The sequence below is a fragment of the Canis lupus genome, chromosome 38, assembly GCF_011100685.1.
Source record: "Canis lupus familiaris isolate Mischka breed German Shepherd chromosome 38, alternate assembly UU_Cfam_GSD_1.0, whole genome shotgun sequence".
Lineage (NCBI taxonomy): Eukaryota > Metazoa > Chordata > Mammalia > Carnivora > Canidae > Canis > Canis lupus.
This window is the reverse complement of record NC_049259.1, coordinates 20,376,669-20,448,757: the sequence shown is the minus strand read 5'-3', so window position 1 is coordinate 20,448,757 and position 72,089 is coordinate 20,376,669. Positions and strand designations below refer to the sequence as shown.

The 72,089-nt window shown below is 40.8% G+C and overlaps 1 protein-coding gene across 1 annotated transcript; it reads right to left on the bottom strand.

Moving 5' to 3' along the window:
• Positions 1-15,683: 15,683 nt before the first annotated feature.
• RGS5 (regulator of G protein signaling 5) lies at positions 15,684-62,916 on the bottom strand. Its single transcript, XM_038586238.1, has 5 exons — positions 62,676-62,916; positions 37,376-37,486; positions 30,797-30,858; positions 23,349-23,515; positions 15,684-20,851 (listed from the first exon to the last, which is right to left on the bottom strand). Exons 1-5 carry the CDS (start codon positions 62,717-62,719, stop codon positions 20,690-20,692), a joined length of 546 nt encoding a protein of 181 aa, XP_038442166.1. The 5' UTR covers positions 62,720-62,916; the 3' UTR covers positions 15,684-20,689.
• Between the last annotated feature and the right edge of the window lie 9,173 nt (positions 62,917-72,089).

The window sequence follows — 72,089 nt, the reverse complement described above, 5'->3', positions numbered from 1 at the left end:
TGATTCGTGCCACCACATAAATAAATCTTAAATTCAGTTTGCAAAGTGAAAGAAGCAAGATACTTTTTTGATGATTTCATGAATTTGATGTTCAGGAAAAAGGCCAAACTATAGCAGTGGAAAACAGACCAGTGGTTGCCAGGGTTTGGGGGAGGGTGAAATATTTGACTACAAAGGGCCTTCATCAGAGAATTTTCTCGGTGATGGAACTGCTCTGCATGGTGGAGGACATTTCCCAAATTTGTTAAAGCTCACAAAATAATACAACACAGAGTGAACTTTATTTTATTCACATTTAAGAAAAAAATCAACCAGGATTTAAAAACAAAAGGAAAATGTCACAGAGGAATTCCGATTTACAGTCTTCTGGGATAACAGGTATCAGACCTATTTTCTTATCATAAGCAAAAGTGGACAAAACTGGACAAAAATGTATGAAGCAACTATTTCCATATATTGGATACAGACAGTGACCCTGTAATCCTGGAGAGAATGGAAATACACAATTTGAGCTCCACGTTTACCCCGGCTTTCTGCTCAAAGGGCATTTTCTCTTTCTTTTCTTTTCTTTTCTTTTCTTTTCTTTTCTTTTCTTTTCTTTTCTTTTCTTTTCTTTTCTTTTCTTTTCGTTAGTTTTTATTTCTTTTCTTTTATTCTTTCTTTTTCTTTCTTTTCTTTTCTTTTCTTTTCTTTCTTTTCTCTTCTCTTCTCTTCTCTTTTTTCTTTTCTTTTTCTTTTTTTTCTTTTCTTTTCTTTTTTTTTCTTTTCTTTTCTTTCTTTTCTTTTCAGATTTTATTTATTTATTCATGAAAGATGCACAGAGAGAGGCACAGACATAGGCACAGGGAAAAGCAGGCTCCAATGCAGGGAGCTCGATGCAGGACTCGATCCCAGGACCCCAGGATCACACCCTGGGCCAAAGGCAGATGCTCAACCGCTGAGCCACCCAAGTGTCCCTCAAAGAGCATTTTCTAAACTGCAGTTGAGAAAAGCAGAATCAAAGCAGAATAGTGATTGTGCTCAGGGAAAGAGAGTGCCAGATGTCTTCAGAGGCTGAAATTTGCAGGTCAGGGTACCCAAGAGGTACTTGAGCAAAGAAGGAGCTCCAAGAATCTGCAAAGAAGTCTCCTTGAGTTGTTAGAATTGAAGTTGAGCCTACACAAGACACAGTGTAGGACTGACAGAGGAGCCAGCGAGGAGCTGTGATCCGTACAGCTGTTGGGATGCTCACACAGTGCTGGGGTTACAGGAGTTCTGAATACCCCCCTACATCCCAGCAGAATGTGTGAGATATCTGGTTGAGACCCAGAAGGGTTATGACTGAGGAATATGCTTAATCTAGCTCAGAAGGGCTACAATTTGTCAGACCCTAACAGAGCTTTAACCTAGCCTGAGCAAAAGAAAGTCTATCTGCCAGCAAATTAGCTGCCTGCCAGTAAAAGCTCAATGCTCTTAAAAAGAATATAACATAATTCAGACTATCAAAAATGCAGCATTCACCATGATAAGTAAACGTCGTGGGAAAATAGCTGTAAATTAATGATATGCAGGAAAAAAAGAGGCAATTTATATACAGGAGAACAAAGATAAGATTGACTTCTGGCATCTTATAAGAGGTAATTCAAACCAAAAGACAAGGCACAAACCATTTCAATCTCAAGCTCTTTTTCCAGAGAAAATGTCCATCAAAAGTAAAAGCAAAATAAAGACATTTTAAGAGAAAAGCTGACAGACTTACTATTAACAAATATCCACTAAAAGTAATGCAAATGAAAATTCTTCAGATAACTCATCTAAATAAAGGCATGAAGAGCACCGGAAATGATAAATATATGAGAAATATAAACGTGAATGGAGGAGAAAGCATACCAACCCTAATTATAAGGAAGCTGGAGTGGATGTAAAATAAAGCATATTTCAAGACAAAAGAGTATCACTGGAAATAAAGAGGGACATTTTATAATAATAAATGTTCAACTTTTCAAGAAGACATAACAAACCTAAAAGTATGTATATCTAATAATAAAGACTCAAATAAGTAAAGCAGAAGATACAGAACAAAAAGTAGACAAATAGCATTTGAGGTTTTATAGTTCATCACTGAGTAATTAGAATAAGCAGAAAAAACTGTAAAAGTATGGAAGCTACAGACCACGTCATCAAGCAACCTAACGCACTTACCATTTGTGGAACAGAAAACCTGAAAGCCGTTCTTTTCAAGTGCACAGAGAATATCCGCTGGATAAATCATGTGCTGGGTTGAAACAAAATTTTTAATAAATTTCAAACGATTGATAAGTATAAAGTATGTTCACTAACCACAAAGGGATTAATTTAGAAATAGGTAACAATAAGATCTTTATGAAACCTCTAAACATTTGGAAATTAAGCAATAAACCTCTAAATGAGACCTGGATCAAAGAAGAAAACAGAAGGGAAATTAGAAAATGCTTTGCTCTGAATGTATCAAAATGTGATTCCATGAAAGCACTGCTTAGAAAGAAAGCTATAACTTAAAATATTTATTTAGGAAAAAAAGAAAGATATACTCAATGATCTACCTTTCTACCCTAAACAACTAGAAACAGAAGAACGAATTTAACCTGAAGGAGGAGGAAGGAATAGAATGAAAAGTATAAATCAATGGAATAGAAAACAAACACTCGAGAAAATCAAGGAAACCTAAAGCTAGCTCTTTGAAAAGAGTTTTTGAAAAGGGGGACACATCTCACTCTGCAAATCCAGAAAAAGATTAGGGAACCATAGTAATCAATATTGGAAATGAAAGAGAAACCATTAGATACTCATAATACCAAATAAATATTAGAAACAACTTTATGCCAATAAGGTCAAGAACTTAGATGAAGTGGGCAAAGCCCTTTTAAATCAAAACTTAACTCTTTCAGGAACCTCCACACAGTTTTCCAGAGTGGCTGCACCAGTTCACATTCCCACCAACAGTGTAGGAGGGTTCCCTTTTCTCTGCATCCTCTCCAACATTTGTGGTTTCCTGCCTTGTTAATTTTCCCCATTCTCACTGGTGTGAGGTGGTATCTCATTGTGGTTTTGATTTGTATTTCCCTGATGGCAAGTGATGCAGAGCATTTTCTCATGTGCGTGTTGGCCATGTCTATGTCTTCCTCTGTGAGATTTCTCTTCATGTCTTTTGCCCATTTCATTATTGGATTGTTTGTTTCTTTGCTGTTGAGTTTAAGAAGTTCTTTATAGATCTTGGAAACTAGCCCTTTATCTGATACGTCATTTGCAAATATCTTCTCCCATTCTGTAGGTTGTCTTTTAGTTTTGTTGACTGTATCCTTTGCTGTGAAAAGCTTCTTATCTTGATGAAGTCCCAATAGTTCATTTTTGCTTTTGTTTCTTTTGCATTCGTGGATGTATCTTGCAAGAAGTTACTGTAGCCGAGTTCAAAAAGGGTGTTGCCTGTGTTCTTCTCTAGGATTTTGATGGAATCTTGCCTCACATTTAGATCTTTCATCCATTTTGAGTTTATCTTTGTGTCTGGTGAAAGAGAGTGGTCTAGTTTCATTCTTCTGCATGTGGATGTCCAATTTTCCCAGTACCATTTATTGAAGAGGCTGTCTTTCTTCCAGTGGATAGTCTTTCCTCCTTTGTCGAATATTTGTTGACCATAAAGTTGAGGGTCCACTTCTGGATTCTCTATTCTGTTCCATTGATCTATGTGTCTGTTTCTGTGCCTCCTCCATCACCCAGCAATTGCACTCCTGGGGATTTACCCCAAAGATACAGATACAATGAAACCCCGGGACACCTGCACCCTGTTGTTCATAGCAGCAATGTCCACAATAGCCAAACTGTGGAAGGAGCCTCGGTGTCCATCGAAAGATGATGAATAAAGAAGCTGTGGTTTATGTATACAATGGAATATTCCTCAGCCATTAGAAATGACAAATACCCACCATTTGCTTCAACGTGGATGGAACTGGAGGGTATTATACTGAGTGAAATAAGTCAATCGGAGAAGGACAAACATTATATGGTCTCATTCATTTGGGGAATATAAATAATAATGAAAGGGAATAGAGGGGAAGGGAGAAGAAATGGGTAGGAAATATCAGAAAGGGAGACAGAATATGGAAGTCTCCTAACTCTGGGAAATGAACTAGGGGTGGTGGAAGGGGAGGAGGGTAGGGGGTGGGGGTGACTGGGTGGCGGGCACTGAGGGGGGCACTTGACGGGATGAGCACTGGGTGTTATTCTGTATGTTGGCAAATTAAACACCAATAAAAAATAAATTTATTATTAAAAATATATTAAAAAAGAACTTATGAAACTCATCTGCAAATAAACAATCCAATCATGAAATGGGCAAAAGACATGAACAGAAATCTCACAGAGGAAGACATAGACACGGCCAACACGCACATGAGAAGATGCTTCATATGACTGGTCATCAAGGAAATACATACCAAAACCATAATGAGGTACCACCTCACACCAGTGAGAATGGGCAAAATTAACATGGCAGGAAACCACAAATGTTGGAGAGGATGCAGAGAAAAGGGAACCCTCTTGCACTGTTGGTGGGAATGTGAACTGGTGCAGCCACTCTGGAAAACTGTGTGGAGGTTCCTCAAGGAGTTAAAAATAGATCTGCGCTATGACCCAGCAATTGCCCTGCTGGGGATTTACCCCAAAGATACAGATGCAGTGAAATGCCGGGACCCCTCACCCCAATGTTTATAGCAGCAATGTCCACAATAGCCAAACTGTGGAAGGAGCCTCGGTGTCCATCGAAAGATGATGAATAAAGAAGATGTGGCCTATGTATACAATATTCCATTGACAATGGAATAGAAATGACAAATACCCACCATTTGCTTCGACGTGGATGGAACTGGAGGGGATTATGCTGAGTGAAATAAGTCAATCAGAGAAGGACAAACATTATATGGTCTCATTCATTTGGGGAATATAAAGAATGGTGAATGGGAATAGAAGGGTAAGGAGAAAAAAATGAGTGGGAAATATCAGAAAGGGAGACAGAACACGAGAGACTCCTAACTCTGGGAAACGAACAGGGGTGTTGGAAAGGGAGGTGGGCGGGGGGTGGGGGTGACTGGGTGACGGGCACTGATAAGGGCGCTGATGGGATGAGCACTGGGTGTTATGCTGTATGTTGGCAAATTTAACTCCAATAAAAAAGAATAAAAATCTTATTTAAAAAATAAAAAATAAATCAAAACTTAATAAAACTGGTATAAGAGAAAATAGAAAAGGTAAAGAACACTCTTTTTCACGGCTCCTCAAAATGGTGGGCTGCTTTGGGATGAAGCTGAGCATGTTTCCCAGCCATGGGCAGTCAGGAACTCACTGAAGTGGATGATGTTTGCAAACTTCTTATCTTTTATGAGGAGCAAAAGTGGCTGCTGATACTCTGGGTGAAGAATGGAAGGGTTATGTGGTGTGAATTCCTGGTGGGAATGACAAGCAAGGTTTCCCCATGAAGCAGGGTGTCTCCACCCACGGCTATGTCCATCTGCTACTGAATGATGGGCATTCCTGTTACAGACCAAGGAGGACTGGAGAATGAACACACACATCTGTGGATGCCCATCTGAGGGTTCTCAATTTGGTCCTTGTAAAAACAAGGAGGGGAAGGATATTCCTGGACTCACTGATAGGACTGCACCTCGTTATCTGGGACCCAGAAATGCTTGCAGAATGCACAGACCAGTCTCTCTAAAGAAGATGCTGCCCCCCAGTATGTTGTGAGAAAGCTCCAAAGCAAGGAAGATAGGACACCTAGGACCAATCAGCCCAGGTTCTGCGTCTTGTTACTCGGCTCTTCCTGCCACACAAACGTGGGTGTATTGCTCCAAACAGTGTACTAAGAAAAATAAAAGGCTAAATAAAAAGATAAAAGGCTAAATAAAAAAATAAAATAAAAGGGTAAATAAAAGAAAAATAAAGATTATGCTAAACTTTTGACCAAGAGAATGAACGGGCCAAAGAAAAATGCCAGCAACAGATTGCCAAGAGACGGAGCCTGTCCTCTCTGAGGGCTTCCACCTCTGAGTCTGAGGTCAAAAAAAAAGGGGATGTTCAAGAGTAACAAATAAATAAGCTCAACCATCAAAACAACAAAAACAAACAAGAAGGAAGGAAATAAAGAGAAAAAAAGAGAAAAAGGAAAAAGGAAAGAAAAAAGGCAAAGAAAAAAAGAAAACGTCAATAGCCTTACATATGTCAAAAAAGACTTCAGCCCCAGATGATCTTACTATTGAGTTCCATCAACATTTGGGAAGAGATAATACTAATCTCATGAAAACTCATTTAGATAATAGAGGACGATAAACCTTCCACCTGATGTATGAGACCAGAATAACCCTAATCCCCACACCAGATAAGGATACTGTGAAAAAAGAAAATTATAGAATATGCTCATGAAAATGGTTATGAAAATCCTTAATAAAATAGTAGCAATTCAGAAATAGTGACATGTATGTTTTTTTAAGATTCATTTATTTATTTGAAAGAGAGAGGAAGGGAGCATGTGGTCAGGGAGGGGCAGAGGGAGAGAGAATCCCAAGCGGACTCCCTGCTGAGCGTGGAGCCCACACAGGACTCCATGTTATGACCCTGAGATAGGACCTAAGCCAAAACCAAGAGTCAATTTCTCAACCATCTGAGCCATCCAGGTGTCCCCCAAATAGTGATATATTAAATGGGTACTACATTTGGACTAGGTGGAGCTTTTGCCAGAAATACAAGATTGGTTGAGGATTTCCAACTTAACATAATTCATGATGCTAACAGAATAAAGAAAAAATCACGTTCAACTGCTGAACCACCCAGGTGCCCCGCAATGCAACTTTTTAATTTTCTCCCCCCTCTCACCGTCTCATCATTTAGTAAGACGTGCTAATGGTGATTAACTTGTGTCTCATTATTTAAGTCGTGGGATATTAAAGGGGATACATCAATCAGCTAGGATAGGAATGGATATCACTCAAAGACCAAAAGGAACTTGGTGTCCTCTTACAGCAAAAGGGTGGCCATTGAGGGATTCTCCTGTAATTTTAGGCAGAAGCATGACTGTGTTATTGTCTGTGTTAGGAGAATAAATATGGTTTAAGGAAATGTGTACGGGGGCCACACTGACAAGGGGGTGATATGTGGTGGTTTTGCACTGTGCCACCTTGGTCAGGGTGAACTGTGTTTCTCAGAATTCCCTTCCCTGTGTGCTTCTAGTGAGGACAGGCTGCAAGGGGGGTGCGGTGCCAGGTAGATAGAGCGCAGGGGCTCTAGCACTCTAGCTCACCTACACGGCTGTGTATCTGCCGGCTGCTTCCTTTGGCTGAAGCAGCAGCTGAGCTTGCAATTGCTATGCCATCCCCTCATGACAGATGAAATAAAATGGAGTCACTTATGCCAAGGGGTTTTAAAAAGGAGTTGAGAGGCCATTAAGGAGGGATATGTCCTTACCTGATGGAACGATGAACTTTTGAACTGGGCCAACCTGCAACTATTCCAAGGATGCTGCTGGAACAACTGCAGGTTACTACAGTAACCATCTTTTGCTTGATGGGAGCCCTAGCGATCAGTTATGTTTAGCCACGATTAGTTTTCTACCACCAATACCAATCAAAATTCTTTGTAAACAACATACACAAGCGTTCTCCTTTGTCTTAAAACAAAACAAGACAAAACACACAAAAAAACTGGCTTTTGTTCCCTAGGGGGCATGATCTGGGTTGCTGCCCAAATCTGTGCTTCCCAAATCGTAATTCTGAGACTCTCAAATAAATGCTTTTATTTAAGTTCTCCCTCTCTGCTGGGTGGGCCCTGGGTCCTCCCTCTCCCTCCTTCCATCTGGTAAGTCAGGTCCTGGCTTCTGCAGGACACCCGCACCCGCAGGATCAGAAGCACTGACTTCAGTCTTTCACTGTGGACTTCTGCTCAAGCACTGTGAACAGCTTGATTGTGCTCTCCCCCATCTAACATCCACGTCTATTTCCTGTACAACAACAATCAAATCCAAAACTCTATTCTTTTCTCTTTTTTTAAGATTTTATTTATTTATTTATTTATTTATTTATTTATTTATTTATTTATTCTTTAGAGACATAGGCAGAGGGAGAAGAAGGCTCCTCACAGGGAACCCGATGTGGGACTTGATCCCAGCACCCCAGTATCATATCCTAAGCTAAAGGCAGACACTCAACCACTGAGCCACCCAGGCATCCCCAAAACTCTGTTCTGAACCATATATCTTATCCCATTATAATTAAAAACAAAAAAAATCCTAATGGAATCTGTCACCTGAGGTGCTAATTTCAGGAAATGGCTGATATAACCTTATTCCTGAATTACAGGAGCATTTTAATTCCCAACAGGAATTTTTGTATAATAGGATTCCCCATACCCAATGAAAGTGCTTTGAATTTCAAGCACAACTTAGGGAACATTTTTGCCATAAAATTAGCAGACAGTCACAGAAACCCTGGAGCCAATTGTCTAGGAGTGGCAAGTTGCTGATTATTACCTTTTCAAAGTACCTAAAAAGTAGTAAAAAAATGTTTTTAAACCTTCCTTTAGGTGTGACCTTGTAGCTAGAACTGGGAGGCCTCAGAGTGTTTGGATCAGTTTCCAGGTGGTCTGTACCAGGGAAATCCTTCTCCTCAAGGGCTATTTCTTGACAACCTAGAATTGGGAGCAGTGTGTGGCTGCTGAATGTTTGTGATTAATGAACACAAAATTCAATGTTCTAGAGGGAGGAGATTGCAAATAATGAAATCCTGGAACTCAGCTTGATTTTTGGCATTGACATGACATGACTAAGCGTAAGTCCACTCTGCATCTGGACATGTGGGAGGGTCAGAAAAGGCATCTGAAGAGGTGGCGCTTTGAGGAGGGGACATGGAAGTGTCCACATCTTGGAATCATGACATGTATATCTGTCCCTTTCTTGTGAGACCCCTGTGAAATGGGGATAAGTATATCTGCTTTTCCTGCCTCACCAAGTTGCAATGAAAATCAAGTGAGTTTCATCTTTGTCATTCATTCATTCATTCATTCATTCATTCATTCATTTCACAAATGTCTTTTAAGAATACAGTTATCACAGGCACTATCCTGTCCCACATCCTTGGGTTACACAACTAAATAAAACGCGGATTGATACTCTAGATGGATACAACACACACTGCAACCCTCGGCAAGTTACTAAGCCTCATTTCTCATTTTCCAAATAAGACTGCTGACAAGTACCTCGTGTTTGTTTCTTGGGTTACTATGAAAATGGATAGAAATTATGTGACAAATGTATAGGATGTAGTACAAATGATTATTGTATTATTCTTATGTCATTATTATTTTAGAGAGAAAGTACAAAGCAAAAGAATCGATCTTACTCTGGAGGGAGTATGGTCAGATTATCTCCATTAATAAGTGACCCTCCAGCTAAGTCATTTTTTAACTAATTATTTGAAAGAACAAGCAGGGCAAGTGGCAGAGGGAGAAGGAGAAGCAGACTCCCCGCTGAGCAGAGAGCCAGATGAGGTGCTGGTCCCAGGACTCCAGGATCATGACCTGAGCTGAAGACAAATGCTTAAGCCTCTAGCTAAGCCTTAAAGAAAGGCTCACTTGGGTAAGAATGAGACAAGATTCTGCAGATAAGAAGTGGGAGCACTTGGCAGTGAGGAGGATGGATGTGGGGGTCTGCAGTGCACCTTCGGCTTGGTGTACTCATTCAGGTAGAAGATAAAGGGTAGAGTGGTATGAGTACATGATCAGATGTTCCCACTGAGCTGAGCCACACAGAGCGGGGCTCCTTCACAGATTCCACATTCACAGTCGCTAGCATGCCACTTACCACCTTCTTTTGGAAACCCGTTTATGTAACAAATCCCCCCAACTAGATCGCAAGTCCTTTGGAGAACAGGGACTCGGTTTAATTCACATTCACATCCCTAACCAGCATAGTCACACACAGAACACAGTGAATATATGTATCTTGAACGGCTGTGACAAGTGCTAGAATCAAGTTCAGAACAAAGTGTTATGGGCAGGGGAGCAGGGACCCCCTGACTTTGCTGGAAATGCAAAGACTTCATAAGTAGTAATGTTTGTCCAGATCAAGTTAGGATCTTTGTGTTAATCCCTTTAGACCAGCACTTTTTTTTTAAGATTTTATTTATTAATTCGTGAGAGACGCACAGAGAGAAAGAGGGGCAGAGACACAAGCAGAGGGAGAAGCAGGCTCCATGTGGGAAGCCTGATGCGGGACTCGATCATGGGTCTCCGGGATCACCCTGGGCTGAAGGCAGATGCTTAACCACTGAGCCACCCAGGCAACCCATAGACCACCACTTTCTAAGAGAAAGCGTCTTAGGCGCTATGTGACTTGTTCCAGTGATCCTTCAGGATCTAGAAAAGTCAGCTGTTTGTCCTTTGACCCTTAGGAATGAATGTTTCTACAGCTCCTGATGTATTAACATTATTAGGGCTATACATACCTGGTCTGTCTGGGCTGAATTACAGCTTAGCTGGAGTACATATATTTTCTAAACCCCAAACCAGAACACATGACCTGACAAGTGTAGTTTTGGGGAAAGATGAAATAGGGTATTTGGAGTGGCAGCTGTCTTAGAAAATCTCTGTAACCTCTGGTTGCTATTAGTATAGCCCCTTACTTCCTTGTGCTTAGACAAATATGAATTCTTCAGGGACCCCAAGGTGATGGACTGTGGCTGGTAAGAATTTGGGTTTGGGTAGGATTCAGTGGGATTCCACAGAGGTCTGGAATATTGGCATAGACTGAATGCGCTGGGGGAAGGGACATGGAAGATACACTCTGCACATGCAATACATGCCTTCGAAGAAGTAAAAAAAAAAACAAAAACAAAAACAAAAAAAACAGGTCTTATTTAGGATAAAACAGCCCAGACTGAAGTTAAAAGCAGAAGAAAGAAAATTAAGGGAGGAAAGGAAAAGGAAAACACATGGTTCAGTATCCATAGCTACCCATATCCTTTCTAGCTGCATGACCTTCAGCTCATCACTGATTCTCTTTGAATGTTAGTTCTTCATAACAACAAAATGGATTAAAAATTGTTGTATCATAAAATCATGTGTTTATCCACCAAGAACGGAAGCAAATTAAATCTAGGGTAAGAAGGAAGCTGTATTATAAAAATTAGAAAGAAGTAGTAGAAGAATCAAAGGAGAGAGAAAAGGAAGAATTTCAGAAAAAAATAAGACAGGAAGGAATAAATCCAAGAATGAATGATAAAATTGAATCCCAAAATAGCATAGTGCAACACCAGAGACAGAGTAGCTACAAAGACTCTGAGGGAAAAGAAACTAGAAGTGAAAAGCTAATGCAATCACATATGTGCAAATGATTTGAAAGTTTAAAGGAAACTTGCAGATGTGAGAAGTCACTAAACACGAAAGCAACAGAACTGTGAGCAGAATGAGCCACTATCAGGCTTTCACAGGGGACATGAAAGTATCACCTCGGATGTCAGTCAAGAATTCTAGGTTTGGGGAAAGGTACCAGATGGCCCAGCTGGCTGTAATCGGAGATCAAACACCGTTTTAAACAAAGGAACCAGGCAGAGACTTTGTAAATAAGCCAGAAGACTAAAGGAAAATCTTCATGTATGCACTCCTGCATCCTTCTCTTTTTCTTACCCACTTAGGTAAACTGTGACTTTATTAGTATTCATAAAGAAAAGGATTTAAAAGGAAAGATCACATTTTCTGCATATACCTACACATTCATCCATGAATCTTCAATAAAGAGCACACAGACATTATGCAAGGTCACTCACTCTTTTACCCAACCCTAAAAAGATGCTTCAGTGCTGAGCTAGCAGTATACTCAGTCTGGTATTAAAAAAAAAAAAAAAAAAAAAAAGGAGTTCCAGAACCAGAACCAGAGCCAGAAGACCTATGGTCTAGGTTCAGCTCTGCTGGTGTTAACTGTGTGACCATGCCATGTCCTTTAGATTCCACGAGGCTCAGACTAAATCATATGTGAAGTGAACATTTTAACCCTACCTGCTCTAACCACCTCATGGAGTTATGATGACAATCAAGTGAAATAAGGTAAGAAAAAGCTAAGCAAACATTAGTTATTATTAGGTCATCGAGAAGATGGTGGTACTGAAGGAACCAAAATAGCTCAAGTAGATAACTGGTAGACCAGCTAGCCAATCCTCATTCTGACAGTTGGTTAAATTACATTCTAGACTCTCAGGACATAAGGACATCAAGGAACAAAAAAATGGCCCCAGTTTTTTTCCATATCACAGTTAGGAATTGGCTGGGGGAAGGGGCAATGGGGTAGAATAAAGGGCATATTGCTGTCTCTCTTGGTCATACCTCAAGAAGTGCCTACTTTCTCTGATCAAGCTTCTTATGACTCACATCTGCAAGGTATAACAGGAAGCAAATTGACCCAAATGGGGATCTGAGACTTTATTTTACAGGTTACCAGCTTATTTCATGCATATGATTTCATTCGCTCCTCATCACATTTCCGTGATGGAAAATCTAGGCAGCCCCATTTTTGCAGATGAGCAAACAGAGGCTCAGGGAATTACTTATATGCTCAAGATGGAATAGAGGAAGAATCTAGCCGACAGCTCAAATTTTATGACTCTAAGCCACATATGCTGAGCCAACTAGAGAGAAATGATGATTATAACTAGAAAAGCCATTTTTTTTCCAGCTCTAAAGCCTAATATTATCTACACATGATTTTCTGAAGTCTGCACTTACAGTTCAAAGAGGCATTGATTTAGTTTTTACCAAAATATGCCATCTGTATCTTTGAAATCTCTTATAACCCTGTTGCCTATTGAGGAGCTAAGATCTGAATAAATGCTTTCATTTGGATTTCAAATGCCTTTATCTTCATGATGCAGACACTTTATAGACAGCTGATAAATAAAATAGAAGGTCCCTCACACAAGCTAAAAATATATCCTCTTTTTCTTCTTTTATCTGTTCTTAGTAATTTTGGAAGGAGTTGGTTGGGAAGAATTTGTCAAGATGAGAGACATACAATCCCCAAATGTCATTAAACCTTTTTATAGGAATAAAGTGCAGCTTCAAAGGGATAAGATTAGACCCCAATACCTGCCTACCTCCTAGAGCGAAGCAGAAATGATATTAAAATTAAATGATAGTATGATGAAAAGTCACAAGAGCTACCTGTCATAAAATAAGAATAGCTCACATCTCTTCACTATTTTTAATGTTTAGCAAGCTGGGGGTGTGCAGGGATTAAAGAACATGAGAGTTCTGACCTACCTGTACAGAAAAGGAGCAAAGCCACAGAGCCAAGAAGTTCAATGAATATTATTTCCTGAGGACGCAGTTATAAGCCACAAGAATTTAAACCTCCTTAAACCTGGGACTATTCTAGGAGCTTGGGAGGAGAGGGGTGTCTGGAAGTTTTCATGTCAAGACTTTTTCAGAAATGAAAATACCAGATCTTTTTTGCTTTTCTGACACTGTTTAAAGAAAAGAATTCCCTAGCGATGCCACACAATTACCCTATCCAATTGGTAGGGACATGTCTTTAGTGAAGCATGCCAGACTAGAGGAATGTGGGATCTGATGGGAATGAAGAAAGTCTCCCTGGGGAAGATGGTATCTGTGCTCTAATTCTTTAAAAATGCATTGGTGTTAGCTCGGTGAGAAAGAGAAGATAGTAAAAGGAACTACCTCACTGAGGCCTAGAGCGTGAGACAGCAGGGTGCATTTGGAGTTCTGTAACATGTCATGGAAGGCTGACTGGCTTAAGACCTTTCTGTATTGGGCTGAGGATCTAAGATGCTATTCTTTAGGATCATGGCAATCAGAATCTTAGAGTTAAAACAAACTTCTAAGACTAAGAGTAATTTTTAGGGCATCCATATAAGAGTAGCGGTATCCTAAACTTCTAATTTAAAATATTTGAAATGACAATAGAAATTCAGGAATTTTCTTAAGTATAGTTTGCATTTTGCTTTTTAAAACTCGAACATTTGAATAATACCTGGAAATGCAAGGTGTTAACCAATGGATAGTGAAGGATACTCATAATCTTTACAAACTCTACTCCTGGGTCTGGAGCCTCTAGGATGCTCAAGAGCATGAAAAGCCATTGAAAGGTTTTAAACAGAGGAATAGCGTGATGAGATAAATCATAGGAGGAGTGACATGATCAGAGAAGCTCTGTTCTTCCTTGTCATTAAAGCTTTTCTGTGTGATTCCCCTCAGGAGAATTTGCATTTAAATGGGAGGGACTTAAAATTAAAAGGGAGAACACTTAAATGATGGGCAATGCTTAACAACATGGAATAAACTGAAAACGGTAGTTGAAAAATTGATCACGACTGCTTTGCTGGTTCTTGAAATCCCACTAAAGAGTAAAACAATGCACAGTAGTTGCGAGAATCTTATGTAGGGTGAAAGACTGTTCTGTGTCTGTAAATCTTTACTTGTTACCTGATGCATCAGGAATAGGGCCATGTTGACCATAGAGGGATGACCAGATTTCAGAAAATAAGATTGTAATACTTCTTGAATGGAAACCCTCAGAAACTCATCCCAGATATATATATATATATATATATATATATATATATATATATACACACACATACATATCTATATACATAGATATATAGATTTTTTTTGAGCAGTCTTCAGGCTCAGCATATAGCCCAATGTGGGGTTTGAACTCTCAACTCTGAGATCAAGACCTTAGCTGAGATCAGGGGTCGGATGCTCAACCAACTAAGCCACTCAGGCACTCCTCATCCAAGATAATTAAAGAGGAGAGTAAGTGGCATTGAAATGATTTAGGGCCATTGCATCTACGTTAAATATAGTTAGGCTCCACAGGAACTTGGAATGAGATCTAAGAAACTGTCGCAGACCTGGACAGATATTCTCTTCAAATTTCTCTCCTGATCCTTCTCTCTCCCCCTCCCCGACATTTTTCATTATTATTTCTCCCTGCAAATCTGCTTCCATTTATGTTTCTTTCTATACCCAAACTTTCCCCTATCTCCTAGTCCCAACCCCACTAGTTGGATAATTTCAGCCCGTTACCTAAACTATCTGAGCACCAAATCTAAGGTCATAGAATTGAGCTGCTTACGATGGCATCAGGATTTCAGCTCTTTCACCACTGCAAGGGGTAAAGGAATGGCTATACTCACTGATTATTGCAGGATCCAAATGATATAATGTGTTTGGTTCTAACAGTGAACAGCCACATCAATAAGTTGCTGTTCCAATCAAAGGAAAGTAGTCAACAGAGCGTAGGAGTCTAGGGTACCTTGTTGCTCCCTTTATGAGTTTTGCTGTCAGGCTATATTGATGTTTATTAGGATAAGGATCATCCTAATTGATCAAGAGCTCACCTAGTGAACAAAAAAGCCTATCTTTTTTTTTAAGAGTTTATTTATTTATTCATGAGAGACACACAGAGAGAGGAAGAGTCACAGGCAGAGGGAGAAGCAGGCTCCCTGCGGGAGCCCAATGCAGGACTCCATCTCAGGACCCTGGGGCCACACCCTGGGCAGAAGGCAGATGCTCAACCACTGAACCACCCAGGTGCCCCTCCCCCCAAAAGCCTGTCTTAAGGAATAGTTTCATATCAAGCATGTTCGAGAGTCAAGAAGGATTCACAGAGGTTGTTATACAGATATATATTTAATACAATATAGGTGATCGTGGTTACATGATACATGTTTGGTGCATTATTTATCAAGAAGTATAAGTCACATAGTACACAACATACTGACTACAAAATCAGAAGATAAACAATTGTTTCTAAATGAAAAACTTATGGGATAAATGCTGACAGATGGATTTTCAGCCTTTCATTTCTTCTCCTGTCTCTGGGACGTGTCTCCCAAAGATGCGAGTTCTGGCATTTAAAAAAAATTTTTGGTCTTCCCAAATCCTGCTACTGTACGACTTATAAGGAACTTTTAGAAGAAATGATCCGGATTATTTCCCTCCATTGGAAAACTTCTCAGCATTTCCCCCTGTTTTGCCTACAACTTAGCTTACACATTTTCTTAGGAAGTTAAATGCTCTTAATGTATCCATTGTTACATAATTGTGATTAGACTCAGTTATCTTAAATGTTTCCTCTTGCAGGGGGGAAGAAAGGAAGGGGGTAGAGGTGTGAGGTTGGGAGGGAAAGTACCTCAGGTGAGAAAACAAGTAACTTGCAAGAGGCTTCTTAAACTGGATTTGAATAAGTTTGATGTGTAGCTTCTCTACTAGAAAAATAAGATAAGAAGATTATTATTAAACTGTGAGGTGAGGATAACATTCCCAAGACTTTCTCCCCCTTCACTCTCTCCTCTGAGTTTCCATTCAAAGCTGCAAATGTCTCCTCAGTTGGAAGAGTTGATCTTTTCAGTTCCATGAGGGTTCACTGATACTGGGGAAAGCCTTTCCTTGACTATCCATTGCTCTGGTCGCCACATGCCCTATTTGGGTGAAAGTATGTTTAACACAGGTGGCAGTTGCTAAATTGTTAACTGAAGAGCCTCCTCCCAAACAAGTGTTACCTACATACTCATCCAGTAGAATGGAGACCAGAAAACCTCAGAGGTCTAATGACAAGTCAGTCAGGATAGACCGAGATGCGTGAAGACCTCACGTCCAGAACCTACATAGAGTTCCCTGGCTCTTGGGTTTAGACGTTTGGGTGTTAGAAACTCAGTTCTCCATTCTCTTCTTGCCCGCACAAGTGAGCCAAGTGGGGGAAAGCAGATCTCTACATCTATTCTTTCTTCTAATCAAGACTCTCTAGGATTTGAAATGAAGTTTCTCATCTAGCTGCGTTGTGATCAAGGCGTGTCTTGTTTGCAAACCATAGTGATGACAGCGAGAAGCGGTTTGATTTTCAGCTAAAGGGAGCTGTTCTTAAATGTTTCCTAATAAATGGATTAACTTCAGAGGTCTGGGCACTCCCTTCTTCACCACTACCCTTCCCTCCTCTCTTCCCTTTTACCTCCTGAGCCTTTATCTCCCAAACTTGCTAAAGTCCCAGGAAATAGGGAGAATGGGCTGCTATGACACAGATAGCCTTTTAAATAATGTTCATGATCAAATCTGTGATCGAGATAGATAATTTGACAAAGCCTTGGCAGGGGATGCTTACGAGTGTATCCACTGATTTGCTGATAGTCAGTTTTTACTGAAACTTCTGAACAGCTCTTATTCTTTGGGAGGCAGTTAATAACCCCATCCCACTAGAATGAAGTCTGGAGAGAGAACCCACCAATCAGGCAAATCCATGGATTTGTAGAGGGTAGAAATAAAAGCAATTTCTTTCACCAAGTTTTTCTCATTATGCACTAAAAACTGAAATCTACTGATAGTATAATTTATACAATAGAGAATTGGAGTTCACGGGGCACAGGGAGCAAAATGTTTCTATACATTGGATGCTACTGATGTGAAATCAAAGGGACTGAAATGCCTCAGTTTTCCATCTCAGAAGGTCTGTCTGGGAGAAGGATAGAGAGAGAGAGAGAGAGAGAGAGTGTGTGTGTTGTTCATGTGAGCAAGCACTGCTTTAGTAGATAAACAGAGCTCCTTAATTTCCTCTAGAATCAACAATCTACCTCTTTACTCTGGTCCAATTTGGATCCTAATCTGACGCCAACCCCAAACTGTATCAAACCCAGGCAGAAAATTTTAGGTCGTGGGCCATTCCCTGGCCTAATCTAGGTTTCTTTCAAGAGTGAGAAGCCTTTACTTCTCTTTCCATTGACCACAGTCTGGCTCTGCTACCTCTCTACATCCCAGATCACTTGCAACTGTAGTTCGTCGTCGTCCTCCACAAGGGAGGAAAATGAAAGCACCACAGGACTCTTGCATTAAGTTTCTTGCTTTCCCAGCAATTTACTCTAGAGAAAGTGGGGAGGGAGGTGGGAAGGGAGAGGGAGTGGTAAAGAGATGTTACACATTTCTTTATTTCCTGGAAAGATGATCCCAGTTTTTCTAATTTCCCAGAATTAAAAGAATGTTACTTTCTTTTTGTTACCATGGAAACTTCTAGTAACACTGGTGTGTGTGTGTGTGTGTGTGTGTGTGTGTGTGTGTGTTTTCCTTTTCCTAAGTTTAAGAACACTTTAAAAAGATTTGAAAAAACTTTTTAAGGGCAGTTTTCATATGTTTGCTTTCTCATTTTGGGTTGTGATACTTGTATTCCTTTTAATTTTATCAATTCATGCGTTTGAATAGTTTCTGATGTGTGTGCATATTACTTTAAATTTAAAATCACATATACAGATACATAAATATATATTATACGCCATCGTTTGGCTGGAAAGCATTCATTCTTTTTTCTTTTTTTTCCTTCACTGCACTGCCCTTGTGGTGGTGCTTTTCTGCCTTTTGCCTCCTGAGTTCAGCCTATGAAAAGGGGAAGGCCCTCCTTAGCCTCCACTGACAAGTCCTACCCACTGCCATAGGGTGTGCAATCAGTTCATGAATACAGTTGATCTGGGTCTGTGTGACGTCAACCATCTGGGTGAGCTCTGTAACATCTAGCAAATTCTCTGAGCATTTTCAAACATTTGACTCTTTCAGACAATGTGAATGAAAGATTTTGAATTTTCAATTAAATTAACATTTTGCTTGAAAATGTTTTCACGTTCAAGAACAATAACTCACCTAGATGCTTGGGTTCTTAGCGTTTCTAGCTTCATGAGAAAGTAAAGGGCTGGAGATTTTATACTGATTTAGGCCATGGAAACAGATGCTGGGCAAGGTGGTGTCAGGAAGTTTTGCTCTGAGTTGCGTGTCACTCCTACACAAATGCACGTGGTGAGGACTTCTCAGTGCTCTCAGTGTTGACCTGGCCTAGCTGTCAACTGCTTAATGACAAATTTCTCTGAAGTGAGCAATATTTACAACTATGAATGGACTCTTACCACACTGGCAACTGTTGGCAGTGGACTCACTCACTCCAACCCACTCTCCAAATGTGAAATAGCGAGTATTCAGAAGGGCAGCCTATCTTTCAAAATAGCAAACCTGGAGATGAGCCAACCAACACAACCAGTCTTTGCCTGAAGAATACAGTAACATGGTTGCTTCGCTTTCAATATTGTTAGGAAACCACTGAATACATGAGCCATGAACATGGAAAACGAGGAGTGTGTGGAGGAAAAAGGAATATACAAGGAGGAAATACAAGACTAAACAATGCAATCTTCTCCTTAAATGTTTCATAATTTTATTAATCCTTTCATAAATTCTTTCCAAATTAACTCAATAACCTCATCTTGTTTAGCCTCGTATGCGTTTAGCTTGATCGCCTTACAACTAAATTGTGTAAATCACTACATAATCAAGTCTCCTAAAGATAAGAAAAAAAAATCTAGCAAGACTTATGATAATGAAAGATAGAATTAAAAGTTAAAAACTACTAAAAAAAAATACAATACCACGGCTTATCAGTCAGCTGCGTGCGAGTCACGTTAGGATATAAATGTGCACCTTGAGGGTAAGTATAATCCACTAATACAGGGAGCAAAATAGGGAGGCAAGATGGGGTTGCTAAAAAAAAAAAATCATATCATTTTGCAAAATGCAGGGTCCTTTGAAACTCTGTCTCACTTAGAAAACCTCTACATGTAGTCAAATTAACTTTTCTAAAGATAATTTGGTATTTTAAAGGTAATCATCATTTCCTAAACAAACAGATGGCATCATAGGGTAATTAACCATTTTAGGCTTGACAAAATTTTTCCATTTTAGTGTATAGCTCTCCTGATATTGAGGTAAGAGACACTGTGGTGGACAGCATCTGTTTTATTTTACATGATTGGAGTTGAAAATTCTGGAATTTCATACTCACATGGACTTAAAATAATTTGGAAATGGAAACATTGGGACTACATGCTAGAGGCATATATACATTTATGAAATACTCCACTGTCGGGTCATTGATTTAATACAGAATTTGGTAAACTGGGTGGGGGGGTATGAGAGAGGTAAAAGGAAAGAATCAATACGGATTGTGTTCAGATTGATGTTGTATAAACAGAACGTATTCATGGTTATACCTCTTGTTAGTGATCTCCAGCCAACACAAAGATGCTCTAAATGGAAGACTGATGTTTTAAATAATGTATGTGCTTTAAACAAATCAAATAGTGGCTGCCTCATAAAATTCATTTCACCTTTTACTAACCAAGGTCAGAAATGGAGGGGTCATTGCCTCTGGGTCAGAATTACAACAGCAAATGAGATCAGTTAATCTCACGTGAAATTGGTCTTTCTACATCTACATTCTTTTCAGATCAGTTTAGGTGGAGATTCATTACCTAAACCATATGGACCCACTTTCAATGATACCATATTCTTGTCTTATACTTCCTTGCCTTCAGCACAGTTTTTCTGTGATTCTGATTAGCTTTGAAAAGAACACACTGAGGAGAACTTAATTAAGGATCAGACAGGAAGAAGAAACTGGGAAAGGAAGACATTCAGACAATAAACATCCAAAACAAAGTGCACAAAAAGAGTAAGCAACACTCCCTGGGATTTTCCTTGTTTGGGGATCTTTGAAAGAAGCTGTTATGGGAAGATACGCAGGTTGCTAGAAAATGCAGGGTTATTAAGGAGGAAAAACTCACAGGGTGATTCTCATAGCTCGACTGAATTACTACTTGATTAATTCCTGATAAAACTCAGAGCGCACAAAGCGAGGCAGTGAATCCTTTTCCATCAGGGCATAGATTCTCTTCTGGGCCACATCAAAGCTGCTCAGGGAAGGTTCCACCAGGCTCTTCATGGTGATGTCCTTTGTGAAGTGATCGATATTCACCTGTGGGCCAGGAAATAGGGTCTTGAGTCAGCTCAGGTTGCAGGATTTGATGAGGGGTGGGGAGGGGAGTGGAATTTGTCACCAATAAAACACTTGAGGGGCAGAGGGTCATAAAAAGTAAGAAACATCACTTCTGTTTCATGGGCAATGGGGTAAGGCAAGTGAAGTTCCAATACATGCACGAGTCACATTAGGATCCAATCAGTGTTAGACAACTGCCAGGTGTCAGACCCTCCCCTGGCAGCTAATACGTGCATATGGCACCTAATCCTCACGACGGCCCTATGAATATATATATATCAAGCTTCAGTGGCTTTCTCAAGGCCACAGACCTAAGATGTGTATTTGCATCAAAGGCTCAGAATTTGGATCCTGGTGTCCCAATGCCTAGTCCCTCATCCTTCCTTCCCCAGCGTTTGGTTTCCTGCCTGAGGGAGAGAGTGAAGAGGGGGAAAGGAGTCCTGCCTGGGACTCAAGACCTCGTGCATGGTTCTAGAAGAGGTAGGAAACTTGGTCTTTCCTGAAACAAACCATGAAACAGTGCTTTTGACAGAAGACCAATAAGAATAGCAGCTCATGTTTATTGAGTGCTTCATCTGTGCAGGCTCCTTGCTGGGGACGTTACTTTTACAGGCTCTGTGCTGGTGAACGCATCTAACCTCACAGCTCTGAGGCAGATACTGACCTCTACATCTTGCAACCAAGGAGCAGAATGTTAAGTGATTTGCTCAAGGTCATAAGTGGTAGAGAGAAGTTTCAGAAACCTGGCAATGTAGCTTTTAACCAGCAGGCCGCAGTGTTGGAAGGCACTGTGACTTTTATGCCCTGAGTGCAGTGCTGACACATGGCACGCGTCTCGGAAACGTCATTCATATTAGAGTCCATGTGAATAGTCCCCCCTGGAGTTGTGCACTCTACAGCCTGCACAGGCGTGCCTGAGTTTGATTTGAGAGAGATCACCATTTTATCATCTCATATATGCTTTAAGGACTCTTAAGTTCTCTGTCCATAAAAGAGAAGGGAACAGAATCCAAATCAGCCTGTGGTTCTGAATTGGAACACTGGAAAATGTCTCTGGTCTCTCCTGAGCTGCTAGACATCCTTGGTATGGAGAAAAGCTATCTGAGCTCAGAGGACGTTGGTGTGGCTGGAGGCAGAATCAAGGACTAAAGCTTGACTGGGGAGTGCCAGGCCAGAATGGTCTGGACAGGGGGCGTGAGCTGTGCTCCAAGGTCCAGGATGGAGGAGTTGAGATCGTGGTGAGAAGGGCTGGAGTGCTTTCCGCAGGTGTGGTGGAAGAGGATACAGAGCAGCCTCAGAGCCAATGTCCAGGACTGGCCTCTGCATGTGGAGACTCTGAGCCCAGTGAGGTCAACTTACATGCCCACTAACGCTCCGGAGGGAACAGGCCATACTGTGTATTTCTCTGTTCCCAATCTGCTACTCTTCTTGCTACACTAAATCAATGCTTTGTCCTTCTCTACACTGAGTATATGCTGAGCTAGGAAGGCAATTCTACTCAGAACGGTTGAGTATCAAAGAAGTATGAGGCTCTTTCCTAACCTTCATGTTTAAAATAAGGGATGTCTTGGGGGCACCAGGGTGGCTCAGTTAGTTGAGCGTCCGACTCTTGGTTTCGGCTCAGGTCGTGATCTCAGGGTCATGAGAAAGAGTCCTGCGTCGGGCCCCACACTCAGTGGGGAGCCTGGTTGCAGTTCTCTCTCCCTCTCCCTCTGCCCCTCCCCTTGCTCTCTCTTTCTCTCTCTCTCAAACAAGTCTTTAAAAAAAATAAAAGAAGGAATGTCTTTACCACTCTCTAACACATTGATCCAGCAACTAATAACTGCTATTTGTCTATTACTTTTATATGCATAGGCCTCCTCTAATGAATCATTCTGATAAATATTCATCTGTTGACTTAGCCAGGAAAGCATTATTGATGAATTTTAGATATGGTTAAATGACAATTTGCAGCGTACGAATTATCTGCACTTTTGAACAATGCGTGGCCATTTCTCTTTTCAAAATTTTAGCTCCAATTCTTACTACTGTATTTTCTCCACCAGTTCCTGCTGAGAAAAGGCTGAGGTGACTATTCGGAGAAAGAAACTTTAGATTGCTACTTGCCTGCACAAGTGTGTTATATGGCTCAATCCGCTGCGCATCAATGTAAACTGGTAAATTTTAGGTCAACATACAAGACCTGGAGAATTTTTAGAGTCATAACAGCTGCAGTTTTAAACATGCTCTAGGTACACACACATATATGCACGTGAGATGTTTACGGCGAAGGGGACTGAGGATGGGAGAACTTTAATCAGGGACCCATCTGAGGTCACACATGGAGGAAGGCCCAGGATTAGGATGTCCACATCCATTCACCTCACAGACATTTGCTGACTGCTTACTATGCGCCAGGAGCAAGGTTCCCATTCTCTCCGATGCCCAGCTCAGAAAACAGTGGCCAAACTTAACCCACCTTCCCATCAAGACCTACCTCTTTGGGAGCCTCTGTTTGGATGAATTCTTCATAAATTTTCTTTGCCTTCTCAGCCATCTTGGTAGGGGACTTGATCTTCTTGTAGTCCTCACAGGCAAGCCAGAACTCAAGGTTTTCCTCACTGAACTCAGACTTCAGGAAACTTTTGAAGCTGGCAAGTCCATCTAGTGAGAGAGAAGGTCGGTTGGATGGATAAATACATATGCACTACCTGTATACATACATGCATTATAAATTCATCAAAAATATATTACATATTTATCATAAACGTGCTTGCTAGTTTACTAACACTATATCCTACTTTATAGCCTAGGTTCATTTACTGGGTATTTCTGTCACATAAGAACCTTACAAGCGTTAACTCATTTACTCACATTACGGATCTGAGGTGGGTGCTATTAATGTCCTCTTTTACGAAGAGTTAGAAGTCAGTAACTTGCTCTTAATGAACCAGCTGCTGAGTGACAGAGCTGAGATTCAAATCCAGGCAGCCTATATTTGGTGATAAGGGTTATCTGTATACAGCATCAGGGAATACTACAAACACTAATACCATTTTAGATACTTATCAATTACCAAAAAGGAAAAAAAAATATTTGCAACTTGATTTGGTCATGTAATACCAATGTTGATCATCATGTGCAAACTACTTATGATCCTTTTTTTTTTTTTAATTTTCCTACAGATGATTTGTGAGCAGGTGTTCAGTTCCAGGCATTATGATAAGTCCCTATGGTAAGTAAAGTCATCATGGTTCCTGCCCTAATGGAGTTTGTAGATTCTGGGTGAAGTAGAAAGAAAATGAAGAGACACAAATACCATTGACAAGACAAAGGAAAAACCATATGAAAGATGGCCACAGGGTAACAGAAGGGTCTTAACTTCGTTTGAAGTGTAGAGGAGGCTCCATGAGAAAGGGACATTCAGTTTGAGACCTGAGGATGGGTGAGAAGGGATCCAATGAAGTTACCACATGCTGAGTCATCCCTATGCCTATCAATCATAAATTGGTTTTTAAAACATATTCAATTTAATATAATTACAATGATTGTGATTGTGTTTTCAGTGTGCTGTTGCTCATGTAGAATAGACTTTAGATTATTTTAAAATATGTTTACATGGGGTGCCTGGGTGGCTCAATTGGTTAAGCATCTGCCTTCAGCTCAGGTCATGATCCTGGGGTCCTGGGGTCAAGCCCCACGTTGGGCTCCCTGCTCAGCGAGGAGTCTGCTTCTGCCTCTTCCTCTGCCTCTCCCCCAGCTTGTTTTCCCTCTATCCCTGCTCATATATATATATTTTCTTTTTTCTATATTTCTAGCACCATTTGTTATAATTTAGTGACACAGGAGTCAGCATATATGATGAAAGAAGGCCTAGATCTCTCTGTCATGGGTCAAGTTTTCATTGTTTCTTAAACAAGAGGTGTCAGATAGTCTCTGTTGAAATGGAAAGATTCCCAGGCATTTTCTAGCTGCTGGGAAATGATAGCAAAAATGAAGTCTTATGAGCGCCCACGCAAGACTGTAGAGGAAGCTATAACTTCACAGAATAAGCTTGTGGCAAATTTACTCTCATCTGGCCCATCTCCCCACAGCCTATCAGGCACTCTGAATCACCCATTCCACATCTAAAGGTAGAGATAAAACCCCAGTCCTCCCAAGCATTGTTTTTTATGACCTGAGGACACACACTTGGACTCCAGAACAGTGTTAACATTTACCAGGCATCTTGAGGGTGAGATTGGAAAATAACTTTCCAGTGAAGTAAGTCCATTTCCTGGGTACTGGCTTTATCATTCTCATTGAATTCTACAGTATGATTTCAAGGCTTTTTAAAAATGCATACACTTTGAACGGAGACTCATAAAATGGCTTTATACTCTATTAGTCTAGGAGATGCTTCAAGCATCTCTTTCTCTCAACTGGCTTTTGAGAATTCTCTGGATGGTCCCTTAGTAGGATCCTCAAGACAGTCTCCAGATACCTTCTCTCTTTAGCCTCTGAGTGTCTATTCCTCAACACTCTCTGTTCAATTCCCATAATCCCTGAGGAAGTCCTCTTGGGTTAGAGCCAAATAGACTCCAGGAGGAATGTCTCTATTCTGCAAAGAATACACATGTCTTCTATGGCCCACACCACTGCCATCCCACTCTACACCCCAGTGGAGCTTCCAGTGTGCATCCCTGTAAATCGCCACATTCTTCCCAGCTGAGCCTGCACAGAGCCTCAGAGTACTTCTCAATATACCTCTTCAGGTGTCCACTACCTACGAAGCAGAGGAAGCCCGCTTGATCTCTGGTCTTGTGGCAGCAGTCTGGCTTGTGAGCCACATTATAGTCCCAGAGCTGGCCCTAATGAATGGTGTCACTTTTGACATCCGAGCAAAATAGCGAAGCAGCCCTCCCAAAGAAGAAAATGAAGCCACTTATATTTTCCCTGGAAAATAAAAAGAATGTCAGATAAAGCCAAGTCAGTTTGGTGTAATAAAAATTTTGAAAACAAGATTAGAATAAATTTCTTGTCCTAGAGGAAAAATAGTGAAATTTAATGAACAGATACCTGATAGGTGCCACTGCATAGCTTACTGGTTCAGAGCATGGGCTCTGGAGTCCAGGCTGCGTGGGTGGATGCTAGCACACCACATTACTACGGTGGCTAGGGCAAGTTACCCACCCTCTGTGAGCCTCTGCTGCCTCATCTGCTGAATGGATATAATCATAAAACCCACTCGATAAGGTTGTTGTAAGGATTCAGTAATCCATGGAAAGCTCCTACCAGGTGTTGAACAGGATAGCTCACTCAGTAAGTATTGGCTTTTATCATTATTATTCATGCCCAATTTAAAATTGATCTTTATCACTATCTAAAACCCAACTCAAGTGTTGCCTCATATGGGAGGTATACCACCATCCACTTGCTCTTGAAAATTTTTATTATGATGAGGGAAGAGCTCTCTTTGTTCTTTTGTTGTGACTGTCGCTTACATAATTGTCTTCTCCAGGAGACTGTCAATTCGTTGAGTTCAAGGTTTGAGTTTCATTGGTTTTTGCCTCTCTTTCACATCCACTTCCTATCTAAATCTGTGCCCAATACTTTTTTTTTTTTTTAGAAAGAGAGAGCGAGTGAGAGTGGGAGGATGGGGTAAAGGGCAGGGGAGAGAGAGAATCTCAACCAGGCTCTGCACTGAGCACAGAGCCCAACACAGGACTCATCATATGACCCTGAGATCGTGACCTGAGCTGAAAGCAAGAGTCGTCCACTTAACCATCTGAGCCACGCAGATGCCCCTGTACTTAACATTTCATAGATTTGTGCTGAACTATATAAGACCCATTAAGGGAAGCATTTGCTCCCAAGTCACAGAACTGAAGAACACAAACTTAGAAGAAAAATAAATTTTCTGCTACTACTCTAATGTTTTATTTCATAATCAAGTTACCTAACCTCAATTTGCTTTTCTGAAAAATAGAGAATGTTATGGTACCCAAGTCCTCAATGTATTACACACATTAAATAAACCAATATATACAAAGTTCTTTGGACAGTGCCTAGTATGTGGTGAATAATACATGGAAGCTCTTGTTTATTATTCTTGATATCATTATCATTATTGCTTTAAAGAAATTTGTGGCTGCCAGTGAGTAAGATGAAGACATAGAACAGCTAGAAAAAAAGGGGATAATATTGGAAACCAAAGAGTGAGAAACAGAAGGTGAATACAAAGACAGGAGAGAGAGAGAGAGAGAGAGAGGAGAGAGAGCTAGATCCAGGCTACTCTATTCCTCATGGAAGAGTCCAAATCTCAAGGGTGTCTCAGGAAATGTTCTGACTTTCTGAAGCTCCTGGGGAAAAAAATAATTCACATAAAAACTTTGCTGCTATTAGATAGTGTTTCATTCCTCCTCTGCTCTTAAAGACAGTCACGGGGAGAAATTTCATATTTAAGCTCCCATATGCAATCTATTTTTGTGTTTAATGAACAATACACTGGTTATTTGTCCCATGGACCTGATAAATACAGATGGTGTCACCTACAGAGTTGAACACAAAATGTGTAAGAAATTGGCATACTTTCAAAACACAGTCAAATACATTGGAGGATTAAAACTTATTTTTTAAATGAGGAAAGGTAAGAGAAACCTTGTTAGCTGGAAAAGATTGAATAGCGCCTTAATTGTCTTATTTTTAAGAGGTTAAGTACCAATTGATTTAATTTCCACTCAAGAAAAACGTGGTTAAATTCAGGAATGCTTGGGAACTATATCAATTGTGAGTCAATACCTTACATTAGTGGAACAGAATGACAAATACTCTTTGTAAGTCAACAAAGGTGCTATACTCCTCAAGGTTAAATGGTTTAGTTTATCCAATCAATCATGCAAGAGGAGATTGTGGAGTTTCAAATGCATAGATTTCTCAAATGTACCTTTCTTCGTTACCTATTTTGCATCAATCACAGGTAATGCGAGATATTTCTGGTCTTGGATCATTAGTTTTAACAGATTCAAATAAAAACATCTCATGAGAACTGAGTTGCTCAAGTTTGGCTTAAATTTATTCATGAGGCATAATAGTTGGCATCTGGAAGAATGGGTCAAATATTGTTTCTTCAGGTCAGTGGTGCCAGGGTAGAATTATTGAGTGTGCCAGTCATTCCATTAGTCCTTCTCCGGGGATAGCTAGCCAGAGAGGGAAGCAGAGAGAGAAGACAACATGGCAAGAGAGAGGCACAGAGCACGAAGGGGAGTCAAGAGTGAAGCAGGGGCAGAAGGGGAGATGGGAAATAAAGAGGAAGAGAGAGACAGAAGGATACTAAGAGTTGAGGACTAGACTTAGAGAGAGTCTGTCTTATTTACTAATGGCAGGCCCTGCCCTAGGACGTGGCTCTCCTTTGTTTCAGGAGGTCTGTCTTTTCATACCAGAACCCCTCTTTTTCACTTAAGCTAGTTTGAGTATAGAGAGATACCCTTTCAAAGGAAGAATTTTGACCTGAGTGATTATCAAATGCTTTCCCACATATCATTTGGAGATATCAATCGCCCAAGTCTTAAAAATGTTAGTTACCTAGGAGGATAATTATGTAGAATTGAAGATTATATGGACACACACTCTCTCTCTCTCTCTAAAATAAATAAATGAATCTTTAAAAATGAATATATGGACACACACATGTGTACACAGATACACACTATGTAACACATATATATGCATATGTAATTTTAAATATATATAATTCAGAGAAATGTGAATGCTATATATAGATATATATATACACACACACACACACATGAATATATATTTTCTGCACTGAGAAGTAGAAAACATTACTGTGAGAATCTCAGGCATCAAGCTCACAACATGGGCATCATCTGTTTGCAACCTGGAAGACTCCAGTTCCTCAACAAATCCTAAAGTGGTAATAACTGCCTCTGGCTTAACTTCTACCCTTATCTTTCTTATACCAATAGCTCCCTGTCCCCTAAACGCCTGAAACTTATAAATGTGTGGCCCAACGGATTAGCATGACTGAAAAGGGTTGCATATGGGCACATAAATATATATCCTTCTCCTTAATGGTTTTGCAAACATGAAAATAGTTCTGCTAATTCTCAGGGTTCTTGACCACAGCAATAAATACCTGCACCCAGGATACTTAGCCCTCACAATATATCAATATATCATCTGTCAGGTTGCAACTGGCCCCAAAACTATTGTGTAAGGTAAGAAATAAAGTCAATTGATAAACATAGAAACATAAAAAATTTTCTCTTGGTCGACTTCATGCGATTTCTGGGTCCAGGAGGCAAATTGAGTTAATTCATTTACCCATTAAGTCAACACTTTATATGTGTCAGGGCAGGGTATTCTGTTTAGCACAAGAAATAAAAAGAGAATCAAAATTGGATATGATTAAGAAAGTTACAGAGTCGATGTTTGACTGTCCAAATACAAGATAATGATTTTATCTCAGGTAAACAGAAGTTTCCCTACCAAAAACAAGACATAAAAAAAAATTCATATACAATTAAATGTATATTCTTTGTTATTTACTCTGTGCCTATTGATCATGATGCTCCTGTGAGAAATATGTTTTAAATCTTCAATTTTGCAAAGCATCTAACATTTCATTTGCCATTCTTGCAGTAAAGGTGGAGAAATATGGGTAGGGTGTCTGAAATGGAATCATATTTTTAAGATGAACTATTCAACCATTTATCCTCCCCATAATTGTATACTTCTTATTGGGAAATTATTCAGATCCTGACTGTCACTGAGTTTATAATCTATCACAGGAGGGAGCCGCCAATGAAAAAGTACATGGAATAAGTATTAAGCAGGAGAAAAGAATTTCAGACAAGTTGCTGTGAAAGCTCAGAGGGAGATCATTCTGGATGGCTAAGGAAGACTAAGCATTTAGTATTTGGATTCACTTTTAGAAGAGAGGAAAAATTTCAATAGGTAGAGACATGAATACAAAGTATTCCAACCAAAGGGATTGCATGTAGAAGTTGCATCGGGAGGGGAGAGCACTTCAGTTGGACTACAGACCACCCGTCTGCTTATTGTGGAGACTGGTAAACCTTGGAAACTTGAACTTGATATCATAGACCTTGGGAATCAGCAAGAATTTGCATTAGGGGAAAAGCAAGGAGTCCCCAGGTGGGCAGGAGTTAGCTTGGAAACGATTCTTGCTGGCATTTTGGTGGTGTCTTGAGTGAAGACATAAAAGGCAAACACCAAGGAAGGAAACAAGGCTGATGGAGAGAACACCCCACATTGGGCCACAAAAGCAGTTACGAGCAGCTTGAACAGGGACATAGTGCCCAACCTGTGATTCTTCACCCAGTGACCCACACGCCGCTCTAGCCAATCCTTGCCACGCCACCGTGAGGCTAAGCTGGAAAAGGGAGTATCTCTCTCTCACACTGATGAAAACCTGAAGAATCACACAGGTCAGGCTGCTTGCTCTGCTCACACGAGGAAGCAGGGCAGATGGGAAATTAACCTGCAGTCACCAGTCCTCAGGACGTTTTATTTCCACAATCTCTTACTGTGCAGTAGACCTTCCTCTTGTGAGCTGGATAACCACACTCCCTTGTCATCCTTCCTTTGTTTTTTTGTTTGTTTGTTTGTTTGTTTTTTAGGTTATATTTATTTATTCATGAGAGACACAGAGAGAAAGGCAGAGACACAGGCAGAGGGAGAAGCAGGCTCCCTGCAGGGAACCTGATATGGGACTCGATCCCAGGACCCCGGGATCACAACCTGAGGGGAAGGCAGGCACTCAACCGCTGAGCCACCCAGGCATCCTGCATCCTCCCCTTGTTAAGGCCACTTTGAAAAATTGAAGCCATGTCAAAACTGGAGAAGGACAAAGGCAATACAAGGGCGAGTTTTGGCCTCTGTCCCTTCCCTGACCTTTTCCAGAAGATAATTCCAACTTACAGTTGTTCTGCAGGAGCTTGTCCAGGGAGTCACGCCACTGCAGGGCCTCATCCAGTGAGGGTCTACATCAAGAATTAAAAAAAAAAAAAAAAAAAAAAAAAAAAGGGCAACAGCCATGAGAAGGGAATTAGCCACATGCACTGACAATGTCTCAGACCTGCTTTTCTTAGAAACACTACAACCAATGACCCATCCTCAGGATGAGGGGGTTTGAGTTACTTTCTTTCCTGCAATCAGATTCGGTGGGCTGGGTTTGCTTTCACACGTCAATACTATGCATTTTCCTCTCCTTTTGAACAAACTTTTTAGGTCTATCGCTGTCTAAAAATATAATCTATTTGTCATGAAGCTGTGTCTTGACATTTTTGTATATCCTGTGACAGTATTGCCAACTGTGGTCTATTTTCCCCCGAATATGACTGAACGAAATCCAGTTGCCCCATTGTAGGGATTGAACTCAAATTCTCTGCCTCACCGGGGCTCCACGTTAGCCACCCAATTCAATCAGCAAAAGGCATTCGATTCTGCATCCACATCCCATTGACATCATTAAGGCTGGTGGACGATGGAAGGTGGGATGCTGCCTCACGGTAGGAATGTGATCATGCTATGTCTACATTTTAAAAAATCTGGTTGCATTTTTCCTCCCCCAGTTCGGATAGGATAATGATTTTTAAAACGTTCTCTTTATGAGAAGAAAAGTGGTTATACTTCGTGAATAAGAAGGTTGCACATAAATTCTCTAGATGCTGACTCAGAGGAGGAAGGTAATAGCCAACACAAAAGCCCCCCTTAGGCTGTTTTTATTTTAACATTTATATATGCAGAAACCCTGCAGTTATAACAGCCAGTTCTTCTCTCACAGAAGGATTGTGTCAAGGCAGGCGGCCGTTGTCTGGGAAAAATGGCTGACTGTGCTCTCCTGGGGCTCACCTGCTCTCACTCTTGGCATTGTGATGTGAGTTCCTCCTGTCAAGTGAAAAGAAGCTAACAAGGTGTGTATTAGAATATTAAGGCCAATGAAGGTGTTTTCCTTAAATTGGAATTTCCTTAGCACTTCACTTTTTTTTTTTTTTATTCTACTGTTCAGACAGTCCAGGAACATTCCTGCTTCTATCTTTTTTAAAAATATATATATCTTGGAGTTTTAAGCTTTCAGATTAGCAGCTGAGGTTGATAAGATAATTACTAATTCCACTTTTCATTGTGCTGTCCAGGCTTGGATACAGCTTCACTTTATTTATGTAAAGAGTCCAAGGTGGCAGTAGATTTTTTGGCTAAAGTGCTGTGAATGTTGCCTTCACTTCTATGTTCTTCAGTGCAGAATATGTACAGATTTTGAGCCTTAATTATTTGATTTTCCATAAGGCTTTATGTTTTTACTATTTGAAGACTAAACATGCCAAAAGTGAGGGTAACAAACCCGGTGAAATAATCTCACGTGGTTTCTATTTCCCTAGCTAGAAACACGGGTGCCGTTGATCAAGAGCTCCACACTAATTCCTCGGAAATTTATTTTTATTTATTTATTTATTTATTTATTTATTTATTTATTTATTTGGAAATTTATTTTTAATAAGTGAACTAACTACCTTCCCTCCCCCTGTGTTCTTCTGGTTAGAGAGATGACATGAAGAAGGGATCACAAGTACATCCCTATATTTTTTGCCTCATTTTATGTCTAACCAGAAAGGGACCTGTTTTTTAGAGGTCATTAAGTCTTTTTTGGCTCTCCTTTATTACCTCATACGGACAATTCTTCCTATGTATACATTATTTCATACCTACATTCTTAGTAGTAAGGCTTACACATCTTAATTTCTTCACTACACCGGTTTCAATGTTCTGCATATAATAGACACCCACCAAGGCTCTATTGATTGTTGACAGAAATAGCAGGACATTAAATAATTGGACAAAAGAAACAGAAAGGGGAAGGCCTGGCTCACTCACTGAATCTCTTTCTGATTTTCTAAAGACTCTCATAAAAAGGAAATCACCTTCCTTCCCCCTCTTTTCCTCTGGTTGGTGGAGAGGACCACAGGAAGAAGAAATGGCATAAGCAGGTGCACCAAGCTTAAGCACGCTACCAGATCCAATTTGTCCCAAATGGTCTTGTTAGAACCAGACTAATGATTAATAGCAGCAGTACATCACAGCCAAGATTAAATTCCTGAAAAGGACGTATGCAGAGCCCGCCTGGGGGTTAAATTAGTCCAAATTGATTCAAGGACACAGATGAGCGGGACGCATGGCCCACAGCATAGAGCCCAGTGTTCTGATTACCAGCCTAGGAGGTAACAGAGGTTCATCCTGTCCTGATTCTCAGAATTTGCCAGCCCTCATTAAGTCTGACTTCTTTGGAAACAAGATAGATGCAGATCTAAATGGCCAGTAAGTGCCCTGGTTTGCAAGGTCATCACTGACCACAGAGAGTGGGCACTGAGTCTCCATGTGTGGGTGGGTGTAGGGGGAGGGGGAGGAAGTCAGTTCATATGAAAGGCAAAATAAACATTAGTAAAGATGATTAACTGTGTGTTTTATAATGCCCAGGGTAAATGCCAACTGGTCCAGGAAGTGACCATCTCGACTGGAAGTGTTCTCTCTCTTTACTCTACTCTTACCTATTTACTTGTTGAATGTCTTCCGTGGCAACAATGCACCCACTGCCTAAAGGTAGAGTTTGTCAGTCGTGGAGAATTTTTCCCATTGCGCCTGTCTGATGGTGCACCCCCTGCAGCATTAATTTGCCACAAGCATGCGCCCAATGCAAACATTAATGATGGTTCAATGTGCCCATAGTTAGTCTGCTTGATGAAAGCCATAAATAACCTGAAACTTAGAATTCGAAAGTGTTAGCCCCACAAACCATTATGACAACTGGTGGCAACACTGTCACTTCTTAGCTGTAACCATGGGGAAGTATTTTAACCTCTCTAAACACCAGTGGTTTCCTTTCCTTGTTTTTTGTTTTGTTGTGTTTTTAATCTACATGTTCCCTGGCACATGTTTAAACCCTTCTGGTAATGTTCTCACATGCTTTTCTTCTTGACAAGGAAAATGAAATCCCAGTTATTTATTGGCTCTTGTGTGCCGGCTCTGACCCCCCTTCTCTCCCCGCAGGGCAATATGGTCATGATTCGTCTCCAGTCCATTCATGGACATTTGTTAAGCCCTTGCTCCATGGCCAAAAGTGACCTGGGCGCCCAGGAGGGGATGCAGATGAAAACATCTGCCACTTTTTGTGGTCTGTCTGTGGGTCAAACATGGTACATAGAGCTGTAATCCTGGCAGTGAGGCTCACTCAGCATTTTACCCGGGGAGAGTTTGGGGAGGGGAACCCTTGGTAACTGTTCTCATCGGTACACAGCTAGGTCCTGCTTCTATGTGGAGGTCTTTTTAGGCTTATAAAAGTGGCAAAACACCACAAAATGTAGCTAAAGATTAGTCGCATAGGCAGGGGGAAAAGGAACATATGGAATATAAAATAAACTTATAGGAATATCTAGATCAGCTCCGGAGCGTTTCACAATCGATTATATGACAAGCCATGATGACAGTTATTGTAAACTAAATTTATGTGGTGTACTAATATGCTTATGATTCTTTATGAGGACCCAGCGCACCGCCTGGGGGGAATGGTCACATATGCAGAGGGTGGGTGAAAGTGAGAGTCCTTAGAGAGGAGAAGGCTGGGTTAGAAGTGAAGGGAGTTTTGAGGAGGCCAAGAGTTGAGCAGAGGCAAACGCTGGCAAAGGGTCAAAGGTGAGGCTTTAGAGAGGGTTCCTGTGAGTAGTAAGGTTTAATCTGGATAAGGAAGAGTGAAGAGAAGATACCAGAAGCAGCGGCTTTTGTGAACGAAGTTTTGAAACCAAGCAAGCATTGCGAAGAGTCACTCAGAATAGAGTCGAGAGGACGTTGAGCAAGGGGAGCACATCTCTGAGCTGACTCTTGTCATTTGCTTCTGGACCTCCTTCTAGAACACACCCTTCCACTTTGGACTGAGATAGAGACAGTGTAACACCTGTTGGCTGAACAGCCAGTTGTGCAGTAGGTAGTTAAAAATCGGCCAAGGTTGATCACAATTCTTTCAAAATGAGTTACGTAACCTTGATCTGGCCTTTATAAGCCTGTACTTCATGCTGACAATTGGGAGCACATTTTTTATTTCCGTTGACCCTGAGTCTCCTAGACTGCCATCCCCACGACCCCAAGTAAATGCTTTGATTGTTTCATAGTCTCTTCTTGATTGACATGTTCCATTTCTAGAATTACCTGATGAAAGTAAGAGAAAGGGAGAAGAGTAGGAATGAGGGGCTGAGAGGGATTTTTTTCAGAGTGGAACATGGGCCCATAGGGAGAAGAGCAATTAAGAATACTAAAATGGTAACAGATGCTGCCTGTGGCTGGTAGGGATCTAGGCTACTCTTTTCTATTTTTTTTTTTTTTACTTCTTTTTTTCTAATAAGAAAAATAAAAACATTTAAAAATAGAAAATGCTTTTTTTGGGAGGGAGAGGGAAGGCTGGAAGGGCAGAGGGAGCAGGAGGGAGAGACTCTTAAGCAGGCTCCACACCCAGCACAGAGCCTGACATGGAGCCTGACACAGGGCTCGATCTCACGACCTGAGCCAAAAATAAGAGTTGGACACTTAACCAACTGAGCCACCCAGGCGCCCCAGAAAATACTTTCTTTTAAAAAAAGGGATAGCTTTTTTTAAAAGCTGAGGGGGTTAAAAATACCTTCAGTCTGGAGAAGGTTTATTTTCTTCTCTGAGAGAAGAACATGGGTACAAAAATACAAAGAAATCTTATGTGGGGAGAAGAGAAATTGATGGAGCTCATGCAGAACATAGTCTTTTCCTGCTAGTTAAAAGGCATGGAAAATTTGCCAAACCTGAGGAGGTAGAACTGGTTTAAGGGCTCAGAAGATGGTGGGAAAGGCTTGTCATGGTCACTGTGAGAAATGCAGCAGAGACACACAAATAGTCTCTAGGGATAGGAAGGATTTTTTTTTTTCCCCAAAACAATTCAAACTTCTGGAAGAAGAAAGGAGATAGAAGACAGGAGAAGAAAATCATCCAATAAATACCAACCCTAGGTTTCCTTCCAAAACTATTCTCCGAGTCCCTGTGAAGCTACATAGCTCCAGTGTCTTTGCGGAACATTAAAGCAGAAAATCAGAAAATGCATTTTTATATATTTTTTAAAGTGAATTCCTACAGATCCATAACCACCACACTGTTTTCTTCAAAATAGATTTTTTGATCTCTTGCTGCTGTGAAATGTGGTTCTTATTCTCCACTGGTGCCTAGCACCTGCCACTCCACACTGAATTAGCTTCGCCTTTCTAAATGCAAAAACTCAATTACGCCTCACTTCCGGTTTGAGATCCCTTTGAAGTAATAAGAGGAAAATGGAAACATCCACTTAGGCTGATGAAAAAAGATTTAAAAAGAAGAACTCGTCTTTTTATCTCTCAGCCACTCCAGCTCTATTAAGTTGAAGGTCATTCGGATGAAGAAAAGATGGGCCAGTTTATACATATGTCAGATTTGAAAAGAAATGGAGGTTAAAAGGGTTCCTGTGTTTCTGCGATCTCCTGGATGCTTTAGGATAGCAGAGTGAAGGAATTCAAATACATTTGGCTTTTCTCCTGCTCACTTTCCTTTCTTGATTTTCATGCCCATGAGAATGGTTGAAGGGACAGATGGAGGGTGTGTGTCTAGGCAAGGATTGGCTTCATGGCTGGTGGAACAATGGGAAGCAGCGTGCATGCTTGGAATAGTGTTACCAAGTCACAGCAGAGTCCGTGCAAATGGTGAGCCACACTCCCTGCCACACTAGCTTCAATCTATAGAATTATGGTTTTCGCTCTATGCCTGCATCAGTGGAAGTGTGTAGGGGGAGGTGGGTGGAAAGGGAGAGAGAACTGAGGAAGTCCAGCCAGGAATACTAATTTATGGATTGGGGTTAAAATGATTAATATACATTTTAAATAGAATAGACTGGGCAAGAAATCATTCCTCGGTCAAGGAACCATCTTCTGTTCCTCTATCAGACGCTGAAGGAATCCTATTTTGGTGAAGAAGCTATTAGGCTTAAATTATCTGCCTTGGTCTTAGCATCTTCCTGAGGGAAATGTTTCCATTTCTAACTTCCTGCTGAGGAAGCAGCTTTGGCTCATTCCTTAGCAGGGGAGCATCCAGTGATCTTAAGTAATTGGGTCAGGAGCAGTTACCTGACTCCAAAGGTGAATAGGTATTTTTTTTGTCCTACTTCTGGGTGGTAAAAAATTGATGAGGAGGCTGGTGCCATTTTGTAAGGGACCATCTGTCTCTCCAACGAGGTCCCCAGCAGGGCCTTATTGTTATTTTTTAAGTAACCTGATTGTAGCCAATATTAAGCTCCAGACATAGGAGAGTAAAAAATGCTTATTTATAAACCAACTCTCTGAGGGATCTTATGATCTTCAATGAGTAATAGTGTAGAGGGCTCTACAGATGAGGGATGGTGTTATCCACTTGAGAAATAGCCATTCTCTGGAGGGAAAAGGAGTGGAATCCATGCTCATGACTCACTTCTGGGTCTTGGCTGGTTTCTCTGGCTTCTCATTGTATGGAATGACAAGGTCAACAGCTGAATCTGGCTTCTGAAGGAGAATTCCCAACTTGATCTTGATCTCCTTGGCCCTGAAAGAGAAGATGTAAGGGGAACACCGACACCACATGAGCATATGGATCTGAGACACAGATTTCTTCCTGTGTCATAGAAACAAAAAACAAACAAAATCCCATTTTCACTGTTGTGGCAGAAAGACTACTAATGTAGAAATCGGGACACACACACACACACACACCAAAAAAAAAAAAAAAATAGAAATCGGGACACATGAGTTCTAATAATTAACATTTATCAAGCTATTATTATGTCCCTGGTTAATATGCATTATCTCATTCTTTAAGATTTTGTTTATTTATTTGACAGAGAGAGAGAGCACCAGCAGGGTGAGAGCAGCTGGCAGAGGGAGAGGGAGAAGCAGGCTGCCCACTGAGCAGGAGCGCAATGTGGGGCTCAATCCCAGAACCCTGGGATCATGACCTGAACTGAAGGCAGATGCTTAACTGACTGAGTCACTCAGGCACCCCTGCCTCATCTCATTCTTAATTAATGTTTTGCATGGATTTTTTTCATTTTATGTATGACAGAGACTATAGTATTATTCTCATTTTGCAGATGCAGACACTGAAAGTCAGAGTGTTTAAATAAATTACTTAAGATAACCCAGCCAGTCTGTGGTGGAGATGGGACCAGAGCCCACACCGTCTGACTCTAGGATTCACAGGTGAGCTACCCACTGCATTGCCTACCTGTCTTCTGAGGGCTCTGGTCCCAGATCTGCCATTAATTAGACATGGAATATTTGAAAAAAATAATCATTTTTTATCACTAGACCTCAGTTCCCTCATCCATAAAGTGACAGAGTTAATCTAGATGTTTTCTTCAGCTCTCTCCAGCTATAAAATTAAGTTATTCTTCCTGAAGATGTATTCCCTTTAAAGCATTTTTTATTTCGAGGGATCTGATTTTTTTCCCCAACCGCTTGCCCATTGCTCCATAATGGCTATTGGTATCTCACACGCAGTAAGCCTTCAGGAGATGAGTATGAATTGCCAATAGACCAACTAGAGCCACATTACATCACTGCTTTCCACTCTCAACATTTTAGTGAGCAGATGTAGTCAGAATTCTGTGCATTCCTCTACCAAAGGATGCAACTATTTTCATGCTTTGTTTCAAGACTAACCTTATCCATTATTTCATGGCGAGTCTGCACCCAAAAGAACACCAAGCAAATCATAAGCATTAATCCATGAGCCAAGCTGTTATAGATTGAGAGATCCACAAAGCTCTTTCACTATTGCCTCAGCACTTTACACATGCTCTTAAGATAGGATTTATTGTATTGCATCATGGTGGTTGATTCATGTCTGTTTTTCAAGCCCTGTGAAGACGGGCATAGAGTTCTGAATACCTTTAACTCCAGTGATGGCACAATGCGTCCAGTGATGACGTAGTCAATACTCAAAAACATTCACCAGAGGGCAACCTGGGTGGCTCAGTGGTTTAGCGCCTGCCTTCAGCCCAGGGCATGATCCTGGAGACCAGGGATCGAGTCCCACATTAGGCTCCCTGCATGGAGCCTGCTTCTCCCTCTGCCTGTGTCTCTGCCTCTCTCTCTGTGTCTCTCATGAATAAACAAAATAAAAATCTTAAAAACAAAACAAAACATTCACCAGAGTCAACTAGAAATATCTAGAATGTGTTCCTCACGAATCTGCTAACATTTATCTCTCAGCCACAGCTGATCCTAACCCAAATCTTCAAGAGTTATGATGGGATTCATCTTGTGGCCAGATAGGGTTTTGCTGCTCTAAGTAGATTTTCCCCATCCATTCACTGGAGACAGTGATGAGACAATTTAAGTAAACAAAACATGTGAGATAAACAATCATGAATATCAGAGAGGAAAAGTTAAGGACATGTATTGTATACCTTACAAAAAAATCTATAAATATTGAATCATATCATAGTTTCCTTTAGTGTCATAAATATAATTTTGAAACTATGATCTAGTCCCTTCTACAATGTCTTTTCCTTTCCATTTCTTTCTGCTTCCATTCTTTCCCTAGGACTCTCTCTCTAGCTGAAGCCAAGTTGGATCCCAAACCCAGCAGATCAAGCTCACCCAAGCATGGCACCTTTGGTTAAAACTGGGCAAGTTCCGTGGGGGAGCTTGTATAACACTTGAGAATAAGTGTCATTTTGACTCCAAGCTCTGCAGGTTGCTTAAATTAACTAATGTTTTGGATTTTTTTTTTTTTTTTTGCCTAGAAAACGGGACTGATAAAATAGTACATCCTCTTTTACGTGATGATTAAATATGCTAATGCATGTGAATCACTTGGCAGAGCAGTTGGCATATAATACTGCTTCTTCAAAGTTAGCTCTAACTGCATAATCATTTTTCCAACTAAGCTCAACCCGTGTTCCCTAGCTTCAAGTACCAAATTAAAGCATCCAAAAAGATTCCCACAAGTTACTAAGAATTACTACACCCACCGCCTGCCATATTCTAGCTCTGGTCTGGAGTCAAGAATCACCAATCTAATATTTATCTGGAATAGAAAGAAAATATTACGAGTGTAGAGAAACGAGGTGGGGATGCACGCATGCTGGCGAGTGTGCCCTGGGACAGCCAGAAACACCCAATCCGTGTTTTTACTCCTTGATCACACTTGTCAGCAGTACGCAGGAAATGTACGAACACCCATGGGGTAAGGTCCTGGCGGTCAAGGTGCTCACGGCCCATTGGGGCCTCAGGCTTTCAAGTGATCACAAGGAGAGGTTCAAGGAGAGGACGTCCAGAGGGCAGCAGAGCTCTGCCCCACAAGGGCAAACCAGGGGGGCTTCTCAGGGGAGGCAAAGTGGGAGCAGCAGTTTGCCAGGCAGACAAGACAAGGACGGTCCTTCCAGGCAAGAAGAGGGGAATGTGCCTATTGCTTGAAGGGATGCTTCCTTGTTGCTGGAGCATAAAGTGTGTGACAGGGAGAGCAGAAACCATGTCGGGTGAAGCCGGCTTGCTCTGCCTACCCTACCTGGGGGACGGAAGGATGACACAGGAGCCTCTGTACAGCACTCAGCCTAGGGCAGTTTTGGAAGAAAACCCAAAAAAGGGTAAAATGCCTGGAAGGTGCCCTCAAAGACTGTCTCTCCCAAAACAGGTGGCAGCCGGTCTTGCCAACTCAATCTGTTTCAAGTTTTTCTTCTGTTAACTCTTTCAGGATGTATGTTCCCATAAAAACACTGTCTATAAATGGTGGTTAAATGTTTAAGGCATCCCACGGAAGCCTTCTAAAACCAGAATAAAGGACGCCTGGGTGGCTCAGGGGTTGAACGTCTGTCTGCCTTTGGCTCAGGTCGTGATCCCAGGATCCCGGGATCGAGTTCCACATTGGGCTTCCTATGGGGAGCCTGCTTCTCCCTCTGCCTGTGTCTCTGCCTCTCTCATGAATAAATAAATAAAATCCTTTAAAAAAAAAATAAAGTGAATCCAGAATGAATCAGAACCCTAGTATGATTTCATCTGTATCACTGCTTAAATAAATTTTCTGTGGGATGATCTAGAAATCAATGGCCATTTAGAACATTGCCTATAGAAAATTATATTCCATTCTTCAGGGTAGCAAACCTACCAGTACATCACATTATTCTCTTCCTCATACTTGCCTTGGGGATGAAACAGGGAAAGGAGATGCAGGGCTCTGTTAAAACTTCTCTTGATGGCTTCCAACTCCTGACTTAGTACGTGTTCAAATATCTGACATTAAAGAGAATATATACAATGGGAAGTCCATTTGATTTAATTAGGAGTTTGCAGGAATACGGAGAATGAATAATATGATTGCATCTCCTCTTCTAAAACACTAAAAGTTGACAGGGTAAGGAGTTGACAGATGCTGGAGTTGAAACCACTTGAAATCTTTTATTCTTTTGCAAGGATAAATGATGTTACTACATTTGTTTTTCTCCTCAGAAATTCCTGGAACAAGGGGGAGGCATCCCCCCCCCCCTTGCCTTCCCCTCCCCACCCCTCCCTATACACACATATGGGAACAAAATAAACCAAGTGGAAAATCAAACAAAACAAAAGCTCAAACCTATCATTTTATTTTCCCCCCTTAAAAAAATCAACTTGAATGAATCTGACATTAATTTAATGTCAACAACAACCTCGCCCAAAGAAGAAAACTTTCTGACACTTTGGTGATTTCAACTGGAGTCTTGGGCTCCATTCGACCCGACACTAGGCATTTTTCCTGGGTACATAACATTAATGCTGGTGAACAAGAAACAATTTTTACTTCCTCCCATCTCATCCCCGTCTTGGTATCCTTTTGTTTTACAAAGAAAACCTTGTTTTGAAATAAAATCGATGGAAATGCCTGGGTGAAATTTTAATTAAAGGCTCAGAGGAAGATAATTCTTTCTGTAGATGACTCACATTAGTGATTTCAAACTGGAAAGGGTTTGAGTAATTGCAGGGTTTGCGGTTTTAAATCTGTGCCCTCTGTGGGTACGCTGGCCAGGAAATCAAATTTCAAAAGGACACTAGGCCACCTGGGCCCTTCCTTCTAACGGGTGAATTGAGTCAAAGATATTACCTTACTGCATACAAGTATGAAAAACAGTACAAGCAATCAATCAAAACAAATCTAGCTGAATTTTTAAAAACACAAGTAGAATATAGAGTAGCCAACTATATGTAAAGTCCTGTGCTAGGGGCTTCAAGGGTAACAGAGACCGTTCCTTGCCTCAGAGACAATTGGAACAGCTGAATGTAGGACACATACATGCAAACTAAATGCTAGATTTTTTTCTAGTCATTGACCACCGTGGGTGGGATATGCCAATTAAAGGATATAGACCCCAACGTCAAGGAGTTCCAGTGTGTGCTAACGTGATGACACAAAAGCAGTGCAAAGAGAGACATGGCTTCAACAGCTGCCCCTACAGAGCCTTCTGTATTTTTCATTTATGGTCCTTATCAATTTGCACATATATCTCTGTATTTTTATTTGGGTCCTGTCTCTCTCTCTCCCATTAGCATGGCAGGTCTCCAACAATATCTGTTTGGTTCACGGTTCTAATCTCAGCACACAGCTCAGGGCCTGGCACTTAATAGGTGCTCAGAAAAGATTTTCTCTATAAACCGATGAATCAAAAAGTGAATGAATGAATTCAATTTCTAGCTGAGAGCAAAACTACATTTTGGGTTGAATGAAAAACGGGGGTGAGTGTAATACTGGAGTGTGGCACAGAATAAGGCCTCCAGAACTAGGCTGTTTTTAATTTGGTTAACTGGGTGAGGGGATGTAAAACGTCACCAAATGACCACAAGGACTCTAAGGTAACTGGATTCAATTGCCATCTATTAAAGAGGTTGAAAGTTAAGTAAGGCTCAAACTGAGCGTGCTCATTTAGTTCCTCACCCCAGACCAGGTCTACTCTGAGGAGAAGGGGCAGGGAAGGCAATTACAACCTCTAGCAGCCTGACCAGAATCTATTGTGAGACCAAAATTTATCAGGACTTAAAAGAATTAGAAGTAGCCCAGAGGCACAGACCCGTCCTGTGGTTGGAAGACTTGGGGTCATCACGGGCAGGTTTCATTCTAGACTCCAGACATCTATTAGGAACAGTCAAGAGGAAAGACAAGATGGAGGACATTTGGGAAATATAGAACAGGGATTTTACATTTCCAAAAGAAGTGTCCCAACAGGTCAGGTATCAAGGACAATCCAGTTTAAAGTGAATTCAGCTTAAATCTGTGTGGCAGATGCCCCCTGCTGGTCGTGGGGAAGTGTGTATGTCAGTGAGGAATTACCTAAAGAGCAGACCTCTGTGTTCCAGGCGGCCACCTTCTGAAAAGACACCCCAGGAGTAAAAAGGACATGCCCTTTCTTGGCTCCTGAAAGTGCAATAAATACCCAGAAAAGATAAACAACAGTCTCTAAAACACTTGTTAGCAACCAGTCTCCACTGGTCTCTGGAGAGTACTGCACCCACCAGAGTCAGCTGCTCTGAGACGCAAAGGAAAAAATTAGCTCCTCTGAGTTCCTGCAGTCGAGGTGTGAATCCCTTAGACAGAACCCAAGCTGAGGCTGACAGAAAAAAGGGAGCCCAGAGGGTGTGTGTTCACGAGGCAGGACCCATCTGGAAAGATTCATTTGGTTGAAGACTGAAAAAGCCTTCTTGTTGGCGGTTCTTTTAAAGCTCAAGATGAATGGAGTTTGTTACTCATCAATGGCTCATGAGAGGCAGGGGTTAGTAAAAGGCCTTGAAAACCCTTAGCAGAACATAAAGAAATAGAAGTGAATGATCAGGTCTGTTCAGAAACTGAAATTCTCAACCCTCCAGGGTTGTTGGAATGTGGTCTCTTAAAATCAAGATCAACTCTCATGTGTAGGGAGAAAGTAGTGCCGGGTCATTATGGTAGAGAGAGAATGCATCAAGTTTGGCATCTGCCATTTTCCTGAATTAACCTACTTCCATATGAACTATAGATAATCCGCTCCTTGTTTATGTTCAGTCTTCAACCTTGACCACCCCAGATTAACTTGTTATCCTTAGGTCCCTCGACCAGGGCACTTATTTAAATAAACTGATTTATTTCATAGGATTATAGTAGAGATAGAAAAGACTGGCCTCAGTAGAGTTCTCCTTTTGCTCACTTGTTTATTCAACAAATTATTAAATGCTTGTCATGTGCCATACGCTATTATAGGTTTTGAAATCCCCAGTGGAACTAAGAGAAAAGGTCCTCTCATGGAGTTTATATTTTAGTTGAATAAGACAAACACAAAACAAGGAATCAAAACAATGCAATGAAAAATGTTAGCTGGTTGTATGACAGTATGACTACAGTATGACCTTATGTATGTAGGAGTTAGCTTCAGCTACATGCCCTAATAAGGAATTCACGTTGCACTGGTGATCAACGAGCATCTTATTTTATTTTTTTTAAAGATTTTATTTATTTATTCATGAAAGACAGACAGAGAGAGAGAGAGAGAGAGAGGCAGAGACACAGGCAGAGGGAGAAGCGGGCTCCACATAGAGAGCCCGATGTGGGACTCAATCCCGGGACTGTAGGATCACACCCTGGGCCGAAGGCAGGCATTAAAACCGCTGAGCCACCCAAGGATCCCCTATCAATAAGCATTTTGGAAAGATCATGCTCCAGAGGGGATTGTTGTAGGGGTCTCAGCTGTCCTTATTGATTGGGACCAACATCAGATGCTTTGGCAGTTAGCAGAATATGTTAGAAATGAATTTTTACAAGTAGGTTTGTTCATTAGATAATGATCTCTCTCCTGTCATGATAATGGCCTAAGTCATGTGGACCGGTGACTTGTTGTGGAAACCCCAACCTGTTTCATAGAAAGGTTATACAAAGGTAATTACCCCTTCACCCATATAGACGGCACCTGTAGCTTGATCCCTAAAATAGTCCTACATTTACGCCTTGATTCTGAGATGCCCCATTGCCTGATACCACCTACAAGGGTATCAGAATCCTATCTCAGAATATTATTGTCTGACTGAATTTTTCCTACAAGTTGTGGTCAGAACACAAAGAATGAGGATTTTACTGATTAGAGGATGAGTTGTATAAACATTTTGACCAGCTTATTGATACAAATTTGCCTAAATAAGTTGGCCCAATTGGATTTCACTATATGTACGGTGGTCTTGCTTTCTTAAACCAGTAGCAAAGTTGTGGAGAAAGAAATAACCAGGGCAGTCCCGGTGGTGCAGCGGTTTAGCGCCGCCTGCAGCCCGGGGTTTGATCCTGGGGACCCTGGATCGAGTCCCACATCAGGCTCCCTGCATGGAGCCTGCTTCTCCCTCTGCCTGTGCCTCTGCCTCTCTCTCTCTCTGTCTCTATGAATAAATAAATAAAATCATTAAAAAAAAGAAAGAAGTAACCATCATCTATGACTAAAGATTAATAGCTACATTTATCTACCAAAAAGAATCTGATAGTTGGATATGAATGAATTAACTTAGGTTTGTTTTCAACAGCCACTTCCTATCTGTGTGACTTTATACAAGTGATATAATATCTCTTGGTCTTGGTTCCATAATCTGTTAAAAAGGGATAGCATTAGTGCCTTCAGTAAAAACTTTCCGTGAGGAATTTGTGAGATAAAGTATGTAAAAATTAGCACAGTACCTGAACATAAATGGCATGCAATATACGGTGATGGTCATCATCATCACCACCACCACCACCACCACCATCACCACCATCATCACCACCATCTCCACATCATCTCCATAATCACCATCACCATCATGATCACCACCACCAACACCATCCTCATGACCACCACCATCTCCATCATCACCATCATCATTATCATCATCATCACCATCATCACCACAGTCTTCATTACATACTTACAAAACTTCATCTTATACCACCTAGTATTACAGTTTATAGCAGTTTCCTTTAACTTTGGGGATATTGGCATTTGATTGCATTAAGCTCATTTTCTCTGGGTAGAATAAATGAACTCAATGCTGTGAAAGGTGAAATGAAACGGAGTTACTTATGTCCAGGGATTTTAAAATGAAGCCGGGAGGCCATTAAAGAATTGGGCCTTATGCATGTTCTCATAGTATGAAATCATGAACCTTCAACTGGACCAAACTGCAAATATTGCGAGGGCTCAGCCTGAACACCTGCAACTTGCTCTAGTAAGAGCTTTTGCTTAGTGATAGCCTTAGCAACCAATTATGTTCAGCTAAGATTTGCTTCCCGCCACCAACACCAATAGAAATTCTTTGTAAACAACATATATAAGTATTCCCTTTTGTCTTTAAAAACCCCTGACTTTCGTTCACAGAGGGGAGGAGGTGGGGTGGAAACAATGCATTTGAGGTGCTACCTGGATCTGTATTCTCTGCATTGCAATTCTGAGACCCTCAAAATGCTTTTGTTTTATTTTAGCTTTGCCCCTTTGCTTGGTTGACATTGCCTTCAACATTACTTTCTTGGTGAAATGACAACGATACCAAAGTGAGAGAATGAGGAAATGTCAGAAGTAATTCCTCGTGACCCTACCCTGGGGAAGACAGGAGGAAAGCTAGGTAGGAAAAGCCAGGATGGTCTCAGCAGTGACCAAAAACAAAAGTGAGGGCCTGGTTCACCTATAAGTGGTGTGGAAAGGTCTATCTTTGTGGCACCCTCTTTACTCCCAATTGATCAAAAACAGACTCGATGTGGGTAGGTGAGTAAAGCCCAGTCCTATTTGATGATGCATTTTCTTCCTCAGTCATCTGGAGAAGAAACCCTCTGTCTCTCCAGATCCCTGGTATATCTAAGTGTAGAGGACCATGTGAGGTCACTGGACTTTCATTTCAATCACACAGTTCCTGCATCTAGGTGCAAGCTCTCCATCTGGTCAAGAGGTCATGATGTGGGAAATGAAGGCAGGAGAAAAATTATTAAATTTCCTTACTACCTGCAGCCCCTTGGCAAGTCCTTGAAACAGGCAAGAGGACACTTCTCTAAGAACTCAGCTGCCTTGATATTAATACTTTGTTAAGGGCAAAAGGCAACCTTAAGTCCAACCCCCAAGACCCTGTAAGCCTACTTCAACATATAAAAATTCCTTTGGAAACTTCCTTCTCTAAACCCACCAAAATACATGTTGGCAATCATACCCCAAACATATGACCCACGGGTATATATCTGAAGAGCACCATAACTGAGTTTTTACTAAACAGTAATACATGACCTTTTCCTAACAATAGCTAGAACCCCAACATCCTGGAAACCTAGCTCCAAAATTCCTGAGAGACTTACTGTGCTCCCTAACCCCCTCCCAACTTGAAAGTATATAAGGGCCACTCCTCATGACCCGAGGGCAGCCCTTTCTGCCCACAGATCCTGTCTCTGTGCTCCAATAAAACCACCTTTCTGCACTAAAGACGTCTCAAGAATTTCTTGGCCATTGGCTTTGAACCCTAATGCCTTTCCTACATCAGTCACTCCTCCTCACAGCAAATAGGTAGAAAGCCTATGATTGACAGCAATTCTTAAAGATAATAATAGGTTTATGTAAACAACAGTTTACATACAGTATTAGTTTATCGAGGCATTAATTCATGTAATCCTCTCGATAGAGTTTTGCCTCTGACTTTCAAGAATCTATATTCCCCGAATTGCTGTTCTGAGACAATGCTTGAGATAACTAGGCCATTGTGCTTTCTAACCTCTGAGGGAGTTGTGTGGAGAAGCCAAAAGCAGATGTTAACAGAAGGTAATATTCCATTTCTGGTCTTGGTTGTCCAAGACCCTAAACTCATTGGGAAGATAGGCTGACCTGTTCCCAAAGAGGAAGACTGCTTTTAATGAATGGTAAAAGAAGAAGCAGAAAGGTAGAGAGGGACAAGAGAGCATTCCTGAGACAAGGTCAGAGGTCAGAGGACTATGGTTCAGTGTTCCACAACTCTTCAAACCAGCACCCTCATCCACTCCACATACTCCTTTGCAGGACTCCAGGGAGGTGGTAGGAGCACAGAGGGGGAAAGATAGAAGGTGCCCATGAGACCTGACTGCTAGCACCAGAGCTCCTGGCTTCACCCAAAATGATATCCAGACCCAAGCAAAGGTCTGAGGAGTGGCCTCAAGGCATTGTGAAGCTTCAAATGAGAAACATAAATAATGATGCATCCATTTTAAATTATTCAAAACCAGACACTTGTAAGTGTGGAAAAGCATGCCCCACACAAATACAAGATTGCTTAAATTAAAACAGCAAGTGTTCAGGAGAACTCAGTAACCATATGGTGATGAAACCATGGGAATAGTGAACTATACATGGCAAAGTTTCCATTGCTAAAAAAAAAGTCATCAAGAAAAGACAAGCAACCAGCTGTTTTGGATAATGTAAGTTATGTATAACCAACCACCTGGATCTATTCAGATGATCTCATGTGACACTTTCCAGATCTCAACTCCATTATTACAGCGACATATAACATGTTCAATCGTGTTCAATCTCTTCCCTGCACTTGGCAAAGAAAATGTCCACCTCCCAACTGTGGCAAAATCCTGTCCCAGGTTATATAACTGGAAGAGTTTGTAAAGCAAAGAGGCTGTTCCTAGAGGGACAATAAAGTGGAGTATTGGGCTCTTACCCATAAAATCAAATACCAAAATTAAAGGGCAAGAGATGGAATAGTATGGTGAGTAAGGGCATGGATGTTGGAGCCAAACCATCCAGATTTCAAGGGACCTTAGAGGGTTTTTAATTTGCCATCTCCTTACTTTAAAAGTGGAAAAACTGAGGTTTATGGAAATTTAAAAGTTTTTACAGAATCTCACAAGATCTTATTCTAAGATTTCTAAAAAGTTACAGTGCAAGGGGTAGAACACATTTTTTTCTGCAAAGTTGTGGACAGCATATTTTCAAGAAATAATGCTAGTCCTTCATGAGTGTACATCTAGGAGCTCCAGATGTATGCATTTCCAAAAGAGATAGCAACATTCTTGGGGGCTAATAGCATATCTTACTTCCTTGGTCTCCCATAGCATCTTGAAATTAAGTACATTACAGCTGCCATAAATCCTAAGATCACAGGTCCACACTGCTTGGGCTTATATTCCAACTCTTACTTACCAGCTGGGTGACTTTGGGTAAGTAACTTAGATTCTGAGCCTCTAGTTTCTGTGCCATATATATGTTATGAGGCTAAATAAATCAATGCATTGAAATGTTTAGCATGGCACTTAGAGCGTAGTAAATAGTCTTTAAAGGTTATATATCTGGATCCCTGGGTGGTGCAGCGGTTTGGCGCCTGCCTTTGGCCCAGGGCGTGATCCTGAGGACCCGGGATCGAGTCCCATGTCGGGCTCCCGGTGCATGGAGCCTGCTTCTCCCTCTGCCTATGTCTCTGCCTCTCTCTCTCTGTGACTATGATAAACAAATAAAAATTAAAAAAAAAAAAAGTCAGCTGATAGAGTTGATTTAAAAAAAAAAAGGTTATATATTCTTATTATTGTTTAATTATATTTGCCCCACTATCTCTAGCACAATGTCTTGGACATGGGTGTTTACTACTAAATGTTTATTGGATGAATGGAATGGAATGGAATGGAATGGAATGGGGCGGAATGGAACGGAATGGAACAGAACAGAACAGAACGGAATGGAACAGAACGGAACGGAATGGAATGGAATGGAATGAAACAGAATGGAATGGAATGGAGTACGTTCAACAAGGATCTGGTTGACTAACATGCAAGATAGGCCCCTTTCAGAAGGCCTCCACCTTGGAATAATGCAACTAATTCTGAGGGCATAGAAAAAAATACATTGCTGGAGAACACCCCTATGGGGTGTCACAAAAAGCCAATCTGGAGATGTCTATTGCTACCTGGAGTGGCTCAGAGCTACACTGTAATATTACCCCCTTTGTGCCACTATTAAAAAAATGGGGAGGAAAAAAAGAGTATTGTTTTTCCCAGGCGTTGGCTACTCCCTACCCAAGGATTCCTGTGGAAATGGAGATATTTCCCATGCTTTCATGGCCTGTCTCTGACACATTCATCACTCAGAGTAAGTTAGTGGGGGTAATGAAAGAGGCCATGGGGGGACAAGACAGGATAGAAACAGATTATTTCCCTCTGACCTTCAATTCCCTGTTTTATTCAAAATATTGTTGGCAAGATTTCTGGACTTTTGGTAGTTCAGCTTGGAAGGCAGATAATAAATAGTGGGAACATCGTCCTCAAGTTGAGGAAGACAGAAATTTATGGTTTATTTTGAGTTCCCAAAGTGGAGGGGTCAGAGTCATTCCCACGAGAGCTTCTCTGAACACTGGTGTGACCCATAGCCTTTGAACATCTCCATGTTATTCTGCTTTAAATTATGAAGAGGGACTTCGCAGACTGGAGGTTTCTAGTTCTACATGGCCCCTACCTTACTTAACTTGTTTCATACATTACAAAAGAAGGACATAAAGTGGGTAATAAAGAGTGTTGAAGAAGGCAGAGAGGGAAGAGCATCAAAATAAAATTCACTGGGACCTTACTCAACAGTAACATGTGCTACATCACTTAATAAAACCATGGTTCCCAGAATTTAATGTGTCTTCTCACTGTGAATTCATGTAACAGATCCAAATTCATTACCTCAAATAATCACAAACAGTTGGTTAACATTTATCTTTGCCAAATTATTAAAAGGGTTTGTCAGGCAAAATAATGACATAAGTGTGCAGAAGAAGAGAACTATTTCTTGTCTGAAGCATGGAATTTGATTTCATACCACTTCATCTCTCCCTCCACCAAAATATGGTAACAACCCCTTATTATTCTCAAGATTTCTATTTTCAAGAACTATCTAGTTATTGGTTCACACACTCATTTCCATTCACTTATTCAACACAAATGCAATAGACTTAAAGACCCCCATCTTTCAGGCACCGTGCTAGAGCATAGGGGAGAGTTTTACAAAATAAGAAGAGATTGTTCCTTACCTCAAGTAGCTTTCATTTTACAAAGAAGATACATCTACATAATTTTATTGAAATGCAGCTGTGATATGGTGGACTAAGCCTTAGATTTGAAACCAGCTCCTTGGAACTCATGCACATCAAGTGTACTGTCTGACCTTGGGCCTAACATTTAAATTATCTGTGCTGTGGGGGCACCTGGATGGCTCAGTCAGAGAAGCATCCCACTCTTGATTTCAGCTCAAGTCATGATCTCAGGGTCCTGGGATAGAGCCTTGGTGTCGGGCTCCACACTCAGCACGGAGTCTGTTTAGGGTTCCCTCTTTCTCTCTCCGTCTGCCCCGCCCCTCGCTTGTGCTCTCTCTCTCCCTAGCTCTCTCTAAAATAAATAAATGAAATCTTTAAATAATTATCTGTGCTTTTTCATTGGTAAAACAATGATGCTGATGATATCTACCTTGCAGGGTTAGAGTAAGAATTAAACCAGTTGCTTTCAAATATCCAACCAAAGCTGAATCTGAGGGAAGTAGGGGAAGAAGAGGTATGAGCTAGAAGAAAGATGAAAAAGTTCTCTGAGGGTGAAGAAGATAGAGGGCTAGCTTCTCCCCAAGGGAGAAACAGAGAAAGTCTCCCTGAAGGGTTGAAGTTTGGAATGTATGATCTGGCTTGGACCCCGTCCTGACCGGGGAGGACGGGGAATCGGTGTGCATCCCCACACAGGTGCTTGCTTTCTGTGTGTTTCTTCTGTCTTCCCCTGGATCCTTCCCAAAGTTTGATGTTAGAAATCCCCACCTACCTAAGACATTTTCTAAAAATTCCAAAGAAGTTTTCAAAGTTCGGGAGTGTGTTGCTGGGTCATAAACCTGGACACTTGTCTCATAAGCATTCCCTCACATTCATCCCCAGGGGCAACGCAGTCTGCATCGTGGCACTCCCACATCGGGACCTGAAGAATGGGGATGCCCTACCCTGTGTGGTTACTGGGATAGGATGGGAGTTGCTAAGTTAGAGAACTGGGCTCGGGATAGAAACAATGTCCAGGAACCATGCAGATGGTCACCCAGTTGCCACCAGAAAGATGCAAAGCAGGAGTCTCTGAGCTGAGGGCCCTCCCCTAGACTGAAGGCACAAAGGATCTTAGACAAATGCATGTGTAATTTCATGTCTTGCAAATGCAAGTCATAGCTGATAGGAGACCATCAGATATAAAGCACAAAGGAGAAAGGGCCCAAGGAAGCAGGCCCTGAGAGGTGCTAGGGATACGCCACAGAACGCAGACGGGAAGAACAAAGTCTTCTAAATGGTATAAAGGATCTAGTTAAATCCTTGAGATATGGCCTGCTCTGGCGAAATGTTCACTCAAGATGGCAGAGGAACAATCTACAAGGCATTGAAACAGGCACATGAAGAAGGGGAGTTGGGAGGGGTTCTTGTCTCATTTAATTTTGGATGCTATGAAGTTCCCTGTTCTGGCCCCATTCTGAGACGTGGCTGCAGAGTTTCCCCAATTGAAAATGACTAAGAAAAATCAAACACTAAAAAAAAATCACACATGTCCAGGTAATGAAATGGTTTACTCGACACACCTAGTGCATAACCTTATTTAGTGCATGTAACGATCCTATGAGGGAAGTATAAATATTACCCCCATCTTGCAGGTGAGAAAACTGAGTTACCAAGAAGTGTGTGGATTTGCCCCAAATCATCTTTTTTTTAAGTTTTTTTTTTTAGATTTTATTTATTTATTCATGAGAGACAGAGAGAGAGAGAGAGAGGCAGACACACAGGCAGAGGGAGAAGCAGGCTCCATGCAGGGAGCCTGATGCGGGACTCAATCCCAGGACTCCAGGATCACACCCTGGAACAAAGGCAGGCGCTAAACCACTGAGCCACCCAGGGATCCCCCTGCCCCAAATCTTCTGATAAATGACAGTGGTAGGAGTCAAACTCAATCTCATTTCAGTCCCTGGGCTCTTACTTACTGTAATAAGCCTGTCTCATGCTGTTCAGTTATTCTAACTGGAAGCTCTATGCATCTGGTAAACAGAAATGGAGGAAATTTTTTTTTCTTAGAGACTACAGTTTATTTGGTAGCCCAAACCTTCTGAAAGATAGTGTCTATGGAAGAATAAGTATTTTACAAGTGAAGACACAATATTCATAAATTAAAGTCCATCAGACAAAACAAAATAAAGGTGAAAGCTCAGTCTGCAGACGACCTTGATTTAGCTTCAACTTTCACCAGGTAGGAGATCTTGGACAAGTCACCAAACTACGTCTGGGCCTATTTTCTTATCTATGAAAGAAGGCATTTGTCTGTGACCCTAATACTATTCACAGACTATGATTCTGAGTTGGTGGTATGAGAGAGGAGAGAAGAAAAAATCATACCCCCTCTCAAGAAGCAGAATCCATCAATTCCAGGCATTTGACTTTACTGCTTGCATCTGGGCGACCAAGGTTGTGCAAGGAACTCATTTCTAGACTATCATGATCAACATTTGTCTTAGCTATTCTTGCCTTTTTCTTGTTTGGAAGCCAGGGTCCATTTAATAAAATGTTCCATGAGTGGCCAATGAAAGTCCCATATTCCTCCCCTCGCTGCAGTCCAGACTCTGCCACTCATCTTGGCTTAATTACCAACCTTGGGGCTCTGTGTGGATCAGGAAGGGAGACAAAGTTTAAGCTATTCTTACTAAATCTGGAAGATAAAAGTTAGAGGGCAGTTAAAAATAAATAAATAAATAAAAACTAAACTAAAGGCTTTTGATACCTCAGCTGAGAATTTTGAAAAAAAAAAAAAAATCCCAACTTACAGAGGGGGTTTCCCCTAATGTTACCAACTCACAGAGAAAGTGTAAATGCTACCCCATGAGCACGGGAGACATATTTGTCCAAGAAGGAAAAAAAATCCCCGTCGATCTACATTCATCTCTGTGAACAGCTTTGCTTTCAGTTTGCCTTCACGGGTATCTGATTTCAGCAATTGATCTTTTGTCCCACCAAGTTATAAAAATATCAGGGGTGTCCATGTTCAAGTGACATAGGTGTTTTTAGATTTGGGGGATTCAGAAACAGAGTCTAAGATTCTGGAAGCTTGTCATTCAGAAGGCACCAGCACCAGACCTCAGACAGTGGGCTTCTCTGAGAGAGTCTTTAGTGTGACCTGCTCTGTTGACCTTGTCCCAAAGAGCACACGTCATTTGGTCCACGGTCTTGAACTCAGGTATCTCTTGTAAGCTATCACTTAAAATACGCTGCCAAACACAACAAATGACTCTGTCAACGGAACGTCTTGACCCCTTCAAAGCTTCCTGAATCCCCACAGACAAGTGCCTCATCCAGAAAGAGATGTTCTACAAGAAAAAGTCAAAAAGTAGTAGCTTGACCCAAAACAGCTCCACATGCTTCACTACCTTACAGAGTAGACCACTTCACGTTCTTCAAGTGTCTTACCTCACACTGTATGCCCTTCTCTGACGTTATTAGGATAGTTTTAACATCTTTCTGGAATGTAGAGTTGTGAGGATCTGAGTGAGAGTCTGTCCAGAAGAGCTAGGTATTGCTGGACAAGTGTCTGGGGAAGCAGTCAGATAGCAGAAAGAAGAACATGTAGAACAGAGACAAGTGACCTTAGCCTTGTTTACTACTCATGGAGCCCTTGTGATCATCAGCTACCTACTGCCCAAAGCATTCAAAGACTGTCTGGTTGAGTCCTTTCAACCCTACCAAATTTCCTTTTTAAAGGAGAAACAATGTCAAGCCAAGTTATTTTATCTTGACATGGCAACTAAATGGAATGCTCTGCAAAGAAATGCCCTGTATGAACTTTCCAGGAACGTGCTGGTCAGAGAGAATAAAACCAGTCATGTGTGTATTACCTGTGTTAATGACACATGCATCCTATGATTAGATTGGCTACATCTTCAGATTTTCCAGGAAAGATCCAATTTCTTTTTTTTTTTTAATATTTTATTTATTTGTTCATGAGAGACACAGAGAGAGAGGCAGAGACACAGACAGAGGGAGAAGCAGGCTCCATGCAAGGAGCCCAACGTGGGACTCCATCCCGGGTCTCCAGGATCATGCCCTGGGCTGAAGGCGGCGCTAAACCTCTGGGCCACCGGGGTGGGAGGGGGGGGGTGCCCCAAGATCCAATTTCTAATGCCGGGGGTAAAGGCAAGCTCTATGGGTGGAAATTGCAGTCACTGTGCACTACACGCCTGACATGGATTCATGTAGTCCAAAGCAGTCCCCACATCATTTCAAGAATTGCTGGGACTCCAGGATCTGTGCAGCTGGTAGATGAAGACTGTTTAAATATAAAAAAGGCCTAGAAATCCTGATTCAACTTTCTCATTCCAGCCTCAGAGATGGAAACTCTTTTGCTGTTAATGCAAAGTGTGAAGTCTCATTCTGGGCAGCACTAGGAAGGGCATGGGTGGGCCACTCCCACTCTTTCCATTGACTGGAGAAAAACATGACCTGGTATGAGAGCAGTCAATGGAACCACACCCCCAAGGCCAGGCATGTCTGTGTCCTTATATCGCATTTCCTTCCCTGCCCTCCAGGAGCTTACACTCTTGAGATTAACTGTCAACAAAGTACACAAATCATAGACTGTTAGAATCCATGATCTCTGAACCTAAATTATCCTCGAATTTTACAAGAAACTGAAACCATCTTTTCCCTTCCTGGAATTCACCAAAATAAAAGAGTCACATTCCACTGCACATAAATATATATTTTTCACAAACTCAAAGTTTATTCTGAATGTGTCACAAGTATTTTCAAGAAATATGGGGTTCTTAATTTAGTCCTTTGAGATCCAAAGTGGCTGGAAGAAAATTGCACATTTTTAAGTGATTGCTGCTTTCAAGCTACATCCAGAAGTTAGCTCCCTGGCCTTCCTGTGGGATTGGGATGAGATGTAAAATTAGAATAAAAGTACAATCTTTCTTCAAAATATATAATGTCCAAATTAAGGACAATAAAGCAGTGAAGCTGGAAGGAGGGTAGAGGATCACAGAGTTGACTCATCACCATTACAAGTATGGTGATGAGACTGGGAGAGGCACTGACTCAGGGCTCATCCTGCTGCTGCTTAGCAGAGGCCAAGGTTACAGCTCAGGACACCTGTATTCCCCACCCACTACCTTTTCCATGTGTTATATAACCTTTTACACTTGCATCTAAATATTCTGTGATCTACGGGGGCACCAGGGTGGCTCAGTAGGTTAAGCATCTGACTCTTGATTTCAGCTCAAGTCATGATCGCAGGGTGGTAAGATCAAGCCCTGTGTCGACTTCCTAAGATTCTCTCTCTCCCTCTGCCCTTCCCTGCTCCTATCCTCCCCACCCCCCTCATGCATGCACGCATGCTGTGGGCGGGGCGGGTAAATAAATAAATGAATAAAAATTCTGTGTTCTACAAATAATTGCAAGAAAAAGAAATAAAAGACAGGAAGCCTATTGACTATAGAGAGATTTAAAGGTCCCTCAAGCAATCCTGGGGTTTATTTTATTTATTTATTTATTTATTTATTTATTAATAATAAATTTATTTTTCATTGGTGTTCAATTTACCAGCATACAGAATAACACCCAGTGCTCATCCCATCAAGTGCCCCCCTCAGTGCCCGTTTATGTGTTATCTGCTCGTTGGGGGAGATTTGGGGATATCCTTCAGTCCTGGCTGGAAGGGTGACTGGCTGCATGTGAGCTAGTTCAGCAGTTAAGTTAGGGAAGGGGACTAGTTCCCACACCAAGAGAAGTAAGAACAGAAAAAGGATCTGCACCCCAAGAGACTTCCAGCTCCTGGCAAGGTGTGTTGTAAGCAGTTGGAGACTAAGATAATGTGATTTGATGTAGAGAAGCCAGGCAGGCTCTGTGAGAGGCTTTTTGCACTCAGTGAAGGACAGGAAGAGGGGGAGAAAGGGCACTGGAGACAAACCTCTCAGGTCAGTGTTGTTTATGAACAGTGCTCCCTGCCTCACCACACCTGCTCTGTCGAATTGCTTCTAATAAGATTGCTAATGTCTCCCCACTAGATAAAAGCACTGGCCTCTCAGTCTCAAGGCGTCCTTAAGTGCATTTGTAAGAAGTACTTCTACACAATCAATGCTAGATCAATGGCTGGTGCTTATCTATCTAATAATAATAAAAATCAGTAATAACAATAAAAAAAAGTGTGACCTTTGTTTGATCCTGGTTCAAACAATCCAGCTGCAAGAAAGTCATTGAGGATATTTGGATGCTTACAGAATATTTTCTAATATTAAAGAATTGTTCAATTTTAAGTATGATCATGGCTTTTAATGTTTTGTAAAAAGTTGGTATATTTTTAAAGGAGATATCCGCTGAAAGAATTATGGATGAAATGGTAAAAATTCTGTACTATCCGACACACTCATCTTTATTATTTAAAAAGATGAAGTTATGATGAGGAAGGTTGGAAATAAATAAGCTCTATCAAAGGCCTTGGCACATAATTGAGGTTTAAATGATTTCCTGACTACCCGCAAAGAGGGAAAGAAGGATGGAAGGAAATTAATTCTTTGATAGGGGGTATAGCATTTCTCCCCAATAAGAAAAATATCCTCATTTACAGATGAGGAAATGAAGCTCAGAGAGGTTTAGTGACTTTCTCCAGTTGGCACAGCTAAGAAGTAATAGAGGTAGAGTTACGAGCACCGTGTTCTTTCCACTCCACCTCCTTGCTGATGTTAAGGCAGAGGGTAGACTGTGAACTTGCCTCCTTCTTTACTCTGGGCTTTCTCCAATATTCCTAAAATGTGTAATCTTAGGAGTTACCTCCTCAGGCCATCAAAAACAGGCTTTCACTGCCTTATCCTCTGGATGACTCAGCTTTGGAAATACAGTGCAGGCTCAGTGTTATCTGAGAACTGATTGGGACTTTAGAGGAAGAAAGAGATAGGAACCTGCTATCTTCTGGTCTCCAGCCAGAGCCTGGTTCCTGTTACTAAGGATTGATCCTGACTGAACTAATTAAAGTTCAGTTCCTTTGCTTTCTGGCCAGGAGGACAGACAAAAGCCATGACCATGAAGCATTAACCCCGTCCCTAGATAGCAGCTGTCCCATAACAGTGGAGAGTCTTTGCTCAAGAAGGAAAAATTAGATAACCTTTCAAGGATCATCCCAAACTTCAGGTTCTGGGACCCAAACGTGTTTTGAATTGAGATTTGGTGTTTCAACTTAGCCCAGACTGAATGAAAGACTAGGAAGAGGCGCCCCTTTAGAATCGGGGATGTGATCCATCGGGAAAGCTCGGACAAGCAGCTGCAGGAGACAGAGCCAGGGTGATAGGCTCAGAAGCTTCCCCAGGCAGCCCCAGGCCTACCCTCACCAGAGACAGAAAGACCTGCCTCTTTTCCTAAGGAAGTTGCAGGAATGCTGCAGGCTCCTCTCCACCTGCCTCCCTCTCCTAACCCTCCCCTGCCCCCCAGCTCCTCTTTATTTTGGAGCACTCTCTCCGTATCATGGTCTCTAACACCACTGCTACTCTACTGTTCTTCTCATCCCTTTCTTTGCAAGCAGATGAAGCACCAGGCCAAACTGGGAGCAGCCCTGTCTCCACTTATAAATGTATTTGTGCATTTTCTTGACAAAATATTTATTGAGTGCCTACCATGTGCCTGCTTGTCTGATTATTTAGTAAATAAACTCCTTAGGCGAAGGGGAAGGGGTGAATATCTTTCCCCTGAACAAATCTCTTCGATCTTCACAGACAGGAGTGGAAGGGAATTCGACAAATTCCAAGGCAACAGTACACAGGATGTGCTGCATGGGAGGTTAACTGATTAGAAATTCAAATTCCCTTCTTGCTTGCTTCAGAGAGATAATACAGGGATAGTACAAAGTCCAAAGATGTCCTAACAGCAGCCAAGCTCCTTGGGCCCTCTCCCTTCCTTGACTCTGCTCAGGCAGACCAGAGATTTGGCCTTGGGATGCCTTCTTTCTCTCGACTCTTCTCAGCTAGACCTGACCAACTCTTCCTTCCCAAGGCTTCATTCATGAGCCTGGGTTAAGTATCATTTCTTATAACTTCTTGCCAAGTTTCCCTGACCCAAAAGCTCTCTGAGCTCCCCACCACCTCCTCCCAGTCTTGTACTTCTTTGCACTCCATCATTTATTCCTTCATAGAGGATCTCAACACCATAGACTCATTTCTTATTATTTGTCTCCCTGACTGGACTGCAGTTTCCTTGAGAGCAGGGTCTGTGTCGTTCATCCTCATGCCTAAGGCAAGTATGGAGTTTGAAAAGCAATCCAGAGAAATAATCAATATTGTGTCAGCAATAAAAACCAAAACAAAAGTGACTCACCACATCTCATCTTTATTAAACAGTTCCTTTACTTTCTTAACATTATAACGTTTCACTGAAATACTGGTGATTATATCTCAAGACTTTCTACGAGCTACAGCAAGCTTCAGATTCATACTTATTCCCAGAAAGCATGATCCTAAAGTCAACTAGAGGCACTCTCACTATCTCTGTAGGCTTCTTTGATGGTGTTTTATCTACTCTGACTGAGCTATGACTAGTTCAAGTTCATTGGCAAATTACCCTCCATAGTTTGCCCAAGGATATGTTCATATCCTTGAAAAAGCAGTATTTATTTAATCCTCAGACCCAGGAGACTTAGCCTACTCAGCAAGGTGCTTCCATGTGGCTTACTGCCCTTAAAGAATTAGTTGACTAGTGGCCTTGCTTATTAGGCGACTTTCTACTCTAAATTTCCCACACTTAGACCCATCTATAAATCAGGAGAGGAGAAAAAAATGGAATCTATTCAGTAAAAATAAAAATAAACTTAAAGAACCAGAAAGTCACTTTCCTCATTAACTTTCTACAGGTCCTGAAATTCCAACATTGTCACAAACTTGAGATGACCAGAAGCTCCCATGTGAACTGTGGATTGAAAACATTTCACCACCAGCAGCCTTTATAATCATAAACAGAAAAGTCAGAGCTACGGCAGATGCTGACAGAGGTATAAGGTTTGTGACACTTTATAAATATCCCAGGGAAAACTCTCTGTCAGAAGCTAAGTTTTCATTACTTCCCTACTCTCCTTTTCAGGTTAGTAGAGACTGAAATTGGCGACAGGACTGGTCAGTACTGAAAGAGAACAATCTTAATAATCACGCTGGCTTCCTTATATTTGCTAACAACTTTTTTGGAAATCATCACAAAAACACTTTAATTTTACAGTATTTTTGTCATTTTCCAAAGAGCAGTGTTTACTTTAAAACTTAAACTCTTTCAGAGAAATTCAAGAGACTCTAGAAATAAAATGGATTTTCAAAAGAAGCCTAAAACCCAAGTTGAAAATCATGGGTGAAAAAATAAGAACTTGAACTGACTCAACTTTTTTTTTTTTTTTTAAATTGACTCAACTTTTTCATTTTTCCACCAACTGTCATATTGCTACCCACACGGCACTGGTTTCAATATGCCACAAGGCAGAAGTTTGGGGTGGTGGCCATTTGTTGCCCATATATTTGCATTACTGGTCTCTCTAAATATATAAAAATATGTGAGGTCAACTTTGGGTTTTAATAAGCAATAGTCTTAAAGATCTAAAGAAAGAAAAATAGTTTCTACGAATATATCATAGATGACTCTGGCATAACACTTCCCTACACATTAAACAAGGAATATTTTCTAGGATTAAATCTCCTGGAACATGGAGTAAATCTTACTTTCTTGTAAATCAGAATTAGAATCTCTGAGTAGGTGCTTCTGCCGCTGCCATGATTTCAGCACAGCGTTAGGTTCTGGATGATTTTTCATTAATTGACTCTTTTCTGCTCCCAAACTTTTAGAGAGAAATTAATTAGGATAAATTTCCCTTTAATTGCATCTCTGGTTGGCCACAGACATAAATTGTGGTTTAAAAATATTTAAACTATGTCAGCATGGAAAAAGATGTTAGAGGACAGTAACTCCAACTCTCACTGGTTAAATGAGAATATAGAATCCTGGGGGAGTGAAAGAACTTGCTCATGGGTGCAAATTTAGATAATGACAAAACTGAGTTTTGTGAGCTTTTCACTCTTTTGCAAGTCCTCTTTCCCTTGTGATCAATCACATGTTAATCTGGTTTCTGTAAACTGAATTTTATTCCTATGCAACCAGAGGTGCAATGTAACTCTTCAGTAGGGCTTTCCATTATAACCAGATTCATTTTGTAAGCATCTATGTTGTCCTGATTTATTTTATAGGAGTCTTCAAACATCTTATCTAAGCATTGAGGCCCATCCACGTTCCTCTTGCAGCATGGAGAGAAGTGGAAAGGGGGAGCTTCTGAGGACGAGGGAAATGAAACAAACAGAAGAGCAGGGATGGTGGTTTTGGATGCATTCATTCATCCAAATTCATCCTATGCTTCAGGATACTCTCAGATTTTTCCATGCATGTGTGCTAACAGTTCGACAGTTCCACAATTCCATTTCTCCAAAACACCCCTGTCAGGCAGGATTGTCATTGGAAATAGGATTCTATTTGCAATGGAAATAGAATGTGAAAAAAATGAATAGGAAACAGAAATTGCAAGATTCTACCACAATGCCAGTAAATTAAAAGGTTTAGGCAATCTAGGAAAAAATGCTTGCTCCTTGGCCACCCTAAAATATCCCACATGAACATTAGTTATATCATGGAGCATAAGATTTTACTGTGCACTCAACGACACAAAAAGTGATTCAATATTAATATTCATGTTCACATGTCAGATATAAAGTAGTAATAGGAGTCAGACCTGAGCTTGTAAGAGATGAGATAAATCATAAATAACCCATTGAACAAAATCGTCTTAGGCAAACACTGCTGGTGCCTTTATGGATAGAGTTGGGTTGCAAGAAATTCATCTTCATTACTTTTAAATACTGAAAACTCGACCCAAATGTAATCAAATCTATTCTTAAGAAATAAGAGGAGGATAAACATCTTTACTGCTTCCCGTGTCAAGTAGGGTTGTTGGGTTGTCAGCCTAGATGCTTAGGATTCCCTCCAGAATTCAGGCCAGTTTAAGGATTACCAGAGAATCTCAATGGTGTTTTCCTATTTACCTAAAAAAAGAATCCTAGCTAATAAATAACTTCTGTGTCCCAATGTCTTTCTTTCCTCAAGCAATCCAGATACTTTCATCTAATGGGATCAAGATACAAAGAACAATGAGAAATCCCCTCCTCCTCACAAACCTGCTCCCCTCTCTCAGTCCACACACATCAATTAACAAAGGTTAACATTTAGACAGTTTTAATATGTGCCAGACAGTGTGCTGAGTGTTTAAAATACAGTAGCTCATTCAGTCCTAATAACCAGTCCGTGAGGTAGATGCTCTTGGCATCTCCGTTTCACAGAGAAGGAAATCAAAATACAGAAAGAGTAAATTGCCCAAGCCCACAAAAGAGTCAGTAGGAGTCACAGTTCAAAGGCAGGCAGTGTGATGTTGGAATCCATTCTCCTAACCATGCACTTTTGACTCTGAGCAAGCACCTACGCAATAGGCATCTCCTTGGAGGAAATGAAGCTCTGGATATGAAATGGTGCATAAACTACCCCATGGTGGATCTGTGTCCTACAGCTCAGGCCACACAAGCCTCTGTACCGTTGGCAGAGAGGAGGCAAGCCCCAGTCTACAATCCTACACCTGTTGCAGCACAAACAACAATGGCTTTCTGTTGCCCCTGGATATCCTCCCCCCTGAGCAGAGATTTTGCGTATCTCCATCTCTTAAACCCAAATAATTTGGTTCTCACCTTTCCAGGCATGAATGGGGCAAAGCTGCAAGTCCTTTGCACATTTTGGCAAGTGGCTTAGCTCCTCAGTTTTGAGCACAAATTCTGAACGGCAGAGCGAGACTTTGAAAACTTCACAACTGTCTGAGTCTGCCTCTCCCTCTGAGGAATATATAGAGGCTCTCTGCCAGCCCTCTGTCGCTCCTGGACCAATCCAGGCCTTAGAGGAAATCGCTGGCTGGGGAGCAGCAGCAACTGTAGGAGCTGGAGGCTGGGATCCTGTCTCTGCTGCTCTAGGCTTCCCACTGCTCCAGTGAGGACACTATTCTGCTGGGGCAGGGCGGAGCCCTCAAACCCAGCACAGGCCATTCATGTTTTAATGGATAAGTGTGAGCCAGCCACAGAGCAGCCCTGGGCTACCCCAGATCCGTCACAATCCTAGCCTGTTAAGGACTGCAAGAGCCCCAGGGATCAGTTAGCCTAACTGTGCCACAGTGGAGGAGGGGAGATTTGGAAAAGCTGAGATGTGGACTGAGTATCTACTTGTGCCAGGCTGCCAGGCAGTTAGCTGGGTGCTAGGAATTCAAAGAAAGGCACTGCCTGCTCTCAAGACCCCAGAACATCCTATCAATACAATGTAAGTGAGCAATGGAGGCAGGCCCAAGATGTGTGAGCTTTCAAGGGCCACCAGGGAAGATCTGGGGGGAGGAAATAAGCCCTGAACTTAGTGATATAAGAGACAAAATATGCTACACCATTCTATCTACTAGATATTGCCCCCAAGTTCCCCTAATTCTATAATTGTCCTTCTGATTATTCTTTACTTTGATAACAACATCAGGTAATTCCTTGGACCCTGCCCCCACCTCCCTTGGTCAGTCTTGCCTGGCCTTTGCCTGACCTTTGCCTGTCTCCAATCACTCCAGGATTATTCCCATCCAAAAGCTACCTTATTTGTGTTTCATCCTATCAGGACCCAAGAGCTTGATAAATTAATATGTAAATACAGATGCCTGAAGGGTAGGCATGAGTCTAAGCTAAAAATAAACAGCAATTACATCATCTGTAAGAAAAGCTCTAAATATAGAATTAAAGATGGTTCTCATAATGTTCCCCATTGTCTAAAATTATTTGTTTTACACTGTTGGTTAGGGCTCGTTACTGGCTTGTAAAGTCTGTGTACTTTATTATGATCTAATGTTTTAAATTAAATGAATAGGTTATAATAGACACGTAAGCACATTGCATGTAGAAATCTAAATACTTTTCTGAGATTTTTGCTTTAATTATCCATATGGGTCTGTGAACAACATCATTAAATTAACTATATTAACTATATTTCTTACTATAATTTATAATCAAAAAAGTTCGAAGACCACAGCTCTCTACCATATATTTTATTAACAAAGAAACCCGTCATAATCACCTCTGCAACCCCAGCACTTAACACAACATTAGCACATTGACATTTACAAATAATGCTTGAGCTAAATGCAACTGTCCAAGTTCTGCTGATTGCCGACTGCATAAACGCCAGCTGATCAACTAATCTGAGTGATGCAACACTTAATGTTCATAGAGATATGAACACTATTGTTGACCACTGAGTCTTAGACTGGAGATATAAAACTAGCAGAGGAGACTCCATGGGGCAAGAGCCTAAATTACAGTTTGATATTTAAGGATCAAGTATAGAATAAAGTAAAAAAAAAAAATAATAATAATAATGTAGAGCAAAGCAGGGTGATGTCTTGTCCAGGGCTGAAGGTCAAAGCATCAAAGCGGGTTTCTGACTGATTCAGAAGAGTTTGTATGACAAATGGGTGGACTACTCAAGAATGAAAACTATCTCAATCATACTAAAAGGCAGACTAGAGCCCAACAGGCAAAGGATGTAAGATGCAATAGAAATAAAAATGAATCTGGCATCTATTTGTTTTCAAAACCTTCATAAGGTTGGAGTAGCAGAACCTACAGTGTAAGTTCCAAGCTGAGTCCAAGTCTGAAGGCAGGAGAAGACCCATGGCCCAGTGAAGATAAGCAAAAAGAGAATGAATTCTCCCTTCAGTAGCTTTTTGTCCTATTCGGGCCTTAAGAGGATTGGATGAGAACCACCCACTTTGGGGAGGCCAAGGGGTTGACTCTGTCTACTGGTTCAAATGTTAATCTCATCCAAAACCACCCTCACAGACACACCCAGAATCATGTTTCACCAAATACCTGGGCACCCTGTGGTCTGTCAAGTTGACACATAAAATTAACCAATACACTCACATAAAATAAATTTGAAGTTTTTTTAAAATAAATTGAACTAATCTTTGTTCCTTGCCTTCCCAAACATCCCTCAAAATGATAGAAAATGTATGAAAAATGTAGAAAGCTATAACATAGAGGAAGGGAAGTAGGCCATCAATTCTGAGTGGTTTCAATCTCTACAAAAGATAGAAAGGGGTGGTTAGGAGCGGTCACTAAAAAAGCAGTGAATAGAATTCAGAAAACAAGCCAAAGAGGTATCCATCCGTTTTGCAGGATGCCACAGGGCTGCAGGCTCCAAGTGCTAGATACTACAGAGGCAGGAATTAGCAATGGAGCCGACAATAGTGGGGATAATTGAGCTTTTTGTCTGATGGAAAGGTCTCCTGCCTACCCCACAGAATTGCTGTGATTTATTACTAATTCATTTTCTTATTTTTTAAGATGTTATATGTTTATTTGAGAGACAGTGCAGAGTGAGAGCAAGAGACAGAGAGAGAGAGAAAAAGAGGAAGAGGGAGGAGGAGGGGGAAAGAGCATGAGCAGGAGGAGGGAGCAGCAGAGGGCAAGGGAGAAGCAGACTCCCCACTGAGCAGAGAGCCCAGAGTGGAGATCTATTCCAGGACTCCGGGATCATGACCTGAGCCAGAGGCAGTGGCTTAATGTCTTAAACTGAGCCACCCAGGCAGCCCTCTAATTCATTTTCTTAACTAAATCATGTGTCTATTTAACTATCATTAACAACACATTTGTTGAGATGCCTTTCATAAACAATGATGGCACATTGTGGGGTGAACCTCTGATCTGGGGACACCTAGGACCATGTGGTCAGTGGTGAATAGGCATCCATCCACTCACTGCTTAATCTCTCTTAATGCTGCCAAGTTCCACCCTAAGGCCAGCCAAGAGTGCACAGGATAAATAAGGTAAAGTATTCACCTTACATGGTGCTGGATTTCTTTCTTTCTGATTTTTTAAAAAAATATGTATTAGTTCAATTTATATTCTGCCTCCCGGAGTATACACTGCCAGCAAGTTGTTATATCCGCTTCCACACTTTTTTCCTTTAAATTAAGAGGCTTTAGATAGAACTTAAAATCCTTTTACATGCACATTCCTATTTCCATTCTCCTCCCATCCTCAGTATACACAATCCCTATTCAGATTATGGTATGTAGTTTTCTTCTTTTAAATTTTTCTTTTAAAAATCTGTTCACTTACACTGGATTCATAAATACTATAACCTATATATGTTTCTATTCACTTACACTGGATTCATAAATACTATAATCTATATATGTTTCATTTATATATATATATATATATATATACATACATATATATATAGTAATATAATCCCTACCTTGCTTTTTTATTCAGAATTACAAATTTTTTGTTTCTAGATTACACCAGCGCAGAACATTTTCCATGTGCCAGGGATTTTAAAATCACTTTCCACACATTTCCATATTTATTTCTCACAATGAAACCATGAGATAAGTGCTCTAATTAATGTCATTTTTAAAAAGATTTTATTTATTTATTCATTCTTTCATTCATTTATTCAGAGAGCATGGGGGGGGGGGCAGAGGGAGAGGGAGAGAGAATCTCAGACTCTGCCAGGAGGCTGACTCGGAGCTCCATCTCACAACCCTGAGATCATGACCTGAGTTGAAACAAGAGTTAGACCCTTAACCAACTGAACTACCCAGGTGCCCCTAATGTCATTTTTTAAAGAAAGGAACACTGTGATCTTTTTAAGTGAAGATGAAGTTGTTGAGGCTTAAAAAGCATTAATACTAACACAGCAAGTGTACAGCTTACACTCTACCTCCAGTTTATACCTTTTAATTGATGGTGAGAATTTATCATGAGCATATATAATTGCATTTCTCTGTAGACTTACTATTGAAGACTTAGATCATTTCCAATTTTTTGCTTCTGGCAAAAGGACTTCAAATAATATCCCTATGTGTGTCTCCTGGAGGAGTTGCTCCACAAATGTATCCTACAAAGTAGAATTGGTGAATATAAGACTACAAGATTAAAAAGTGGTCAGACCAATATAGACTCCCAACAGAAATGTATAGAAGCATCATTTCCCTCTCATTTCCTTCAATATACAACATATGCAAGGCTTTAATGTTTTGCCACTGCCAGGCAAAAGAATCATGCCATTTTAACATATACCTTTCTGATGACAAGTGGATTTGAGCTTCTGTAGTTTTTGTGTTGGGCCACATAGCAGTTGTTTTTCTCCTGTAGTTGTCTATTCTCATTTTTAAAACAACTTACTCCTTTGCTGATTGGCTTTTCAATATTGATAGGCAAGAATTCTTTGTATAAATAATGGAACTGAAAATGGGAGAAGAGAAAAGAAAGAGAAGAGTAGAATTAGGTCATTGGTTGTTGGATAGGCATTGGGTTGGTGTTCAAGGATCCTCATAAAATCTGGGAAATAAGTCAATCAGAGAAGGACAAACATTATATGGTCTCGTTCATTTGGGGAATATAAATAATAGTGAAAGGGAATAGAGGGGAAGGGAGAAGAAATGGGTAGGAAATATCAGAAAGGGAGACAGAACATGGAAGACTCCTAACTCTGGGAAACGAACTAGGGGTGGTGAAAGGGGAGGAGGGCGGGGGGTGGGGGTGAATGGGTGACGGGCACTGAGGGGGGCACTTGACGGGATGAGCACTGGGTGTTATTCTGTATGTTGGCAAATTGAACACCAATAACAAATAAATTTATATATATATATGTATATAAAAAGAAGAAGAAGTCACCCTGAATGAAGATTGCCCTCTATTGATAAAGGATTAGATGGAATGAGCACTGGGTGTTATGCTATATGTTGGCAAACTGAACTCCAATAAAAAGAAATTTTAAAAAATTTAAAAAGAAATCTGGGAAACCAAAGAGGAACAGGTTAAATAAAGAAACAGGGAAATGAAAGCACCACCAACAGTATATGTACAAAGGTAACCATTAGTACAAAAATACCTAAGTACCAAAATTTTTTAAAAATGATAGATGAAAGAGCAGAGAATACACATTTCACAGAGAACAAAAACTAGAAAATGTTACAAAACACACGTCACTGTACAATATTATGACAGAGTTAAGACCAATGATGTAAGTTGTATCTGTGAATGGGAGTGGGTGTAAATCTCCTATTAAAAGGAAAGTTATCGAGATCCCTGGGTGGCGCAGCGGTTTAGCGCCTGCCTTTGGCCCAGGGCACGATCCTGGAGACCCGGGATCGAATCCCACGTCGGGCTCCTGGTGCATTGAGCCTGCTTCTCCCTCTGCCTCTCTCTCTCTCTCTCTCTGTGACTATCATAAATAAATAAAAATTAAAAAAAAAAAAAAGGAAAGTTATCAGACGTACAAGGTAACACCCAACTATGTTCTGTAGATAAAGACTTTCTAAAATAAAGTTATTTAGAAAAATTAAACACAAAGAAACGGACCAGGGCATAAGGGACATACAAAAACAAGAAAGTCCAAGAAGTAATTCTGATCTAACACAAGAAATTCAAGCCCAAAAGTGTTAAATATGACAAAGGAAAATATTTTTTAAGGCTTAAAAGCCATAATTCACAATGGAAATACTAATATTCTGAAATATTTTATGCTAAATAACACAGCAGCCATTCTTCCATTTGTTAGAAATACCCAAATCGTCAGCGACTCTTAGAACAAGAAAAGGGGCAAAAAATAAATATAAGCAGAAGTCCACATCTGTTCTGTAGAAATGTAGTAAATAAAACTTGAAGAACTATTTTGGCCTGGGGTTTCTGTTGAAATTTGTTGTCTGTTAGCCAATTTTTGGTAAATATTCTTCACACACTTGGAAAACTGTATGTTGTGTTCTTTTTGTTGGGTATATACAAGGTTCTACACATCTTCATCTATTGTAATTATTCATTTTATTCAAAACTTCTCTATGCTTACTCATTATGTTTGTTTATCACTTCCTGATGGAGATCTTTTAATACTTCTAAATTTAATGTGGATTTTTCCATTTCTTTAGTAACCAAGACAGTATTTGCTTTGTATATTATGAAACTGTATTGTTAAATGTCGACAAGTTCTGATCACTATACCTTTTTATTTAAAAAAAATCTGTTTATAATATCTGTCATCGTCTCTTTCATTTAATTTTGCTCTAAAATCTATATTGTTTGATATTAACATTTCCACCTCACCGTTTTTTGGTTAGTACTTGCCTATGTTCACCATTTCTGAGTCTTTATTACTTTTTAAAACATTAAATAGCATAGCTCTATATGTTTCAAACCTGATAACCTATGCCCCTTAATAATTTGTGAATATAGTTTTTTTTTCCATTTGCTGTAATCAATAATATATTTGGATGTGTTTTTATAACCCTATTTTGTGTTAACACTTTCCTTTTTTCCAACCTTATGTTTGAGACAGAGTTTATTTATTCCTTTCTATTATGCTTTGCTCATTTGGTAGTTACATGTTCTATTATTTTAATGGCCATCCATAGATTTTTAATATATATATAGTAAATTAATTTTAACAGTCTAAACATTATGAAGTATCTCTCTGCTCTCACCAAATGAAAACCCTACCTTGTAGGAATGCCTGGGTAGCTCAGTGGGTTAAGCGTCTGCCTTCTGCTCAGGTCATGATCCTAGGGTCCCAGGGTCAAGCCCCATATTGGACTCCCTGCTCAGTGGGAAGCCTGCTTCTCCCTCTTCCTCTGCTGCCTGCCATTCCCCCTGCTTGTGCTACCTTGCTCTCTCAAATGAATAAATAAAAAATCTTAAAAAAAAAAAAACCCATTTAGCTTGAGTATAACTCCTTCTCTCCTGTAATTATATTATTTTCTAGATAAAGAAAAAAAAACATGAAATAGTAAGTTATTGGTTTTATTTTTCTCTAGTTCCTTACAATTACTAGAAGTTTATCCTCATGTTAAACTGATTTTCTTAACCTGTGTTGCTTTTTGGCTTATTGTCTCCCACTCTTTGTCAGTACATTTTCCTTCTTGGTTTAGTAGTTTTTTTCAGCAAGAGTGGGAGCATACTTCACAAATTTTTGTGTTTATTTAAAAAAAAAAAAAAAGGGAGCTGGTTGTAGAATTTAATTCTTTTGTGGAATTACTTCCTGCAGGAATTTTTAACGGAGTGTCATGGTTTCAAAGGCTATAGGTTGGACAGGTTTTTACTGTCTATGAGGCTATGCTGGATGCATTGGTTTGGAACCAGATCTTGTCTTGTGTTGGTGGAACATGGATGATGGGATGGGGAATGAAGAGTTTAAAACTAGGTCATGCATATTGGAAAACTCACACTAGGATTCTTGGCCTGGGCTGGAAGGAAGTAGGAGTAAGTAGGGTATACTTTGTTTCAGGCTTTAACCGAGTTAATTCCTGAGAGACTACCTTGAAGATCACAATTTCTGGAGAAGTTGTGCATGCAGTGCTCCATTTTAAGAAATTTGCTCATGAATGGGAGTTAAAGAAGTTAAAGCAAGGAGTGAAGCCTATTCTTTTGAGAGGTTTGGAGGTGATTGGAAGAAGAGAAATGATATATAACTTGAGCAGTGCTAAGGGTAAGAATTATCTTTAAAAGGATGAATGAAATATGAGCCTGTCTACAGGGGGAATAAGGTAGATAGGCTGAGGTTTGGAAAGGAGGTAGGTCTGAGACAGAATGGAAGGAAAATGAGAGAATGATAATTCTAGGAAAATGTCTGGTGATAAAAAACAGAAGATGAGCAGGTGTCTTTGGTCGCCCTAATCTCCTCAGTTAAGGAGGTGAAGGCATAGACATTTTGAAAAGACTCATTCACTGTTTCCATTTGGTTCATGGAAGAATTGCAACTGGAAACCCCATGTTTTGCCAAATTATTACATATTTTGATGGATGGAATTCTCCGTTAGGAATGGCCTCACTGTATCTGAACACCACTCAACTGCCGAACAAGATGATTCCCATGGAAATTCCAGAAGTGTCTCATTACATATGTTAAATCAGAAGAAGGATGAATCTTTGTTGGATCCAGACTCCATGCTTTTTTGTCTCTAGAAGATACTAAAAACAAGGAGTCCTGCTCTGTCTTTAAAGGGCACAGACAGCCAACATAATTCTGTGGGAGCTGCTTTTCTGGTATAATTACCCTAATGCAGTATTTATCCTCAAGGTCAGTAGTGGCTGTTAAAACGGCTGTCCTTTCCCTGGAGAACAGCATCCTCCCCTGACAAATAATTTCTGTTGGAAGAACATTCTGTAAGTCCATGTTCTCACTACAAATATTATCCAACTTAGCATTGGAGGACATTTTAAAAAACAAAGGGCTTTCTTGAACGTTCTGAGCCAAAATATCTTGGACTTAATTCCCTTTCCATGAAACAAGAAGGATCTTTTGGATGAAGGATAAGTCTTCCAGTCTTTCATCTCCATCTTCCTTGCAAGTGTTGTTTTGTTTTAGTTTCTGCTCCCGCATCTGAATAAGGGATTTCAGTGGATGACCTCTAAGCTCTCTTCCATTCCTAGCATTCTGGGGCTCTGAATCTGGAGTCTACAGCCATTTGTGCCTTAGTTCCACAGCAGTAGGTCAGCGCCTTGGGGCTAAATAATGGACATGTCTTGTCTTTGGCTTCCCCAAAGCACGTAGGATGGACTGCTTGTGTCAGTAAATATCTATGATTGAAAATAAAAAATGAGTTAATTAAATAAATGGCAATACCTTCAAATATTGTAGCATTGCCTGGGGCTGGCACCTTCATGAGGATTAGGAAAGAGAGGCCAGTCCAGGTGGCAGAAACACCTACCTACATGGCTTCTTTAGTGTGGCTCTGGCTGAGTTTCACCCCCAGCCTCCTTTCTTGGTCATGGGCTCTTGTTCAGAATGCAACCCCAACAGGTGTACTGGGCAACCCTTTTGCTGTCATACATCACCTGACCTCCTGTGAAGCCTGAGCAGCGGGTCCTCATAGCTTCCTCACAGGTCTGCATGTAACCTGAGGGGACAGCTGTCCTGAGGAAACCAGTATGCCACCAACCTAAGCACCCAGAACACAGTCACAAAACCCACACATCCTCATCTCAGATCCTATTAGGGATCAACAGTGAGATGTTTCACATCCTTTTTTACCTCAGGGATCTCCAGATGTAAAGCCTCCCTGTTGCCAACTACTAATC

Excerpts from the sequence above, each read along its gene's own strand:
- RGS5 (XM_038586238.1), bottom strand. The coding sequence starts at position 62,719 with ATGTGCAAAGGACTTGCAGCTTTGCCCCATTCATGCCTGGAAAG. Across the intron at positions 37,487-62,675 it reads CCCCATTCATGCCTGGAAAG|GGCCAAGGAGATCAAGATCA; the intron begins GTGAGAACCAAA and ends CTTCTCTTTCAG. Across the intron at positions 23,516-30,796 it reads CAAGCTCCTGCAGAACAACT|ATGGACTTGCCAGCTTCAAA; the intron begins GTAAGTTGGAAT and ends CTCTCTCACTAG.